The following is a 72,089-nucleotide window of genomic DNA, read 5'->3' as shown; positions in this document are numbered from 1 at the left end:
ATTAACTCAAAAATACTAATTAACCCTTAATAACAATTATCACACAAGATTAAATACAAAGATAATCACCCACTTTGACATTAAACACTTAAAATGCGAAGTACGTTATTTTTTGATTTTTCATTTTTCGTAAAACGAATATTGTTTAATCAATTCCTAATTGTGAAATTGAACCCTAACTACACATGCAACACATATTTTATATTTTTTCTTAATTAAAGTAAAAACAAATGTGCACATGCAATTACAAATAAATCACAAACAACACAAAACTATTTTATTTTGAATTTCTGGGAGTAGTTCTCGTAGGGCAAAAATCACGTGCTCACAGCTGCCCCTCTTTGTCCGGAAATACGAAGAGTTTTCGTGCAAAGATAAAGTGAGCGGATATGAGCGATTTTTGCCCGTTTGGCTACTCCGTGTGAAGCATTTTGAAAGATTTGACCGAACCTCTGCTTCAAAGGTTTCCTACATATCCTTGGCTAAAAAGAAATCAGGTCAATGTAGTTCGGAAAGTTTTGGTAGTTGGGACTACCATGGGACTGTAATTTTGCTGTTACTGCTTTTGCATGCTGCTGCTAATGCTTACCGACCTCCTTATTATACCGTGCTAAAAGAAAACAAGAAGCTAGACTAAGCTAGGGCTTACAAAATCTTATCTATCTTCAAACTTGCTCTTGTTGCCTTGCTTTCTTGTTGCCTTGGGTTTCCTCCGTTGTTTCCTTCTTTGACTTAACTTATAGTCTTCCTCCTGATTTCTGAAGTGGGATTTATGCTGGGGATATTTTGTTGTAACCCTCCGCTTTACTGACTTCTGACTTGAACTTGAATGTATTCCTCTGTTCTACAGACGGGCTCCTGACTTCAAACTTGAAACGTATTCCTCTATTCTACAAGCGGGCTCCTGACTTCAACTAAAATTTAAAGATGATACGACCTCCATTCTCCAGGTGGGCTCCTGACTTCAACTGCAATTTAAAGATAATACAGCCTCCATTCTCCAGACGGGCTCCTGACTCCAACGGCTTCTTAAAAAAGATAACAACCTCCATTTTCCAGGCGGGCTCCTGACTTCAATTACGACTTAAAAGATAACATCTCCATTCTCCAGGCGGGCTCCTGACTCCAACAACAACTTTGAAAGTAAATCAGCCTCCATTCTCCAGGCGGGCTCCTGACTCCAACAACAACTTAAAAATAATTCAGCCTCCATTCTCCAGGCGGGCTCCTGACTTCATCAGCAACTTTGAAAATAAATCAGCCTCCATTCTCCAGGAGGGCTCCTGACTCCAACTTAAAATTAAACAACCTCCATTCTCCAAGCGGGCTCCTGACTCCAACTTAAAATAAACAACCTCCATTCTACAGGCGGGCTCCTGACTTTTTCAGCAATTACTTTCCTCAAACTGGTGTTTTCACTTCTCTGAAACCTGCCGGGGATAACACTGCTGGGGAATTATCTTCCTTCTTTAAGACTAGTTACTTTCCTCCTTTTAACAATGGTGGGGATGATACTGATTCAAAGACCACTACCCTTAAAACTTGGGTTATCTTGCTTCTTCCAAGATTGCTTTCTTTAAAACTTGTATTGCCTTCTCCCGTAAACTGCTGGGGATTCCACTTCCTTCAAAACTTGTGTTATCTTCCATCTTCCCCAAGTGGCTATCTGATTTCAAGAAAATTTTCGCAATGAGAGAAAATTTTCTGCCCCAGTTTGATAATCTTCTTTGTGGCCATGTCTTCCCGCTGTCAATAACATTTCCTTTCCCTGCTTCAAATCAAAGAAAAATTTGTTAGTTTAAAATGTGGTGAGTGGTCGTGCCACTCCTGCTGGGGATGGTTTTTCCCTTTTTCCTTTCCCTGCTTTGCGTTTTATTACAAAACTTGCTGGGGATGATATTATTTGTTGGGGATGATATTCCTGCCGGGGATGGTTTTTCTTTTCTCTTCCTTCCCCGCTCTGTGTTGTCCGACCATCGCGGAACTTGATCGATAATCTGTCGGAGTTGTTCCTGCATCTCGCAAATCTGCTGGGGATCCTCTTGGAATTTGATCCATAACTTTTCAACTGTTGTTTTTTCTGTTTTTCTCCAACTTCCCCTGGAAATTTGGTTCTCTTGGAATCTAGACCCATTCATCATTTGGTCTTGAGACAAACTTTTTTTTGCTTTGTCGCCTTATCTTTGGCCTGTCCTATTCGCATTTTGCTTTGCACCATTTTGGCAACTGGTAGTAAGCTCTGAAAAATCTTTCTCAAAACAAACTGTTGGAGGAAAAATTCTTAAAACAAAAGAAATGAAAAGTGATGATTTCAAAAGATGGAAAAAGAAGAAGTCTTTCCGAACGAATGCTGGGGAGAAGAAAAGGAAAAGGACTTATCTGAATGATATAACTGATCCCAACGATCATGTCGTGCATTCCGGATTAATCAACCCAGTCTATTTGTATCAATCAATCTTTCTGGTGGCCTCATTTCGCTGGGGGATATGTAGGCGCCCGACTCTTTTTGCCAAATCAACACTTTTGCATTGCTTGATGCCTCGACGGATCCTTTCCGCCAATCTTATCTTGACGCCTCATAGTGCCCTTCGAGGGGTTTTCACTAATAAGACTCTCTCATTTCTCTCAACTCCCATTGCCTTCTGGTTCCTATGAAGGTTTTCACCATAAGACTCTCTCATTTTGTTTCTCTCAGCTTTCGTCGCCTTACGGTGCCTATGAAGGTTTTCGCCATAAGACTCTCTCATTTTATTTTCGCTTTCTCAGCTGGGGATTGGAGTGTTGCCTATAAGATTCTTTCTACTGGGGATTCGTTTGGCTATCAATTCCGTCGGCTCATAATCCTCTTTCAGTCTGGGATCAGTGTGTTATTCTCGGCTTTCATTTGCCCGCTCGGCATCTCTCGGATACTGATCGGGAGGTCTTTTTGGACATCAAATATGGGTTTTTGTGTGGGGCTAAAAGGAAAAGGATATCAAAAGATTCAAAATAACTTTAATGGGTAAAACATTACAACTCTCGAAATCAAACCTTTTTCCACAATTTAAAACGTAACTTCTGCCCCAGTTTTCTTGTTTGGGGGATTTTTTTTATTTTTGTTATACTATGACCGAGCCGTGAGGCGCCTACGTATCCTCTTTGAGGAATCAGGTCGAACGTAGTTCATTCGATTCCTTTGTATTTCTTTTTCTTGTGGCTTTTCTTTTTGTTTTGTTATTATTTTTTCTTCCTTTTCTTTCTTTCTTTTTTTTATTTTTTTTTAATTTTTTAATTATTTTTTATTTATTTTTTTCATTTTCATTAGTGATTCCAAGAGAGGGCTATGAAAGAATAAATAAGGCTCAAAGGGGGGAAGCAAAGGTTAAAGTGTTTGGACAAAAGAAAGAATTGCCTCCGTCATTTCATTCTCCGATAAATGCCAAGTACAAACAGACAAACATCAATTGCAATCAAAGGAATTACACATAATATCTCTTGACTGCGTCAGAATTGATAGCCATGTCGATGCATCTTCCCTCGACATCTGTCAGACATAAGGCGACGTTGGATAACACTCTGGTCACAATAAACGGCCCTTGCCAATTCGGGGCGAACTTGCCCTTTGCTTTGGCCTGATGTGGCAAGATTCGTTTCAGCACCTGCTGTCCTACTTCAAATTTCCTAGGACGCACCTTCTTATTATATGTTATTGCCATCCTCTTTTGATACAACTGGCCATGACATACTGCTGCCAATTTCTTTTCATCAATCAAGCTCAACTGCTCCAATCGGGCTTTGACCCATTCATCATCATCAATCCTAGCCTCAGCGATAATCCGGAGGGACGGAATTTCTACTTCTGCCGGTATCACTGCTTCAGTTCCGTATACCAACAAATAAGGAGTTGCACCTACTGAAGTGCGGACAGTAGTGTGATATCCCAACAATTCAAATGGCAACTTTTCGTGCCATTGCCTGGACCCTTCTACCATCTTCCTTAATATCTTCTTTATATTCTTGTTGGCTGCCTCAACCGCGCCATTCGCCTTAGGACGATACGGGGTGGAATTATGGTGTGTAATATTGAACTGTTGACATACTTCTTTCATCAAACTGCTGTTAAGATTAGCGCCATTGTCCGTGATGATCACTTTGGGGATCCCAAATCTACAGATGATATGGGAATGAACAAAATCCACCACTGCCTTCTTGATTACCGACTTGAAAGTTTTAGCCTCAACCCGCTTGGTGAATAATCGATGGTGATCAGAATGAACCTATGACCGTTGGAAGCTGCCGGCTCAATCGGTCCAATGACATCCATGCCCCATGCAACAAATGGCCATGGTGCTGACATTGTATGCAATTCTATTGGCGGAGAATGAATCAAATCTCCGTGTATCTGACACTGATGGCATTTTCGCACGAAATTGATACAATCATGCTCCATAGTGAGCCAATAATATCCTGCTCGAAGAATCTTCTTCGCCAATACATATCCGCTCATATGTGGCCCACAAACTCCTGCATGTACCTCTGTCATCGCTGTCGTGGCTTGACCACCATCTATACATCTCAGCAATTCCAAATCTGGTGTTCTTTTGTATAACACTCCTCCACTAAGGAAAAATCCATTTGCCAATCGCCGAATGGCTCTCTTTTGATCTCCGGTGGCCTACTCTGGGTATATCCCCATCCTGAGGTATTCCTTGACATCATAAAACCATGGCTCGCCATCCATTTCTTCCTCTATCATGTTGCAATAAGCATGCTGATCACAAACCTAGATATGCAACGGGTCAACATGAATTTTGTCTGGGTGGTACAACATCGATGCTAAAGTGGCCAAAGCATCGGCAACCTCATTGTGAACTCTTGAGATATGTCTGAACTCCACTAATCGAAATTGCTTGCTCAGATCGTGCAAACATTGTCGATATGGTATAAGCTTCAAATCCCGTGTTTCCCATTCACCCTGAATCTGATGCACCAGGAGGTCCGAGTCTCCCAAGACCAAGACGTCCTGGACATCCATGTCTGCAGCTAACCGTAAGCCCAGAATGCATGCCTCATACTCAGCCATGTTGTTGGTACAATAGAAACGTAGCTGAGCCGTAACAGGATAATGATGTCCTGTTTCAGAAATAAGTACCGCTCCTATTCCAACTCCCTTTGCATTTGCAGCTCCGTCAAAGAAAAGTTTCCACCCTGGTTCTTCAGTTAATTCTAACTCATCTATATGAATCACTTCTTCATCAGGAAAATACGTCCTCAAGGGCTCGTATTCTTCATCAATAGGATTCTCAGCCAAGTGATCGGCCAATGCTTGGGCTTTTATGGCCGTCCTCGTTACATAGACAATGTCGAACTCCGTGAGTAATATTTGCCATTTCGCCAACCTCCCTATGGGCATAGGCTTCTGGAAAATATACTTCAATGGATCCAGGCGTGAAATGAGGTAAGTAGTATAGGATGATAGATAATGCTTCAACTTTTGGGCCACCCAAGTTAGGGCGCAACACGTCTTCTCAAGTTGAGTGTACTTAACCTCATAGACCGTAAACTTCTTACTGAGATAATAGATGGCTTGCTCCTTCCTTCCTATGATATCATGTTGCCCCAGTACGCAACCAAATGAATTCTCCAGTACCGTTAGATAGAGAATCAACGGTCTTCCTGGTTCAGGTGGGACCAACACAGGTGGGTTTGATAGATACCCCTTGATTTGGTTGAAGGCTTCCTGACATTCTGCCTTCCATTCTACCACAACATCTTTCTTCAGTAGCCGAAAAATGGGTTCACAAGTCGCCGTGAGTTGAGCGATGAACCTGCTGATATAATTCAACCTTCCCAACAGACTCATTACTTCTGTTTTGTTCTTCGGCGGTGGCAATTCCTGGATGGATTTGATTTTTGACGGGTCCAACTCAATGCCTCGCCGACTGACGATGAATCCCAACAGCTTTCCAGCTGGAACACCAAATGCACATTTGGCCGGGTTGAGCTTAATGTCGTACCTTCGAAGTCTTTGGAAAAACTTCCTTAGGTCTGCCACGTGGTCTTCCTGACGCTTAGATTTTATGATCACATCATCTACGTACACCTCAATCTCTTTGTGTATCATGTCATGAAACACTATAGTCATTGCTCTCATGTACGTTGCCCCAGCATTCTTCAAGCCAAAAGGCATTACCCGGTAGCAATAAGTCCCCCACGGCGTAATGAATGCCGTCTTTTCCGCATCTTCTTCATCCATCAGAATCTGATGATACCCATCATAGCAATCTACAAAAGACCCGATCTCACGTCCGGCACAGTTATCGATCAAGATATGGATGTTGGGTAATGGAAAGTTGTCCTTGGGGCTTGCCCTGTTCAAATTTCGGTAATCGACACACACTCTGATCCTCCCATATTTCTTCGGCACTAGCAACACATTAGCCAGCCAATCAGGATATCGAGTGACCCGAATAACCTTTGCCTGCAGCTGCTTGGTTACTTCTTCTTTAATCTTCACACTCATATATGTCTTGAACTTTCTCAATTTCTGCTTGATGGGAGGGCATACCGGGTCAGTGGGCAATTTATGAACCACTAGATCGGTTCTTAAGCCCGGCATGTCATCGTACGACCATGCAAAAACATCTTTGAATTCAATGAGTGCTTTTATTAGTTCCTCCCTGATGTTCGGCTCAATATGGATGCTTATTTTGGTTTTCCTAACATCGTCTGCATCCCCTAAATTGACAGCTTCAGTGTCATTCAAACTGGGCTTGGGTTTCTCTTCGAACTGGCTTAATTCTCTGTTTATCTCTTCAAAGGCTTCATCCTCATCGTATTCCGATTCATCATCATAATCGACCTCTTGTACAATTAGTTCGGAATCAGATTGATTTTTTAGACTAGGTTAAAGATCCATTGTGCATGTCATGTCATTAGAACCAGTATAAAAAGAACTGTTCAGAAAGAGAAAAGAAGAAAACAGAATTAAAACAAAATAAAGAGAGAAAACTTTCACTTTATTAAAATGCGGGATAACAGAGTTTCACACTTTGTCGAATAAAATAAAACTGGATTACAACTCTGAAATAATCCAGAAAACAAGAAAGAAAATCCAGAGCCTACTACCAAGAATCCCTTCGGGTAGGAAGAGGAGTAGCTGTCCAATTGTTGATATTGGCCCTAGGCCCCACAAACTGTATATCCGCCCTACTGGAACCTTCTCCAGCTTCTATCATGTTGACGTCGGCGAACATCCTTTCAAAACCCTGATTCAAATCTCCATTTGACCCAATTAGAGGTCCGAGAATTTTGGGGACTGACAACCTTCTGATACCTGCTCTGACAAAGGATCTGGAAAGACGTGGAACTGGCTTGGGAAGAGCCCAAACTTTCTTCTTCAACTTTCGGGCCCGCCTTACATCTGCTGCCGTAGGCTTGAATCCTAGCCCAAAAGTGTTCAGGTTCTTAGGCAAAGAAACTGGCTGGACCATACCTTGTAGATCAACCCCCAAACCTTTTCCTAGTACAAACCCGTTGTTTAGCATTTTCGAGGCTACCATGAAGGTCGCAGCTACGATCCTGGGAAGTGGAAGGTCCTCGCCTTCAGAAATTCTATCCACTGAAACCGCGTCGAAAACCTGGTACACCCATGGACCTTTGTCGTCATCAGTTTCTATGAATGACACAACGACATCACTCACAATGCCTATATCGTCGTCCCCATGCACCACTATCTCCTGTCTGTCCCAATCAAATTTCACCATCTGGTGCAATGTAGAAGGCACTGCTTTGGCGGCATGGATCTAGGGTCGCCCCAATAGAAGATTGTATGATACTGCCACGTCTACCACTTGGAATTCCATGGTGAATTCCACTGTACCAATGATCAATCCTAGTACGATATCACCTACCGTGTCGGTACCACCTCCATCGAAACCTCGGACACAAACGTTGTTCCTGTGAATCCGGTCATGATCAACTTTCAGCTTGTTCAGAGTAGTCAAAGTACAGATGTTGGCGCTTGATCCATTATTAATCAATACTCGGGTAACCACCGAGTTTTCGCATTTCACAGTCAAGTATAGGGCTTTGTTGTGTTCTATACCCTCTACTGGCAACTCCTCGTCAGAAAATGTCACTCGGTTTACCTCGAAGATTTTGTGCACTATTTTCTCCAAATGGTTCACAGAGATTTTATCCGGAACATGGGCCTCGTTAAGGATTTTCATCAGTGCCTGGCAATGATCGCTGGAATGGATCAGCAGTGATAGTAACGAAATCTGCGCTTGGGTCTTTCTTAACTGCTCCACACTGGAGTAGTCTTGTGCTTTCATTTTCTTCAAAAACTCCTCAGCCTCTTCCTCCGTCACTGGCTTCTTTACCACTGCTGGGTTGGACCTTCTTAACTCTACGGGAGCAAAACACCTTCTCGAAGGAGTTAAGCCCTGGGCCTCACATACTTCTTCCACAACCTCCTTCCCTTTGTACATTACCATCACTTTACTGTAGCTCCATGGCACGACTTTCTCGCTGGTTATTGGCATCTGTATTACTGGCCTGATGACAACTGGCCCTATGCATGTTGGCTTGCTTGGTACCCCTCGCACCGTTACTTTGACCGGCTCTGGATTTTTGCAACAACAGGCGAACTCTTCCCCATCACCACTACTGGCTTGACGTCTACCTTTTCCAACTGTACCACCTCTTCTCCACCTGTCGACTTTTCTTTTGGACTGGCACTAATCATCATCACCGTCTGTGAGGGTTTCTTTAGCTCCCCTCCTTCGTGCACAAGCTCGATCATGTGGGTTTCGTGGTGTGCTAGCAACGAGTTCTGATTGATGTTGGGTGCCTCCGGTGTCTGAAACTCGATCTTGTTGGTGTCAATAAGATCTTTCACTACACGTTTCAACTTCAAGCACTTCTCGGTATCATGTCCGGGAGCCCCCGAACAATACTCATAGCTTATCGAGTGGTCCATATTTTGGGGAAGGGGATTCGGCAATCTGGGCTCAACAGGACTCAACAAACCTAACGGCCTTAATTTGTGGAACAAAGCAGTATGAGTTTCTCCCAACTCAGTGAATGTTCTTTGTCTCTGCACCCTTTCATTTCTGAAAGCCTGATTCCCCCGAAAACCTGGCCCTGCGGGATTCCTGTAGGCCCTTGGTGGTGGATATGTATTTTGTGGAGGGGGATATGTATTCTGTGGAGGTGGATAGGTATTTTGGGGAAACGGCGCACGCCATTGTGGGCGAGCCGGAGGCTGGGTGTAAGTTTGGGCGTGATGGACAGAGAAATGCAGCTCTTGTGGTGGGTAGTAGGGCTGTGGAGGGTCGTATGGAGTGTGTGGGTAATTTGGGTGATGGGGTCTGGGTTGGTAGTGAGAGGAAGGACCTCTGGATCTGGACCAAGTACCTGCTTCGACTATTGCGACCTCCTCTCTCTTCTTTTTCCCGAGCGCACCTCTCGTGCCGCTTTGGATAGCCTGAGTTGTGGCCTTGATTGCCGAATAGCTCATTATCTTGTTGGACCTGAGTCCCTCTTCAACCATACCGCCCATTTTTACTACTTCGTTGAAAGATTTACCAACTGACGTCACCAGGTGACCAAAGTAAGTTGGCTCCAAAGTTTGTAAGAAGTAGTCCACCATTTCACCTTCCCTCATTGGTGGATCGACTCTTGCTGCTTGCTCTCTCCAACGGAATCCGAATTCCCTGAAGCTCTCTCCAGGCTTTTTCTCAAGTTTCAACAGTGTGAGACGGTCAGGGACGATCTCAAGGTTATACTGGAAGTGACTTGCAAATGCTTATGCTAGATCATCCCAGGTATACCACCTGCTAGGATCCTGCCTTGTGTACCATTCCAGTGCAGACCCGCTTAAACTTTGACCAAAATAAGCTATCAGCAGCTCATCCTTTCCACCTTCCCCTCTCATCTTACTACAGAAACCTCGTAGATGTGTCATGGGATCACCATGTCCCTCATATAGATCAAACTTTGGCATCTTAAAACCTGCCAGCAATTGAACATCGGGGAAGGGACACAGATCTTTGTAGGCCACACTAACTTGGCTGCCCAATCCATGCATATTCCTAAAGGACTGCTCCAGGCTTTTCACTTTGCGAAGCACTTCGTCTTGCTCCGGATTCTTAGCCGGCCTCTCAGTTTCCGCCGGAAGCTCAAGGTGAGGGGTGTAAGTGTATGGCTTGGGTGCTTTGAAGGTGAGTTCGGGAGGATAGTATTGGTTGTCGTGAACCTAAAACACTGGTTCATCGGATGATTTTTGCAATGTGGCTGGTGGAGGTGCCACGAAAACAGGAACAGTTGGTGGAGGAGGGTTCTGTTTGGGTGGTGAAGTTTGGGGATTATAGGAAGTTTCCCCCTGATAGTATTGGGCAATGGGGAAGCTCGTTGATGGACCAGTGGGAGGGTGTTCCGGAGTCCGAGCCGGTGAGAGGGTAGGAGTAGGGGGAGGGATTAGTGATGTTTGTCCCCTAGCCCAGGCTAGGTGCATCCCAGTTATCTCTTGTCTCAACCTGTCTACTTCCTCCTTCATCATTTGCATCTCCGTCTTTTCCTCCTCAACACTTTTGTCCGAACCAGACATGCTTTTCGGAATGGGCCCTTTAGATCTTGTGTGGTAATAGTAATCTGCCAGAACGTTCTAACGAGCTAACTATTTCGAAATTTGGTATCAACAAACTTTGTTAGCGTTAGAGTTTAACAAATATTGCAATTGCACTTTAGGGATGCAATGTTCCTAAGCAGTTTAACCATTTCTATCATGTCTTTGTTCTGACTGCATGCATCATCATTCCGGCTTCTTTTAAGTGCCTCCAAACTTTCCTTTATTTGTTTCTCTTTTTTTTTCTTTCTACTCTTCTCCCTTTCACTTTTTAGTGGTGGTCAAATCTTATGTGGATTGCCCACGTATCATATCCCCGCATGAATTAGACCGTGCGTAGTTCTGACACAAGTGCGGAAAATAAAGACACCATTTTTGGATTTTTCAGCCTTTACTAGCAAAACGTTTTATTACAAGGCAAAATATTTTTGAAAGGAAATTAACAGACTTGATACAGACTACAGACTTTATGCCAAAAAGGGAAATACAAACTCCGACGGACAACAGACTCTGAAGACAAGGAAAATACAGACTCAAACTATGAATGTTTCAGAGTTTTGAATTTCGGTGCCCGCGGGGCGTCGTTCGGCCTCACCGCGGGCTTTGGTGCAAGGCCCCTTTGTAGATCTTTCAAATCTTCCATGATCTGGTGGACATAAATCATTATTGAAGCAAAGAAGGTGGTACGGGACATATCCTCACAAGCTAGGCACTTTATGGTGATGTAGTGCCCGATATCGTCGATTCTTCCCTTGATTCTGTCCCTTTCCATAAGCAATCGCTCTATTTGTTGATTTCGCGTCCCCAACATTTGAGCGTTGTAAAGGAGTTGATCCTGAAACTCATTCATCTGTTTCTCCATTCGGGCCATTAGATCATAGTAGCGCTTCCTATCTGCTCTGGCATCTCGGGCTTGTCTGAAGATCCGCTCTTTGAGAGTGGATATTGTTTCTCTCAATATAGTGATGTTCCTTTCGTTGTCCCTTTTCATTTGTTGCATAGACCGTGCTCGCTCTTCTGCCTTCCTTATCCGTTTCACCTGGATTCTCGCTAGACCAGCTTTAGATTTTTCCAGGTCTTCTTGATACTCGAGGACTTTCTTCTTTAGACCGTTTATGAGCCTTTCATCAGCCCGGCTTCTCTTTGGGTTTATGGTAGCTATTTTCATTTCCTGGATTTGAGCTTTGAGGACCTCGTTTTCCTGAGCTAGTTTTCTCTTTTCTCCCTTATCTGCAGCGATATGCAAATCTTTCTCAAATTTCAAATCTATAACTTGCTTCTCCAACTTGACTATTGTAACCCTGTACTCGTGCTCTTTAGTCAACCAATCCCACTGTTCTTGCGACGCCTTGACGAATTCCTGGAGATGGGGTCTTTTAGCCGGCCTTTCGTGCTCAAGTTCTCTCATGTACCAAGCAAGGTATCCTGGCGCCACTTCGCCTTTGGCCTGATCCGGCACGCAAGTATCTGCTTTTAAATATTGGCATTTACTCCATATCTGACGGACTCTTGCTTCAGGGAACTGTCCGTCAGGGCTAATCTCAATTACTTGAGCACTAAGATCTTCCTCCTGCGGCACTGTTTGGCATCTCCCGAGTTGTCTCAAAACCCGATATGGCGCGTAAGGCTGAATGCTCTTGAGCCCCATCAATAGAAAGTGGGTCCTAGCTGTCGGCATATGGATGACCTCGTTAACGGGCAACCATCCTAGTGTCCAATGTATTTGGCTGGCGGTGAGGGTCCAAAAGAATGATGTCCATGCCGTAACTCCCTCGGGTAGACTGACTCCCTTGATTCTTGTGTAGAACTCTTCTATGCAAATTTTCTTCGAGGAGCCATAACTCAAGAGCTGGGAACGGTGGCAGAGATGCTCAGTCATCCATATTTGTAGAAACAAGTTACACCCCTCGAAAAAGTTCCCTCTGGCTTTGCAGGCTGTGAGAGTTCGGAAGATATCAGATACTATCATAGGCGCAAGAGTGCTTTTATCTTAAATGAGCAAGGTACTGACAACCCCGGCTATTTTCAGATCAATGTTTCCGTCTTTCCTTGGAAATACCAAAAGGCCCAAAAAGGTTATCATAAAAGCCACTCGTCTATGCTCGTCCCATTTCTGACGGTTACTTTTGCTGCATAACTTGTTACCCGGGTTGTTGAATCCTCCGACATGACCGTATCTATCGTATATGAAGCGCGGATTACAAAAACCTGCGGCCAAATCTGGGTTATGGACCGTCCTGGGTATCTTTAACGAATCTAAAAACCGATGCACAGTGACAGCTCTTGGAGCAACCAGGTATTTTTGCCTCAACGGAGCTTCAGCATTTCCGATGTACCCGGCTATTTCCTCCAAAGTCGGAGTGAGTTCAAAATCGGAGAAGTGGAAGACATTGTGTGTCGGGTCCCAGCAGGTGACCAAAGCTCTTATGATATCCCCCGAGGCAGGATTTCCAATAAACCCGTAAGACCTTTTAGATATTTCTTGACCTCATCTTGCCCTTCACCACCTAAATCATCCCACCATAGCCGCAACTTGAAAGTGATTTTAGTCATTATTGAAAAAGGTTCATTTTGCATCGTGCTCATCCTACACATTTATTAAGGTGATTAAGAAATAAAATTTATTTGACTCAACAAATTGACTATTTTTTTAATTTTCCACAGATTAAAAGGAAGATCTGGTTCCGCACACGGCTTTTCAGCACTTCGGGAACGAAGATTTTAAAGCTGGGTGAGTCAACCGGTCAAAAATCCAAAAATGACTAAAAGTGGCCATTTATGCAAAGTCAGCCTTCCGGCGTCCCTTTCGGGAACATTCGGCTATTCTTACCAAAAACGGCATCACTCGACTTATTTATGTTGACAATTAAAATTTGACATTTTTTGGCTATTTTTGTAAAAGGGGAGGTTGGACCCGATGAGGGTTGCCTACGTATCCTGCACCTTGTGAGAATCAAACCGGCGTAGTTCGGGTAGATAAAACAAACTTCTTTTAAAAACAAAACTCTTTTCAATGGCAAATAAAACCATTTTTCATAAACAAAACCCCCTTTTTTTCTTTTTTTTTCATTTTCTCAAAAATTCGACAGAGTTTCGACGCTATTGATTTTTTTCAAAACAGGCGATTAACCATCTCTATCTCTCTTTCCTCAAAGTATTCAAAAGCCGGTCAGCATGCAAGTCCGAAGAAAACAAATGCACAGGTAGCAAGTTAGATGCATCAGGATGGTCTTTTGTTGTTTTGGTACACCTGTCCTAGACAGACCCAACCCCTGTGTTGAGCCTCCAAAGTCAAATGCACATGATGCAAACAAACGTTCCTACTAGGGATCCGGCATGAAGCTGAGTTATTCTAGGTTTGTACATGGGTATTTGTTCTAGACTGTGTACCCGAGTGGACAACTCGAGTCGAGGAGGGGGCTACGTACCAGGGACCCGCGAGATCGTCCGGCTTTGTAACTTGTCCGGACTCTTTCTTATTTCAAGGTATGACACTAACAGAATAGGGAGTCTCAACCAGCAAGCACATCCCCGGAGGTAAGAAGAGAAGGGTTTCGGCACAGTTTATATACAGTTCAGATAATATCAAAGCGGTAAAAGCAACATTTAGCACATTAGGCCCAAACATGTAAAATCAGATAATAAACAAAGCCAAATATAACAATTTATCTAAGCTCGAATTCTGAACCCTGAACTGGAGATTCTGGGTTCGGTCCCCAACAGAGTCGCCAGAGCTGTCACACCTTCTTTTTCACCCGCGCACGCAGGGGCGCAGATGAGTTTTTCCAATTAAAGGACAATCGAAACGGGATTTATTATTAAAGGATCAGAGTCGCCACTTGGGAGATTTGTGGTGTCCCAAGTCACCGATTTAATCCTGAATCGAGGAAAAGAATGACTCTGTATTACAGTCTGCGAACCAGAAATTCGGATAAAAAATTCTATTAACCCGGGAGAAGGTGTTAGGCATTCCCGAGTTCCGTGGTTCTAGCACGGTCGCTCAACTGCTATATCTGGCTTAAATTATCTGATTTTAACAATTATGAACCTGTGCGCAAATTTCAACTTTTAACCGCTTTTATTATTTATTATTCTAAAAAAGAATTGCAACGTCGTGAAAATGCATCTCGAACTGCGTCACATAAATGTACCCACAATTTTTGACACGTTCTAACTTCGTTGAGATTTGGATTTGAGTCACATAAATGTGCACCTGAGTTTAGGGAGATATTATTAAAAACCCGCCTAAAGATGCTAACGCATTATTATTTTGAGAAGGTCGTGAAATTCGCTAAACGGCCTGTCTCGAAATTTAAGCAATTAAAATAACCCTCTATTGAGGGCCCCGCAATTTGCGTTTTTATTTGGCGAGGCTTGTCTCGTCCATTTTAAGGATATCCTAAAGCAACTATGATTCTCTATTTATTTTTGTCTCTAAAGATAAAGAAAAGTCATAATTAATTACATGCGTATAATGGCCCAGCTTTTATTATTTGCTCCAACAACTTAGCAATTTCAGCGGTTATACCAAACGAGAAGATATTGTTCAATTGAATTCCATTCAAGTTGTTCAATTCTACTAAATGCAAACTTAGGCGTGTATGATAGACTGAAGTAAACTGCAGTAAATTGAAGTTGATTCGGATTGATATACATGAGAAATTAAGTTAACAACTAACAGCTCAAGCTCCAACATTCATCAGATATTTCCAGTACTCTAAATCTACTTCCCTATTCTACTTCAATTCTGTTTTTCAAAAATAAACTATGTCAATTGAGATTATACTATAGCATGGCTAAAGGGCAAATATCCAACTAATAGTTCATTGTTTCCATCACGCATAGGAATATAAATACACTAACACTCAACTAACAACCACGAGAACAACCTAGGCGTAGGGTTTATCAGTTCAATTTTCAGGCAACAGTTTACATTAACTGAAGATAATTCTAACTAAACAAATCCCTATCCAATACAACTCAAAACCATCAGAAATAACGACTAGGCAGTAGCTATCAACAATCAGGCAGCACAGAGACTCGGATCATGCTTCATTTCATTCCAATAGCCAAGGATATACAAATGTGTACCTGGTATTGACAATACAAGAAGAGGAAGAAGAGGATCAGCAGCAGCAGTAGCAATACAATACAGTAGAACAACAAACAGCCACTGCAAATACCAAACAGCAGGTACCAACAGCTATCACTGAAACAATAACAGAAACAAATACTGACTTTTTAACAGTAAAGGGAAGCAAATTTCTTTAGTTCTTTTACTCTCAAAATACTGAACTCTTTTTTTCTTCCCCCCCCCCCCTTAATGTCTCTACTAATCTCTATATTTAAACCCAAAACCTTCAACCCTTTTCAGTCCTCATCTCCTCTTGACAGCTGTAAGAAGGATCTTTTATTATTACCCCCTAAGTTTCTTTTGCTTTCCAGCTTTCTAATATTCTTCCCCATGTGAACCCTTTTAGCTTTTTCATTATTATTCCCCCCTTTTTACTTTCCAACCCCTTTTTCCTTTATTTAAATCACTATGTCTTGTTCCCCACTACTCTTAAACAAATACAATAGTTTAATGATCCATTAGTACCTTACTGACAACCATTCAAACTAAAGCATTTTCCAAATTTTGACACCCCAAATTACCCCTGTGATGCCCTGAACAACTATTCTATCTCAAACTCCTGTGACCACATCAGCTATAACCAATTCTTAGATAAGAAACCTAACCACTGATTAACCTAAACTAATCCTTAATTAATGACTGAAAACAAATGAACTGACTCTAAACCAATAAACACATCAGCTATAACCAATTCAAACTTAATCAATTAACTAACAACTGAATAACTAAAGCTGAATTCTAATTGGAACAAAGGGACTGAATTTGAATCAAAATCATATTAACATCACACATAACCCAACAACATCATTGAAGCTGAAACTTGATATGGGGATTAAGCTAACACAATTCTAAGTTAAACCTATCCAAAATGCCGGATCACTATCAGTATAATGACACTGAGCCCTGAAGCTAAGTGTCTACAGATCAGCACACACAACACGTGACATTAAACCATTTGACGAACTTACTGGTCTACAAATAAGAACGAATTAATTGCCGAAACTATTTATAACCTATGTTATTAATCGACAGAACATAAACTGGACCAAGAAAAAGGTCTGATGGAGAAGAGAGAAAATAACGGACAAAAGACGAATTACAATGAACCTAATTTAGGCAAACGAAGAATTGATTGAACTACTTAAACAAACATTGGAGTATTTAATCTAACCAGAATCAGAAAAAGAAGCAGAATATATACTGGATTAACTTAAACTGAAAACCTAAAGAAGCGACTAATTACACAGACAAACAAACACATAGAAAAAAGGAAAAGAAGAAGCTAAGAAGAACTCACTGTTCTTTTCTTGGATCTCACCAATATGCCCTTTCGAACTTGAGTTCCAGTTAGTATTAAACGTCTATTTCATCAGAAATAGGCTTATAATACTAACTAGAACCCGTTCGACCCTGACAGCTTCGAAACAGTCTCGAACTGTCGAACCCTAGATCCGTCATTCGACGAGTTTTACTCGGATTCGAGCCAATCTAGTTAGGGATTAGCGACGAGGAGGTCAAGGGGATTATTGGGTGTGATTTTGGGGTTAAGTGGACAAGCTAGGGTTTGGGACGGGGGTCTTCGATCGAAGATTCGAGAAGCTGTAATGATTCGAGGTTAATGGAGTATGGAATCATGTTAAGGGTGGTTAGGAGGTTCAGGGGTATTATTTTTACGGCCATCGGAGCCGGCACCGCCGGGTTTACGGTGAAGGGATGGGGTAGCGGCTATTAGGGTTCCTCGTCTCTGAAAGAGACGAGGCTTGGGAGAGAATGAGAGGGGGGGCTTGGTTTGGGGGGCGGGGTATAGTTTGGGAATATATAGTGGGGTGGGGATTTGATCCAAGCCGTTTGATCAAGTGAGATCAGTGGCTTGGATCAATCCCCTTATATGAAACGGTGTCGTTTGGTTTCGTTGGGGGACTAGGTCGATCCGGGGGCCAATGGGTCAGGTTATAGGGATTGTTCTGAGGCGTTGGATCAAATGAAATGAATGACCTGGATCTATTGGCTATATACGACGTCGTTTGGATATATCTGGAGATGGACTGGACCATTCGATCGAGTGAGATCAACGACCCAGACTCTTCATGCCCGAACGGCGTCGTTCCACCCGTCTCCAAGACTGGTTGGATTGGACCGGGTAAAAGGGTATTTGGACTGGGCCTGAACTTTCTTTTAAAATTGGCCCAGTCCGATTTTCTTCTCTTGTTTCTTCTTTTTCTTATATTTTCTTTTTAATTCCTAATTACCAAAAATTTGTCAAATAAATTGTAAAGCCAAAATTAACTCAAAAATACTAATTAACCCTTAATAACAATTATCACACAAGATTAAATACAAAGATAATCACCCACTTTGACATTAAACACTTAAAATGCGAAGTACGTTATTTTTTGATTTTTCATTTTTCGTAAAACGAATATTGTTTAATCAATTCCTAATTGTGAAATTGAACCCTAACTACACATGCAATACATATTTTATATTTTTTCTTAATTAAAGTAAAAACAAACGTGCACAGGAAATTACAAATAAATCACAAACAACACAAAACTATTTTATTTTGAATTTCTGGGAGTAGTTCTCGTAGGGCAAAAATCAGGTGCTCACAAGACATACCTGAAGTAGTGAAAAGATGAGGGTAACGGATGCACATATCATGCTCGGTCTCCCAGGTCGCCTCCTCGACTGGCTGACCCCGCCACTGAACCTTTACTACAGCAATGTTCTTTGACCTCAGCTTTCTAACCTGCCTGTCCAATATTGCCACTGGCTCCTCAACATAAGATAGATCCTTGTCCAACTGGACTTAACTGAAATCCAATACGTGCGACGGATCACCGAGATACCTCCAGAGCATCGAAACATGAAATACCGGATGAACTTCTGCCAAGCTGGGAGGTAAGGCAAGCTCATAAGCAACCTCCCCAACACGCCTCAATATCTCAAAAGGGCCAATAAACCTCGAAATCAACTTCCCTTTCTACCCAAATCTCATAACGCCCGTCATATGCGAAACCCGAAGCAGAACCCGCTCTCCAACCATATAGGAAACATCACGAACCTTTCGGTCTGTGTAACTCTTCTGTCTGGACTGGGTTGTACGGAGTCTATCCTGAATCACCTTAACCTACTCCAAAGCATCCTGAACTAAGTCTGTGCCCAATAGTCTAGCCTCACCCGGCTCAAACTAGCCCACCGGGGATCTACACCGCCTACCATATAAAGTCTCATATGGTGCTATCTGAATGCTGAAATGATAGTTGTTGTTGTAAGCAAACTCCGCCAATGGCAAGAACTGATCCCAAGACCCTCCAAACTTAATCACACACGCACGGAGCATATCCTCAAGAATTTGAATAGTGCGCTCGGACTTTCCGTCCGTCTGAGGGTGAAATGTTGTACTCAACTCCACCCGAGTACCCAATTCATGTAGAATCGTGATGTGAACTGAGTACCTCTATCTGAAATGATAGAAACTGGAATACCATGCAGACGAACAACTTCCCGGATATAAATCTCCGCCAACCGCTCCGAAGAATAAGTAGTACACACAGGAATAAAATGAGCGGACTTGGTCAGCCGATCCACAATCATCCAAATAGCATCGAACTTTCTCAAAGTCCATGGGAGCCCAACTACAAAGTCCAAGGTGATCCGCTCCCACTTCCACTCCGGAATCTCTATCTGCTGAAGCAACCCACCCAGTCTCTGGTGCTCATACTTTACTTGCTGACAGTTGAGGCACCGAGCTATGAATCCAACTATATCTTTCTTCATCCGCCTCTACTAATAGTGCTGCCTCAAATCCTGATACATCTTCGCGGCCCCCGGATGGATGGAATACCGCAAACTATGGGCCTCCTCTAGAATCAACTCTCGAAGCCCATCAACACTAGGTACACAAATCTGACCCTGCATCCTCAATACCCCATCATCACCAATAGTCACATCTCGGGCATCATCGTGCTGAACCTTGTCTTTGAGGACAAGAAAATGAGGGTCATCATATTGTCGCTCCCTAATACGATCAAATAAGGAAGACTGAGAAACCACGCAAGCTAGAACCCTACTGGGTTCTAAAAGATCCAATCTCATAAATTGGCTAGCTAAGGCCTGAACATCCATCGCCATAGGCCTCTCCGATGCGGGTAAATAAGCCAAACTCCCCAAACTCTCTGCCCGGTGACTCAAAGCATCGACCACCACATTGGCCTTGCCCGAGTGATACAAAATAGTGATATCATAGTCCTTTAGCAACTCTAACCACCTCCTTTGGCGCAAATTTAGATCCTTTTGCTTGAACAAGTGCTGCAAGCTCTGATGGTTAGTATAAATCTCACAGGGAACCCCGTATAAATAATGGCGCCAAATCTTCAAGGCGTGAACAATGGCAGCTAACTCAAGGTAGTGAACATGATAATTCTTCTCATGTATCTTCAACTTCTTGGACGCGTAGGCAATCACCCTACCATCCTGCATCAACAGGGCTCCGAGGTCAACCATCAAGGCATCATAATAGACCGTATAAGACCCCGAACCTGTAGGCAGTATCAAAATTGGGGTTGTGGTCAAAGCTGTCTTGAGCTTCTGAAAGCTCGCCTCACACTCCTCTGTCCACTGGAACGGAGCACCCTTCTAGGTCAACCTAGTCATAGGGGCCGCAATCGATGAAAACCCTTCCACAAAACGATGGTAGTAGCCCGTCAAACCAAGAAAACTACGGATCTCGGTAGCTGAGGATGGTCTGGGCCAACTCTGCACGGTCTCTATCTTCTTCGGATCCACCTGAATACCCTTGCTCGATTCCACGTAGCCTAAGAATGCCACTGAAGCCAACCAAAACTCACATTTCGAGAACTTAGCATATAACTTCTTCTCTCTCGGAGTTTGAAGCGCAGTCCTCAGGTGCTGCTCATGGTCTTCCCGACTTCGGGAATACACCAAAATATCATCAATAAAGATAATGACGAACGAGTCAAGATACGGCCGGAACACACTGTGCATCAAATGCATAAAGGTTGCTGGGGCATTGGTCTGCCCAAATGACATAACAAGGAACTCATAATGACCATACCGAGTCCTGAAAGTAGTCTACAGGATATCTGGCTCACGAATCTTCAACTGATGGTAACCTGAGCGCAAATAAATCTTAGAAAACACTCGTGCACCTTGAAGCTGGTCAAACAGATCATCAATACGAGGCAAATGATAACGGTTCTTCATTGTAACCTTGTTCAACTGGCGATAAAAAATACACATACACATAGAACGTTCCTTTTTCTTCACAAACAAGATAGGAGCACCCCAAAGTGATACACTGGGCCGAATAAAACCCTTATCAAGCAATTCCTGTAACTGATCCTTCAACTCCCTCAACTCAGGAGAAGCCATATGATACAGAGGAATAGAAATGGGCTGAGTGACCGGCAATAGATCAATGCCAAAATCAATATCTCTATCAAGCGGCATGCCTGGAAGATCAGCTGGAAACACATCGGGAAAAACCCGTACTACTAGGACTGAATCAACTAAAGGGGTATCAATACTAACGTCTCTCACATAAGCTAAATATGCGTCACACCCCTTCTCAACTATACACTGAGCTTTAACAAAAGAAATAACTCTACTGAGAGTGTAATCTAAAGTACCCCTCCACTCAACACGCGGTACACCTGGCATAGCCAGCGTCATGGTCTTGGCGTGACAATCAAGAATAGCATAATGGGGCGACAACCAGTACATGCCCAAGATAATATCGAAGTCAACCATACTGAGTAACAACAAATCGACTCTGGTCTCAAAACCACTAAGAGCAACCAAACACGACCGATAAACGGGGTCCACAACAAGAAAATCTCCCACAGGAGTAGAAACATAAATAGGGGAACTCAAAGAATCCCGAGATACACCTAAATGCGGAGAAAAATAAGAAAACACATAAGAATAAGTGGAGCCTGGATCGAATAGAACTGATGCATCTCTGTGACAAACCAGTATAATACCTGTGATGACAGAATCGGAGGCAACAGCCTCCGTACGGGCAGGAAGGGCATAGTATCAGGCCTGGCCTCCCCCTCTAGGGCGACCTATACCTCCCCAACCTCCACCTCTGGTTGGCTGAGCAGGTGGGGTAGCAACTGGAGCTGTAACCATAGCCTGAGAACTCTGCGCAGCACGCTGTGGCTGAGAAGTCTGTGGACGTGCACTCCTCCAAAGTCTAGGTCAATACCTCACCATATGGCATGTGTCACCACACTCAAAACAAGCTCTGGAAGAATGTGGTGGTTGTGACTAGCTCGGGCCAGGTCTGCTGGACTTACCCCTAAAAGCACCCCGCGTAGGAGGCACGCTAGAAACTAGAGGTGCATAATAAGGCTCCTGAGGCTTAGGAGGAGCTGGAATACCACTGGCTGCTGGAAGAGCTGAATGAATAGGGCGACTCATATAACCCCTACCATGACGACCTGCAGCTTGGGCACGGGCACCAAATAAATGTCCCGAATCTCGAGACCTCTTGGCCTCCGTCTCATCTCTCTCCCTAGCATGCATACCCTCAATCCTCCCAGCAATGCTTACCACCTGCTGATAAGAGATATTCATCTCCAACTCACAACCCATACTAGACCTAATGCTGGGAATAAGGCCCTCAATAAATCGGCGAACCCTCTCGCGAACAGTAGAAACCAATGTTGGGGCATGTCTAGCCAAGCTAGTGTAACGGACAACATACTCTGAGTCAGTCATAGCACCCTGGCGCAAATGCTCAAACTCTACGCGACATGCGTCCCTGAGGATCTGAGGAACATACTGCCTCAGGAACAGATCTAAAAACTGAGTCCAGTCAGTAAAGCAGCCTCATCTGGATTGTCTAACTCATAGGTGCACCACCACTCACAGGTGGCAAGCTGGAAGGTAGTGAAGGAAACCCCGCTCGATCCTGATATACCCATGGTGCGGAGAATGCGGTAACACTCATCTAGAAATCCCAGAGCATCCTCCGATGCTAGACCATTGAATACATGAGGCTTGTACCTCTTGAACCTCTCAAGCCTCAACTGCTCCTTCTTGGAAGCCGCTGCCCAGACCTCGGGCTGAACTGGCACTGCAGGCGGTACAGGAATAATCTTAAGGACCCGCTCAACATGCACTCGCTGCTCAGGAGTGCAGGCAGCGGGAGTCTATGCTCCTCCCCCCACCTAAGACGTAGCTGCGGCAAAGGGAAACAACCTTGCCTGAGCCAAAGTGGTATACATGCTCATGAACAATGCCAGAGTCTCCTGAAGAGATGAAGTAGTAATAGTAGTAGGCGTATCAGGTGCCTGGACTCCGGCTGGATCTACTGGTAGTACCTCGGCAGCAGCTTACGCAGGTGCTCTGGCTACACCACATGCGCATCCTCGGCCTCTACCCCGGCCCCGGCCTCTGACGGCTGCAGCAGGGGGCGCGGGTGCCTGATCATCTCAGGTAGCACGTGTCCTTACCATTTGTGAGAGAATAGAAGACAAAAGTTTAAAATTGTGATGTCAAAATATCACACGACAAGGAAATCAAATGAAGTGGAAATTTTCCTAATAGTTACATAGCCTCTCGTAGATAAGTACAGATGTCTCCGTACCGATCAGCGAGACTCTAATAAACCAGCTTGTGATCTATGACTCCTATGAACCTAGAGCTCTGATACCAACTTGTCACGATCCCAATTCGCCCTCCGTGAACTATCGTGACGGCACCTAGTCTCTACGACTAGGTAAGCCTAACAAATGTGAAAAATAAACTAAACTTGTAGAAGAAATAATCAAAAGCCAAAAATAACTAAAACAAACAATACTTTAAATGTCGCTCGGCATATACCACACAACTTCTTAAAATCTGATGCACTATTCCAAAACCCAGAAACTCATTGATCCACAAGACTTTGGATATCTAAAAATGTCTAACTCCAGAATATCTAACAAAGTAGGAAATATAGAAGGGCTAAATACTAAAAAGCAGGAATAGAAAGGGACTCCTCGGTCTGCGGACGTGGTAGATATACCTCGAAGTCGCTAGGGTAGTCGCCTCGCCTCAAGGGGTGATAGGACTGGGTAGAACTGTACAAGTACATGGATCTGCACATGAAAAAACATGCGCAGAAAGGGCGTGAGTACACCACAACGGTACTCTGTAAGTGTCAAGCCTAACCTCGGTCGAGTAGTAACGAGGAAGGTCAGGGCCCTACTAAGATTAAATAAGTATAGAAATGACAACATAAGATAAACAGTTCAATTTAGAATCTACAGCAAGAATTTAATACATGATAAATATGGAATTTAATAACTGGAACAGAGATAAGACAAACACAAGGAAATACTACTCATAACAAGGATGATAACCGAAGGTCTCTCATGATCCTCAATATATATGTCGGGGATCTCTTGGTATCCCGAAGATCTCTTGGTATCCTCAATGTATACAAGGGATCTCTTGGTACCCCGAGGATCTATTGGTATCCTCAATATATGCTAGGGATCTCTTGGTATCCTCATTATACGTGCCAGGGATCTCTTGGTATCCCGCACCTCAGTTCAATCCATAAATACGTACGGGAGATCTCCTGGGATGTCGTCCCGTAGTCCCAAAGTAAAGCACACAGCAGCAACACATGAATACTCAATTAAGCTCAATATCGTACCAAGTAAACAGTTAATTCTAGCCTAACATGCTTCACGTAATGCAATTAAGGAAGTCTAAGCAAAAAAGGCAATTAAGTCAACTAACATACTTTTCTAAACTAACAACAGGCTAAATTCGCAAGTAGAATAAAACAGGAAAAAAGGAACTCAATTGAAATACTTAAAGAAAAATCGGGTTTTCAACAATTAGCTCAAGTACGCACTCGTCACCTCACTTACAAGGCATTTCAATTATTAAATATATCATATCCTAAGGGGAAGGTCCCCCACACAAGGTTAGATAAGTCACTTACCTCGAATCGGCTCAAAATCACTCCGAAAACCACGCTCTTGCCACGAGTACTCGACTCCAAATGGCGCAAATCTATTCAATTCAATTTCATAATGTGAATAACACTTCAAATAAATGATTCTACAATTAAATTCTAAGCTAATACGCGAAATTAGGTAAAATGACAAAAATGCCCCTCAGGCCCACGTCTCGGAATCGGGTAAAATTTATATTCATAGAAACCTCGCACTCTCACGAGTTTAGTCATATCAAAAGTACCAAAATCGGACTTCAATTCGTCCCTCAAATCATCACTCATAGGTCTCCAATTAGACAAGCTCTACCCCCCCCCCCAATTACCACTGATTTTCCTTGATTTTTCATGCTTAAATTGATAAAAATCATTCCAATAACGAGTTTAGGGATCAAAGACCTTACCCCAATGAACTTCTCTGAAAATCTCTCTTGAAGCGAACTGGGGTCGTGACGACACCTAGTCTCTACGACTAGGTAAGCCTAACAAATGCGAAAAATAAACTAAACTTGCGGAAGAAATAATCAAAAGTCGAAAATAGCTGAAAGAAACAATATTTTAAATGTCGCTCGACATATATGACACACCTTCTCAAAATCTGATGCACTATTCCAAAACCCAGAAACTCACTGATCCACAAGCCTTTGGATATCTAACAATGTCTAACTCCAGAATATCTAACAAAGTAGGAAATACAGAAGGGCTAAATACTAAAAAACAGGAATAGAAAGGGACTCCTCGGTCTGCGGACACGACAGATATACCTCGAAGTCGCTTCTGCGGTATTTCCACTGCTTTTGCAGTTCCTGAAGAACTCCCCAAATTCTGCTTCTACGGCCACTAAGACGCTTTTGCGGCGCTGCACCTGCGGAACCCAAACCACAGGTGCAGTTATGACAGAACCAGCAGCTGAAGCTGCAACTCTAACTCCCAAAATCCTTCCGTCAACCATACAAATTCATCTCGAGGCCCCCGGAACCTCAACCAATGGTACCAACAAGTCACAAACCACTCCCCAAACTTATACCAATCCTTAAAACACCTAAAACAACATCGAAACCTCGAATTAACCATGGATTTAAGCCTAAGAACTCCAAATTTCTCAAAATACGCTTTCGATCAAAAAGTCTATCAAACCACGTCCGAATGACCTGAAATTTTGCACACACATCACATTCAACACTACGAGGCTACTCCAACTTCCGGAATTCCATTCCGACCCTCGGATCAATATCTCACTATCGAACCGGAAACTTCAAAATTCGACCTTTCAGCATTTCAAGCCTAAATTAGCTACGGACCTCCAAAACACAATCCGAACACGCCGCTAAGCCCGGAATCACCCAACGGAGCTAACGGAACCATCGAATTTCTATTCCGAGGCCGTCTTTATACTGTTCCAACTACGGTCAACTTTCCAACACTTAAGCTCTCATTAAGGGACTAAGTGTCCCAAAACTCTTCGAAACTCAAAACCGAACATCCCGGCAAATCAAAATAGCAGAAATGAACTAGAGAAAAGTAGTTAATAGGGGATCGAGGCGTTAATTCTTAAGATGACCGGCCGGGTCGTCACACTTATAACAATTTTTCTATACAAAGACTATTCTGCCCTCACTTTATTTAACACTCCCCCTCAAGCTTAGGTGGTGAAAAGATATTAAACATCCCTAGCTTGGACTTCAAATATTCATGCTGAACTTTAGTTAAACCTTTTGTAAGTACATTTGTTGGTTTCTCTATTGTAGAGATATACTTTGTAGCAATAAGACCCTGTTGGATTCTTTCTCTCACAAAATGACAGTCTATTTAAATGTGCTTAGTCCTTTCATGATAGACAGGATTAGCAGCTACTTGAATGGTTGCTTTGCTATCACTATGAATAACAATAGGCAATTTAATCTGAACTTCAATCTCTTTTAGCATGCCATGAAGCCAAATTAGCTCAGCAACAGTTGTTGCTAAACATCTATACTCAGTTTCTGCAGAGCTTCGAGATACAGTAGTTTGTTTTTTAAATTTCCAGGAGACCAAAGAATCACCAACTTTAATAAAAAAAACTATGTGACTGATTTTCTTGTCAATGGACATGCAGCACAGTCTGTATCACAAAATGCAGTAATTGTATTAATCTGATTGTTGGACAATAGGATTCCTTGACCAGGTTGATTTTTTATATACTTGATAATTCTCAAGACAACTTCCATATGAGATTTTTTTGGTTGCTGTAGAAACTGACTTAGGGTCTGAACTCCAAACGCAATATCTGGTCTTGTTACTATTAAATAGAGAAGTTTTCCTATCAACCTTTGATATGATACTTGATTAACCAGTGGATCATTGTTTGCTGATTTTCTTGTTTGATCAGTATATTCATCATACTATTTAGAAGTAAGCTTCACATTGCTATCAATTGGAGTTACTGATGGTTTTGCTGTAGCAAGTCCAACTTCTGAAATTAACTCTAAAGCATATTTTCTTTGGTACATTACAATAATTTCCTGTGACCTAGCAAATTCAATTCCCATTAGCTCTCCCAGATCTTTCATCTTGAAAGTATTCTGTAATGATAATTTTGTTTCTTCAATAAGAGCTAGGCTATCTCCTGTGATTAGTAGATCATCTACATAGACTAATACAATAACAATCCATCCATTGGTCCTTTTGATAAATAATGAATGATCAAACTGACTTTGTTTGAAATTGAACTTCTGAAGAGCCTCACATAGCTTTGTATTCCATTGTCTAGGAGCCTGTTTAAGTTCATATATGGACTTAATAAGCATGCATACTTTATTCTCCCCTGGCTTCTAAATACCTGAGGTAACTCCATATATATTTCATCAAGTAAATCTCCTTGAAGAAGGGCATTGTATACATCCATTTGATGTATATACCATTTTTTTGAAGCTGCAATGCTGAACACAGTTCTTACTATAACCATTTTCACTACTGGTGAAAATATTTCTTGATAATCAATCCCTTCAATTTGATTATATCCTTTAATTACTAGCCTAGCTTTAAACCTCTCAATATTACTTGAAGCTTTATATTTTATTTTGTTAATCCACTTACATCCAATAGGCCTCTCTCCTTCTGGTAGTATTACAATATTCCATGTGTGGTTGTTCTCCAGTGCTTTTATTTCTTCATTCATAGCATCTACCCACTTAAGATCCTGAACAGCTTGAGAGTAACTAGTAGGTTGAGTGATTGAGGAGGTTGCTGCAACATATGCTTGATACTTAGGAGATATTCTGTCATAGCTGATGTACTTATCTAAGACATAGGGAACATCTTGATGGATATTTAGAGATACAAAGTCTTTCATCCATATTGGAGGTTGTTTTCTTCTACATGATTTTCTAAGCTGAGGTTGCACTTATCTTTGAGTTTCTGTAGATGTTTGAGATGTCTCAAAATGCTGATGATGTTCTGCAGATATTTGATTATATCTTCCTTGATTACCAGAGCTATGAGCCTCTGAATAGTTATGGTTTGTTGGCATATCTGAACTATTTTCAACTTCCATATTATGATGAGTGTGAAATTGTACCCTTTCAACTTCATTTGAAGAGCCATTGTTTGTAGTACCTGTTGTTCTCATTTCAAATAGAGATTCATAATTATCATATAAAATTTCTGGTTGTGCGGTATTATCCACAAACACAGGTTTTAAAATACTAGCTTTACTTGCAAATGGAAATGTGTCTTCTCTAAATATAACATCTCTACTAACAAAGAAAGTTTGGTTAGCTAAATCATATAGTATATAACCTTTTTGATTTTCTGAATAACCCATGTGAACTGATGGTCTTGACCTAGGCATTAACTTATCTTGTTCTTGAACAATTTTAACAAAACATAAACATCCTAGTATCCTAAGATGATGAATGGTGAACTAGGCATTCTGTTGATTATATATACTGCTGCTAACACACAACATCCCCAAAATTTAATAGGGATTTGAGCTTGAAATCTCATAGCTATTGTGACCTCTAATATATGTCTATGTTTCCTCTCAACAAGTCCATTTTGCGGAGGGGTATAGACACAAGTTCTTTGGTGAATAACCCCTAAGTATTTGAACAAAGATTCACACACAGAGTTTACAAACTCTGTTCCATTATCAGTTCTGACTATTTTTTACTATTTTTTCAAATTGAGTTTTGGCGTATTTAAGAAAATTCTGAATCAATACACAAACATCAGATTTTTAGAAATATCCATGTCATTCTTGAATAGTCATCTACAATAGTCAGAAAGTATCTATTTTCATCCCATGTAGGTACTTTATATGGTCCCCACAAATCTATATGTATTAGATCAAAATAATCTTTACTCTGAATACTACTTGTAGGAAATGGTAGCCTAGTTTGTTTGGCACAAGGACACACTATGCATTTATTTATTCTATCTTTGATGGTTTCTAAATCTGCTTGAGCTAATCTTTTTAATACTTGAGTAGATACATGCCCCAATCTTCTATGCCGCAAGTCTATATCTATATTTCCAACTTCAATTGTCTCATTACTTCTTGTAGTTAATGCTTTCAATTTCTCTTTTTCTCTTGAGTCAGTACATAGAAGATAAAGTCCACCATCCTCTTTACCAATCCCCTTCACCTTCCTAGTGAAGAGTTCCTGAAACACACAGAAATCAGGAAAGAAAATAGCTGAGCACTATAACTCTTTAGTTAGTTTTGAAACTGATAAGAGATTATATTTAAATTGTGGAACATAAAATACATTTGTTATTAAGCTATCTTCTAAAATTGAGTTGAACCCTATATGTGAAACTACTGTAACATCTCCATTGGGTAGCAGAATCTTTTTAGAGTTTTTTGTTTCTGTAATTGTATTTTCCTTTAGAAGATTTATGTCTGAGACCATATGATTTGTAGCACCTGTATCAATAATCCATTATTTAATGCAATTAATGACAAGTAAGGTTGCTTCTATACCTACTACATTTGCTGAAAATGCAGAATCAATAGATGCAATTTTGTTCAGCAGTTGAAGAATTTGTTCATACTGATTTTTAGTAAGTGCATAATTTGCCAACTGACTCATAGGATTGTCATTGTTCATGCTGTTTGTACTAACTTCAGTACTTGCATTGTTTCCATAGTTGAATGTGGATTCTTGTTGACTCTCTCGATTACCTGATTTATGCCTAGTATTACACTTTTCTGTGAGGACATTGGCATTATAGACTGCACTTGTATTTGAGTCACCATTCCCTTTCATTTTGTTTTTGAAATCTTTTGGATAGCCAACTACCTTATAGCAATTTTCTTTGTTATGTCTCTTCATCTTGCAAACCTCACATAAGAGATAAGCATTCCTTCTAAACCTTTGATTAAAATTCTGAGGTCCTCCAGTTTTAGAATACATTGCTGCTTCATAACTTCCCATCTGAACTGTAGGATTAGCACCTAGAATTCCTGAAGTTGCAGCTACAGATTTTTGTCCTTCATCACTAACAATTACGACATATGCCTGATTAGCAGTAGGAGTAGGACATCTCATCAGTAGCTGACTTCTTGCTTGTGAATAAGAGTCGTTTAGACCCATCAAGAATTGATATAGTTTCAATTTATACAAATAAGCTACAAATTCTCTTGATTTTGGACAATCACAACCTGGAGCTGGCACTAGTGCTTCAAACTCTTCCCACAGATCTTTTAATTTTGAGAAGTATACTAATATAGATGTTGTTCCTTGTGATAGTGTAGCAATTTCTTTATGAAGATTAAAGGTTGTTGAGCCATCAACCTTGTTGAATCTTTCAGTCAGATCTTCCCATTCCACTTGTGCACTAGACGCATACATGATTCAACCAAGTTGCCCTTTTGCAACTGAATTCATAATTCAAGAAAGAACAATTGCATTTACTCTTTCCCAATGATTCCACAACATTTCTGGGAATATTTCCTTGCTGCATATGCCATCTACTAGCCCCAGCTTGTTCCGGCCTAGCAATGCAACTCTCATTGATCTGAACCAAATAGAATAGTTCTCTATTCCAGTTAATTGGAACGAAATGATCTGAATCCCACTCACATCTGCAGGAGACAAGAATAAGGGATGATTGTAGTCAATTCCATTGACTTGATACCCTTGATTCAACCCAGATTGTGTTGCATGTTCATTTTGAAGATGATTTCCTGGTGTTTGAACTACAGTTTCGTCATTTACTACCATTTTTCTTTATCTTGCTCAAGATTTAGACAGATCAAACGCAAATTTTTTGGAAACAACAAGAAATATTTCTGACTTGAATTTTGGATTGTGATGGAGCTACGATTATGTATCGTATAGCTCTGATACTATGTAATTGTTAGCTAAATAGAGGTGAAACACTTGATTGAATTATCAATCAATGTAGTAAAAGAAGCGGAAGAACAGTTAGAAGAAGTAGAGGAACAGATATGAAGAAGAAGAAGAAGAAGAAGAAGAACGGAGTCAGACGATAGAGAGAGAAATAGTGGAGAGTATTATTATTTCTTTTCAAAGAGTCTTCTTTACAATGTGATGTTATGTATATAATATATATAACAATTCTTTAAGCCTCATCTAACTAACTCTTAATCCTAACTTAACTAATTCTTCTAACAACTATTAACAACTTTAACTAACTTATAACAGCCTTTCCATACAAAGACTATTCTGCCCACACTTTATTTAACAGTGTTGTTATAGAGGGATCTGTTATAAAGAAGTCTGATTGTAATAAGAAATGAACACTCAACCCCCTCCTCCTAAGTTGACCAAAATAAAAAATAAAAAAATCATTATTGTTCTAGCCCGAAATTACTGGGTTCTTTGAGAAAAAATACTCAAATTTACTCTTTACTTTTTGGTCGTGGTTTAACTTTCCCTTCATATTGGAGTCAATAAAAAATACTAGTATCTTTTTACACCGTAAGAGTAAAGTTACTTAATTTCGAATAGTACATGAACGAATTGAACCTTTTTCCATTTAATTTTCTTTTTCTTCTTCTTCCTATTGTTTCGGGGTGAGAGGAGGAAGGGCGTGAGTGGGGTTAAAAATTGTCAAACATATGTTAATTAGCACCAAAATGTATATTCACCTATAGGTAGCCCAGGTTCATTATATTTCTTTATTGTACATTTATTTACCAAATTAACAAATAAAAAAAACATTATCCGTACACCAATGAATCTCCATCGTCATCGCTGACCTCAATACCTCTGCATTTTACATGCCACCCACTTAATCGCATCTCAGGCAATAGATATTCTTTGCACAGTTTCATGTCTTTTTCTCTTTGTCCACTTAGGATTCAGAATCTTATAACAAAATCCTAAGTTATAGCTGTCCTTAAACAGTTTACAAACGAGAAGAAACATGGTTGACTATCAAGAAATCTCAGCTCCACTTAGTAAGCATTCACAAATTCCTCCTTTTCCTTATAATTGCTCTTTCACTTCTCCCGTTCTTACATCTTCACTAACAGTCTTCTTATAGGCTGAGTCGATTCCGGATTTAAATTTGATGGTTCTGAATCTATATTTCATATTTTTTAAAATCTTAGTAATTTTTAATATCTATATCTATGTTTTATAGATTCAGAACCATCAAATTTAAATTCCGAGCTTAAAGAATGAAGTGAAGATTTATAAAGTGGACCTCAACTTGTTTGGGACTGGGGCATAGTTGTTGTTTATCTCTATTTCGTATAGAAATCTATGTTGCTAGCTCCTCAAAATATCTCTAGGAGCGTGTTGAGATCTTTCAAAATTAGTGCATTTTTGGAGGATCCGACATGAGTGCGGCAGTATTTTTAGAGAGAAAGATACTAATTTAGTTAAACTAGTATTTTCCGAACATAAGCATAGTTGACTTACAATTTTGAATCTACTCATCCAAATCTTTTGCAGTTGAGAAGCAAAAGCAGAAGGAGATATCTATACACAATAGGGATGGTGTTTCGAGCAGTACTCAATCCTCACCATTCGACGAAGGAAACTCGCCAATCGAGCAAGTGGCGCTCACGGTCCCAATCACAGACGAATCTTCACTTCCGGTCGTCACTTTCCGAATGTGGATTCTCGGAACCCTAGCTTGTATTCTCCTCTCATTTCTCAACCAATTCTTCTGGTTCCGCCGTGAGCCGCTCTCAATCAGCTCAATCTCCGCCCAAATTGCCGTCGTACCTCTGGGTCACCTCATGGCTTTTTTAATCCCGAATCGAATTTTCTTCAAGGGAAGAAAATTCGAATTTACGCTAAATCCAGGACCGTTTAATGTGAAAGAGCATGTTTTAATTACGATTTTTGCAAATTCTGGTGCTGGAAATCCGTATGCGATTCACATTGTTAGTGCGGTCAAGGTTTTTTACAAGAGGACGTTGACTTTTTGGGTATCGTTGATTGTTGTTCTAACGACACAGGTTTTGGGCTTTGGATGGGCCGGGATTTTTCGGAGGTATTTGGTGGAGCCCGCTGCTATGTGGTGGCCCCACAATCTCGTTCAGGTTTCTCTTTTCAGGTACGTGCTAAACTGCTAATCCACTCAACGTATCGTGTTGAACTTTCCAATATTTTGGGACACAACTGGAATTTTGCCACGTGGCAGTAATCACTAAGTAGTGAATCTTTGACGGTACATCTTTTGTGGGAAGAGATTCTCTAACAGTATTTGTTTTTGCCTTTGTAGAAAACTATTACTCCCTCGGTTCCATTTATGTGGCCTTGTATACAGAACATAACTAGAAAGGGGTGTCTAAATATAAGAAGGTAACACACGAAAAAAATGAGGATAGTGAACATATAGTATATATATACCTTAAAATATTAACCTAACTAAATAGTATAATTTTCCGGCATAGTGTAAGGTGGCCCTGCTATTGCTTGTGTAATCATATGTGGGATTAAAGAAAGTAAGAAAAACAATTATTACAATATCCGACCACAAATATCTCATTAAAAGTAAAATGAGAATCTTAAAGTTAATTGTTTCTATAGAAAGGTGTTCAAATTAAAAAAGAAGAAAAGCAGGAGGTTTTTGCTGGCATTTACATACTTTCCAGTAGTTCGGGACAGCAATTTAAGTTAAACATGTATTACTGAAGCCAAAAAGTTTTTCATTTTTTTTCCTTCCAAAGAAGCACTGATCTATTCCTCCTTTAATGGCTTTTATTGATGTTCTTGACCTCCTTCATGCATTAAAATATGTGGACTTTAAACACAAATTATACTGTTACAGCAGATGTGTTAGGATCGGGAACCCGGGTAGTGCGGAATTTAGCCAAACAACGGTATAATGACAATAACAAAGACAATGGAAATTGATAACAACGGCAATTAAAGCATATAAAGAAGACACAAATTTAACGTGGTTCGGTCAAAGTGACCTACGTCCACAAGCGGAGAGGAGTAATTTCACTATACCAACAAGAGTACAAAATTAGAGTAAACACTCTAATTAATTCCAAATACCCCAAGAGAATAACCTCACAAGATCACTCCAAAGAAAGGGTTCACACAAGTGCTTCCCAACACTTAACTCTCATACAAAACACTCTTAATAAAAGGAAGAAAGGAAGAAACAAGAAATGAAGACTCAAGTCTTGTTGGTGTGTATTTGGTGTGTCTAAAATGAACTAATAACCTTCCCTTTTATAGGCAAAAAAGTCTTGGCCTCTTAGGTGTAAAAGAAGAGATACAACTTGTGCAAATGATGTCAGCCACAAAATGCAATATTTTTGGGTCCCAAAGAATATTGCCAAGAAGGTCTACTTTGCAAGCATGCTTATGTATGATGGAATCCATTAGCCAAAATATTGGCCATAATTACAGGATGTAATGGATGAATAATCTTAAAGAGGTGTTCACTTCTGAATTGCAGGGCACTTCATGAAAAAGAAGAGAGAGCCAAGAATGAAATGACACGAAACCAGTTCTTCCTCATTGCCTTTTTATGTAGCTTTGCTTACTATGTATTTCCTGGTTACCTTTTCCCAATGCTAAGTTCACTTTCCTGGCTATGTTGGTTATTCCCAGCTTCTGTCCTTGCCCAACAGTTGGGTTCTGGACTTCATGGTCTTGGAATCGGGGCCATTGGACTCGACTGGTCAAGCATATCCTCTTATCTTGGAAGTCCATTAGCTAGCCCATGGTTCGCTACTGCAAACATTGCTGTTGGATATTTTCTCATAATGTATGTTGTTACACCTTTTATGTACTGGTTTAATGTCTACAAAGCCAAAACCTTTCCAATATTCTCAGATGGCCTCTTCACATCAGATGGTCAAAAATACAACATTTCAGCCATTATAGATCCGAACTTCCATATTGATTTCAATGCGTATGACCGTGAGGGCCGCCTCTATCTCAGCACTTTCTTTTCGATGACTTATGCATTCAGCTTTGCCTGCCTCAGTGCCACAGTTGTTCATGTCTTCCTCTTCCATGGACGGTAAGTTTGCAATTTTGGACAAATGATTATTTTTGCTGGTTGGATGCCTATTTTTGTGTATTGTATATCTTTGTCTTTGTCCTATTCTGTGTAGCTGAGTCTTTATGCAATGTACTTCTGTTGCAACTCGATTCACATCTAAATTGACTCTAAAGAGTAAAAAAGGAAAAGACAAATTTTTTGATGTTTCAAAAGTGCTTAGCATATAGGGTGTTATACACTTCACAACTAATATAATCACAGATATCACGAAGATAACACTTGTCGATATAGTAATCTATGTACTAAAACATTTAAATCAGAAAGAATCAGATAAGTCACTATTTGCAAGTTGTGATTAACATTAATTTGCAAACAACACGTGCGCATTCTATTGGCAAAATATCTTGTCCAAGGCAAAAGTTGAATTGACAGATTGAGATGCTAGAACACGTGATACTATATGTGATTTCAAAGGCTGCTGGCTGATGAACTGAATTGTCTATGAGAAGTTTCACCTTTTCTTTTCCACCTAGATCTGATACTCCATGTAAAGCTTAGATTTAGTGCACATGACAGCAAATATCAACTCAATCAATTTTGAAATGTAGAGATCTATGGCAGCTGAGCAAGTCAGCTTTCCAAGAGAAGAAAATGGATATTCACACAAAACTCATGAGAAAATACAAGCAAGTTCCTGAATGGTGGTTTTTAAGCATTCTTCTTGTAAATATCGCTGCAACTGTGTTTATTTGTGAATATTACAAAACGCAGCTCCAATTACCATGGTGGGGTGTCTTGCTGGCATGTGGTCTTGCTTTCTTTTTCACCCTTCCGGTTGGAGTCATCACTGCCACCACAAACCAAGTAATGTGCTATATTTTATAGCTGTTTGTAATCATACAAGCTATCTTCTATTCTTGGTCATTCTAAACTTTCAATATCTTTTTGCACAGACTCCTGGTTTGAATGTGATCACAGAGTACATAATTGGGTACTTGTACCCGGGGTATCCAGTAGCTAACATGTGCTTTAAGGTGTACGGATATATCAGCATGAAACAAGGACTAACCTTTTTACAAGACTTAAAGCTTGGACATTATATGAAGATTCCTCCTAGGGCAATGTTTATGGCTCAGGTTGGCTTTTCTTTCTTTCTGCATCTGTCAACTCATATGTGTTGGCATATGAAACAACTTAGGTACCTCGTTTAGCGAGTAGTCCTACAAACCATAAATTTTTTTATAACCGTGGTGTCCGGACCAGCTTGCGCTCACCTTGACTAATTCCACGGGATACCTGCTGTCTCCCACCAGCAGCAGGTATCAGTAACTCTGTCTACCAAAGCTTGGACATACGGGGAAATCACCTAGGGTTTTTGCCTCTATTGGGATTTGAACTTGAGATATCGTGATTCTCAATCCACTTCATTGACCACTACGCTATACCCTTGAGTGCCCTTCAAACCATAACATCTGTGCACTGTTTAATCAGGTTGTTGGAACCTTGATATCAGCTTTGGTGCATCTTGGAACAGCATGGTGGCTTATGGAAACCGTCCCAGATATTTGTGACCGGGCTTTGCTTCCTCCTGGAAGCCCGTGGACTTGCCCCGGCGATCATGTGTTTTATGATGCCTCAGTCATCTGGGGTTTGATTGGGCCGCAAAGAATTTTTGGAAATCTTGGTCACTACTCTGCCCTGAATTGGGCTTTCTTATTTGGAGCTATAGCTCCAGTCATTGTTTGGATTGCACACAAGAGTTTCCCTAACCAGCATTGGATCAGGTTAATTACAGTGCCTGTATTATTAGCCGGGATAATCAACATGCCACCAGCTACTTCTGTTAACTACAACAGTTGGATCATCATAGCTTTTATTTCTGGATTTGTTGTTTATAGATACTATCAGAAATTGTGGAGTCGTCACAATTATGTTTTATCTGGGGCATTAGACGCTGGATTAGCATTCATGGGGGTATTGTTGTATTTATGCTTGGGAATGCAGCACGTTCGCCTTGACTGGTGGGGAAGTGATGCTGATCGATGTCCCTTGGCTTCTTGTCCGACAGCTGAAGGGGTTGTGGTTAAAGGATGCCCAGTCTTTTAGGTGATCAGTGAAAAGATTATTACCATGTGTTTGATTATTCTTTTGGTGTATATGTTTGTAAATAGATGTATATGCGTAATTTTTGCATTCTTTTAAATACATTATTGTGAGGATTTGTGCAACTCTTCACACTTTTACTACAGGAATTCAGCTTCATTACAAAGTTGCAGTGCTGTGTCTCAAATTGTAGTGTAGTGTATGTTGTAATGGTCATAACATTTCCTGGTTTCCATTACACAGGTTGCATTAGGTTGTAAGGAAGTCCTAACTCAAATAAATGCCATGTATGTTTGTACTGTTAGAATTGTTGGATTTTTCTTGTTTGCATTAATGGGACTAAGTGGATGCACGTTTTTATGCATGTCTCTCATATTTGCCCATCAGTTGGGGCTTGTCAACTGATTGTTTTAGATGCTGCCAAGTGTAATTGGGTAGCCTGCACTATAAAAACGTGCATAGGGCTGTTCGAAAGGGCAGAACTTAGTCTTGTGGCAAAAGTATTAGCCAAAAACGTGTAAGTGTAATTCCTAAGGGTACGATATCATTTTGGGGTGGGGAACTAAGGTGTTCTTTGTTCTTGGCCATAAGGTTGGCTTGATTGTGTTCTTGTATTCGCATATTAATACGAGTTGGGAAGAAATTCCTATAAATTTTATGTGTGCCTTTACGTTGCTGCCTAAATTATTCTAAGTCCTAAATGTCCCTAAAAATATTCTAAGCGTTGGAAGGCTGAAGTCAAGATTGGGCCTGACTGCGGCAAAGTGGTGAACTTCGGACAGATTTCGGCTTGAAATAAATCACCCATGTGACAATGGGGATGGGGACTGAGGCGTTTTATTCTTAATATTTTTTAAATTTAAGCTTTACCTTTTTTTGCACTTGTCATGCTTCGATTGGTTAATTTGACACCTCAATCAAGTGTATCTCAGTCGTTGGGTCTACTTGATGGAAGTATTTATGCGACACACTTCTACCAAGAATAAATGTCTATTTGATCACTAGCTAAGTTGAAATGTAACTTACAAAATTGTGCAAACTTCAAGGGACTATCTAGGTATTTGACCAAAATTCAATTATATTTTAAGTGAGGTGATAATGTGATTTTTTTCTCTGATCATTTAGAATCAGGTAAAACTTAAAATACCTAGTATTGGAATTTTCAAAGACAAATACAGGAATTAGTCCTCTCCCTGTTAAACACCAACGCAGAAGTGAAAACGAGGAGCAAAATAAGGCAGCCTAGAATGTGCAAAGAAATTGAGGCGAATAGCGCGAATTCAACCACAAGTGCATCGTCTCTTCGATGGAAAATCCTTAGTCGTTCTCTTCATTCAGGTTTATTATAGCGCTTTCACTTGCATTCCCACATAATCAAAGTTTTGATTTTTATTCTGTTTTTTTTTTTCAGATAATGAATCTGAATTGGGAATTAAACGAATATCTAGAAAGGTAACCCACGGGTTTTATTTGGTACCATGTCATTTGATGAAAGACCGTTTTGAAGAAAATGTGATTTTTTTAATCAAAGGAAAATCAGCTGGACGGATCACGTGATGCTACTTTATGCTATACATTGCCTGTTCCTAATGCCCCTACACTTATTCTACAGTGAGTTTCCACTTTTAAGTTCATTTTCCTCTTCTTCGCTTCACTTATGCGTAAAGTCGGATTCAAAGTTTGAAGTTTATATTTCAAGTTAATATATAATAATAATTGGTCTCACAGTCAAATATTTGTAGATATTTAGTGAATTTCTTAATACATACACAGGGCTACTTGTTTTACGTGCACACATAATAGACAATGTAGATCAGCCCCTGGTGCCATTCATCACCTTAAATTGAATTACACACACAAAAAGAAAAAAAATAACTTTATTAAAAAACACACACATAGTTGAATAGTTCTTAAAATATTAATTTCATGTCAAATTCATACTTACTGCCAAAAAATAGTAGCTGTGCAGTGGTGTTCCACTTCAGTTACCTTGAAATTAGCATCTCTATTTTGATTGATGAATTTACATAGTCATTTTTTTTCCTTTTTTCGTTTCATGGGGGATATCTTATGGCTTTATATTTTTGCCATGTATTGCTTTGCTCTTTTCATTCTTTCACTCCTGTAAAGAAGAAAATAGCGGAAAGTACGTGAATATTTGTTTCATTTGAAAACTGGTTGATAGTGTTCGCGAATGGTTTCTAATGCTTAGAATCTGATGCAGTCAGAGAGTGGACAGTATGGCGCATCTTAATGATTTTGAGGTCTGCAACAGATATGATATTGACAACACTGGACTTGTTTGTGAGTATTTTCTGCATTGTTCCGTTTTTTCTTCTTTCGTGGAAAAGTATGTAAATTTCCCTGGTTCTACTGTAAAAGAAGCTGCTTTATCCTCATCCTCCTCCACCTTGTTGTTTTTTGATTTCTCTCCATTAAGCACCAAAGAAATAAAAGTTGATGTCTTTCAATCACGGACTGGTTGTGTTCAATATTGTGAATTCTTAGTTAAACGTGGGAATTGCTGCATCATATTCTCTAAAAGTAGTTGCATGAATTTCCACGTAGTCAGTGTTAGATGTGTATTTTATCAGTTATCACCTGTGTGCATCATATCATTTTCAATCTCGCCAGTTGGTTTACTGATTAAAAAAATATATCTCACAGCTTAGGTGAATAAACCACGGTCCAAATGCATTGGCATTTACTCTTGACCGGTATCTTACTTCAAAGACTAATCTCTTCCCTACTACCGAATGATGCGAGGGACTGAGCAATAGCTTCAGCAGAATTGCTTTTCAATATGCTGTTTTGAATGAACACAACCTATTCAACCCCTATACAAACTGATAGTGCTGATAAGCAATTTTGTGATTCTTAGGTTGGGCTTGCAGTTACTCCCTAGGTTGTTGTAAGTTTAGTAGCTAAGTTGTTTTCATTTATTAAGAATCCAATTTATAGGGATAACATTGTGATTTTCTAGTTAGTTGGTACATTACATTATATATTAGTTTGTAGAGGATGAATGAATAAAATAATAGCTCCCAACACTTGAGTGAAATATCTTCTGCTTATCTCTGTGTTGTTTTTTCTCTGTGCATTTCAGATAGTGTTCTTTGGTTCTGAAGTTGTTAGATGCCGTTTCATCATCCATACAAATGGATAATGTATGCGAAATAATTTAAATCTTACTATTTACCATTATAAAAGGCGAATCTCGAAAGGTGTAAGTTTAAGCAGACATAAGCAATTTCAAAATCTTTTCTTGTCATCTTCTCGAAAATAGCTCAATATATTTGAAAACAGAGACAAATAGAGAGTACTACAACAACAACAACAAACCCAGTGAAATCCCACAAGTAGAGTTTGGGGAGGGTAGTGTCTACGCAGACCTTACCCCTACCTGGGAAGGTAGAGAGGCTGTTTCCGGTAGACCCTCAGCTCAATGAACGATGAAAGACAAATCAAGTGTACTGAAGAAGAGAATTAGAAAAGAGGAGATATTGCTGCAATTGTAAGCCCCGTCTGGAATGCAGCAAGTTTGAAGGAAAGATAAAAGTGCCTCGAGAATAGAAAATATTTCGGCATAAAATACTTTTGGCTCTGGTGCTTATGAAACTACTTTTTGGGACTAAAATTTAGGACAAACATAGTAGTACCAAATACAAGATGTTTTTGCTAGTACTGTTTGAAAAGAGTACTTTACTAAAGCTACAACATGCAAATTGATTCTTACTATGTTAGTTTGTATATATGGAACATAAACCACTAACTTGTTCCCATGTGAAAGTGATTAACAGAACTTTTTAGCAAGGGTCTGACAAATGCTAATATGCTATGCAGGTGTGTTCTTTGGAGCATAAAGCATATATTCTGCAAAAACTTCATTCTCCTTTTCAAATAGATGCTTTTCTCAAAATGCGTTATCTGAAATGTGATGAGACTGGAATATATATTTTTTCTCAATCAATAGATGTTGCGTGCCACGATAAAAGATAAAAAACAAAAGGCAAACATTGTGAAAAATAAGAAAATCTTCACGACATACTGCATTAATGGAATTTCTGAAAGCTAAGATCATGACTTTACATACTTGTACATAGTGATGAAGTATTTCCTTAACTGGAATTCGATGCTGTGAGATACTTTAACATTGGCTATTAGTTGTTCGTTTTGACAATAGGACTTATCCTCTAGTTATTAGCATATACAGATTAAGATTCTTTAACTCCAAACCTTTACGACTAATTTCTTCTATCTTCTGGAATGAAGTTGCTTGTAAACAATTGTTTCATCATGGAATATTTATATATACTAAAATGTGCATATATTTGTTTAGATAGCCTTATTGGTTCATCTCATGTTTGCTGTCCTTGCTACTAGTGCCCCTTCTAACTTTTGGACTCTTTCATTGAGCAGGTCAATGGCCGTCAGAGGATGTCCTTGCTCACTACTGCTTGTCACATGAGAGCATTTTCAGGTTTTAACACAAACGTTATGGTTGTACTTGAACTGATTTCAGTTGTGTATCTCTTCTGCTCTTCCAGGCAAAAAAGAGTCATTGAACTTGGATCTGGCTATGGCCTAGCTGGATTAGTTGTTGCAATGACCATGGAAGCGCTGGAAGTTTTTATATCTGATGGAAATCCCCAAGTCGTTGATTGTATCCTTTTGCTTTAGACGGTAGATAAGCACTACTATTAATTAAACAGACTTTCGGCCAATTACTGGTACAATAGGTAAAATGACATGCAACTCTGCTTCTAAGCTTCCTTTTTTTTAAACTCTATGGATTCAATATTATGCTTTTGTGAAGTGTTTTTGTAATAACCCGAAATATTATATATATGTGTTAATTGTGAGATAGGAGAATTAATTTTTATTTATGGCTATTGGGACAAACACTAAGCTAGTGGAAGGAGATTTATGATAATGTATAAGATAATATATTAAATAAGCGGCTAGTGGGCTAATTACACATTACAAATTGAGAATTAGAAGCAAGAGAATTTAGTTATTATTTAAAAGGTTAATAAGTGGGCCACAAGCCCACACCTTATGTTGTTACACGTTTAGGACTAGGGATTGAGAAGAGGGAATTTCTCATTAGGAGATATCATATAATAGTGGAAAATATTGGAGAGGACTAAGATAGACGGCAAAAAAGGGGTTAGAAGCGATCAACTACTAATGGAGGAAAAAGTTAATTACCAGGTGTGCATTATTTTCCCTACGGTAATACCTAACTTTAAATTTGCAGATAAGTATTATTATACCTTTGTAATATAGGCTAATGATTGGGGGATGAGAAAATAATTTTGCAATGCTAAGGGGTTAGTGGAATTAAAGACAAATATTAAAGTTAATAAGCTATTGAAATAAAATCGTTTGTTGATGCAGCTTTGATTTTGTTTATTTAATTTAGGAGATATAATGAATAACCAATGATGGGATTCTAATGTGGTAATGATTAATATCTTGTAAAGATCAGATAGAAGATTGGAGATTTGAAAACGAGATCTCTGTTATTTTATACTGCTACGAATTTCTGTTATTAAGTACTTGGAACACAACAATCAATCATGATGCCATGATTGAAAACAAAGATGATGGTTATAGTTAGGTGGAATAATTATATGGTAATGACTAATGATAGCCTTATGAAGGCACTGTTTCGGCAGTCTTGCCTGCTGCATTTTACCTTAATCTGCACATATTTTGATTAATTTGACCGAGGTTGACTTTAATTTAGACTTGTCCAAAAATTATGGAAATTATACACCTAGACTAATTAAGGCATGTTATTCAATATTTGGGATAGATTGAGACCATAAAGGGCTGTCTTGATGGACTTTGGCATTTCAAGAGAGGCGAAGGTTGACCTTTTTAACGTAAGCAAAACTTTAAGCTTTGGTGCTTGCTTTTTCAAAAATTGCTTTTAAATTATGTTATTTGCACGGTCTATGTGTTGGGACGAGTGTGTGCTTGATAGATTCGGTGGTCTTGACCAGCTGCGAATATACTATTTTATTTAAAATATTGAAATCATTTAATGATTGATTGGTTGTGTGGCGTGGCTTTATGCCATGGCGTTGGAGTGTTCAGTATTATTTCTTCGCTGCCGTAATATACTTTGGGCATTTTGTATGCCATTGTGATAGATTTGGAGCATATGTATGCTGCCGTAGACTCGTTGGGGTGTTTGGCTAATTTCCTCCATCGCTGAATATGACAAGTCTTTAGTGAAAATTATATGAGAAGGGGTTAGCTCTTGATGTATATTTAAATTGGACTCGTCCGATATATTATAATACATATAATCATCGTACACATTATTTTGTGCTTGTTGTTGTGTTTGTACTTTCTAACACTTATTTCAGGAATATTCAAAGAGGTGGGTCAAGGATTTTACTGGATTATATTTACATATAACTCACTTCGTACCTGCATGTCCATGCAGATACCGTTGTTGGGGGACGAGACTAGTGGCTGACGAGTTTATTCGAGCTGATTCTGTTGCTGAGGTGAGCCACCACATTGGTCGTGGAGGCTGTCACTTTAGCTTTATCTAATTTTTGCTAGTTATGTTCTTTATTTTGAGGTTTGCATGCCCGTCAGTTAAACTCATGTTGCTCTATTAGATGCTCCATGATCTTAGTGTGGATTTGGGTTAGAGATTTATTGTTTGAGTAGTCGTAGCATTTTCTATAACTCGATCATATATTTGGTTGGATAATATTTCGCATTTAATAATTATTAATGTGTTTGGAATTGCACATGTTATCTTTCAATGCGTGTTTAAATGGTTAAGTGTACGATAAACTAGTTCGCTTGGTGGGTGGTGTTAGCTGAGTGCACGTCTGGGAGTAGTTTGGGATGTGACAAAGTTGGTATAATAGCGTAGGCTTTACGTTTCGGGTCATGGACCAGTGTTTAGTAATCTTGTTCATGGGTATATAAAGGCCATATTTATGATCTTGAGGCTACTAAGCATTTATGATGTTTTCCCTTCTTCCATTCCTTGATTGTGCATTGAGATAACTTGAGTTTGACTTTTAAATATTTCTTTCATTCCTTGATTGTGCGTTGAGATAACTTGAGTTTGACTTTTAAATATTTCTTTCGTAGATGGCTAGGACACACATCCTCATCTGCTGGACGATGAAATGCATCTGCTGGACGCGGTGCTGGAAGTGGTACTACCCGTGGTAGTGGTCACGCTAGGGTTCACCAAACTAAGCTCAAACAAGAACATATGAGGCTTCTCAACCTGGAGTTATAAATGGGGCCATCCTAAGTTTTTGTGCCAAAGCAGGTGAATGAACATGTGGTTCAGGATGCTCCACTACCATTGCCAGTTGTTGTACCTACTATTTCATTACCTGTAGAAATAGTGGCGAGGTTGTTGAATGTGTTAGAGGTATTAGTGCCTACTCAGGGTGGACTTCCAGTTCCTTAGGCTACTTCACAGGTACAAGCAGGAGTTCAGCTGAATGTTGTAGCTCCTTATATACTTCAGATGACCCTTATCAGATTGTTCAGCCAGTTGCAACTATAAGTCCGTCTAAAGATCTTAAGAATTTTATGGATCTTAAGCCACTAGAGTTCGATACTACATCGGTTTCTATGGAGCCTCAAAAGTTTATTGAGCATTGTAAAAAGATACTGACTACATTAGGGCTGAAGTAGACTTGTGGCGTGGAGTTTGCTACTTTCCTATTTTCAGGATCTGTAGAGTCACGGTGCACTTCAATTTAGAGAGGTAGAAAAGTAGGGTTCCCACCTATTACTTGGTGAGAGTTTTCAAACATGTTTATGGATAAGTTCATTCCACTGAGCAAGTTGGACTACATGAGACATCATTTTGAGCAATTGCGTCAGGCCACTATGATAGTTACAGAGTATGAGGCTAAGTTCATTGAGTTAGCCAGGTATGCACACTTTTTGGTTGTAGATGAGCATAAGAAGGTGAGATGGTTCGTGGATAGACTTGAGAATCGTTATCGTGATCCTGTGGTTACAAAGTATCACATATCCTAACCACAGGACCACGATAACGATGCTCAAGTCCATCCACAAACCGTATCACCTTCTCATGCTCATTTACAACTAGAAAGTGCGCATACCTGGCTAACTTAGTGAACTTAGCCTTATACTTTGTAACAATCATAGTGCCCTAACGGACTTGCTCAACTGACATCTCATGTCGTCTTGTTTGCTTAGTGGAATGAACCTGTCCATAAACATGGCTGAAAACTCTGACCAAGCAATAGGTCGCAACCCTGCTCGTCTACCTCTCTGAACTGAAGTCCACCATGATTCTACAGATCCTGAAAATAGGAAAGTAACAAACTCCACACCACGAGTCTCCTTCTACCCCAACGTAGTCAGTATCTTTTCACAATGTTCAATAAACTTTTGAGGCCCAATAGAAGCCGATGTATCATCGAACTCCTGTGGCTTAAGATCTATAAAATTCTTTAGATCTTTAGACTGACCTATAGTTGCAACTGGCTGAACAACTTGCTGAGGGACCATTTGAGGTATCTACGGAGCTGCAACATTTAGCTGAACTTGTGTTTGTCGAGGAACTGGAAGTCTACCTTGAGTAGGCACCAATGCCTCTAACACATTCAACAACCTTGCCATTGTATTTGTGGGTAATGAAATAATAGGTACAACATTGGTGGTGGAGCATTCATATGTTCTGACACAACTTGGGGTTGTCCCCCATTCATAACTATAGGCTGAGAAGCCCCTGTGTCTTTGTTTGAGCTTAAGCTTGGTGAACCCTAGCTCGACCACCACCGCGGGTAGTACCACTCCAGCACCGCGTTCATCGTTCAACAAATGAGGATGTGTGTGTTCGAGCTATTTGCGAAAGAGATATTTAAAAGTCAAATTCAAGTCATCTCAACGCATGATCAAGGAATGAAAGAAAGGAAAACTATCTAAATGCTTCGTAGCCTCAAGATCATAAGTATGAGCCCTATATTTACCCATAAACAAGGCTTTACTAAACACTGCTCCATGACTCGGAACTTAAAGCCTATATTCTGATACCAACTTTGTTACGTCGTAAACTACTCCCAGGCGTGATTGGCACCCAGCTAACACCACCCGCCAAGTGAACCACTTTCTCATACACTTAAAGATAACACGTGCAAGTCCAAACGCATTAATAACTATTAATACGAAATATTATCCAACCAAATCCATAATAGATTTACTAAAAACCCAACGTCTACTCAAACAATAAATCTATAGCCCAAATCCCGCACTAAGACCATGGAGCATCTAACAGAGTAATATGAGCTTAATTGACGGGCATGCAAACCCCAAAATAACTAGAAAAAATTAGATAACTGAAGTGACGGTCTCCACGAACAATGCGATGGTTCATCTCAGCAACAGAATCAACCTGAACAAACTCGTCAACGACTAGTCTCGTCCCCCAACAATGGTATCTGCATGGACATGCAGGTAAGGGGTATGTTATACGTAAATATAATCCAGTAAGATCCTTGACCCGCTGCTTTAAATACTCCTGATACAAGTGTTAGAAAATACAAACACAGCAACAAACACGAAATAATATGTACACCGATTATATGTATTATAATATATCAGCTGAGTCCAATTAAAATATCAATCAAGAGCTAACCAATTCTTATACAATTTCCTTCACCTTTCTTGAAATGCCAAAGTCCACGAAGTCACCCTCGTATGGCTTCTATCCACAATTTTAGGAAAAATCTAAATCAAAGTCAATCCTCGGTCAAATTATCAAAATATGTGTAAATTAAGGTAAAATGCAGCAGTGCAAGACTGTCGAAACAGTGCCTTCAGAAGGCCATGACAATGGATTTTACCATAAATTCTCTAAAGTACTCAACCTCATCATTATCATATGATTAGTCCACTTAACTATAACCGTCATCGTAGCTTTCAATCATGGCAACATGATTGATTGCTATAATTCATGTACTTAATAACAGAAATTCGTAGTAGTGTAAAATAACAAAGATCTTGTTTCCAAATCTTCACTCTTCTATCTAATCCTTACAAGATATTAAGCATTACCTAATCATTAGAATCCAATCATTGGTTACTTATTATATCTCCTAAATTAGAAAAACAAAATCAAAGGTGCATCAACAAACAATTTTATTTCCGTTGCAGATTAGCTTTAATATTTTGTCTTTAGTTCTACTAACCTCTCATTATTGAAAATTAGTTTCTTGTACCGCAATCATTAGCCTCGTTACAAAGGTATAAGTAACTGGAAATTCAACGTTAGGTACTACTGTAGGGAAAATAATGCACACATGATAGTTGGCTTTTTCCTCCACTGGTATTTGATCGCTTCTAACCCCTTTTTTGCCGTCCGTCTTAGTCTGCTCCAATATTTTCCATTGTTCTATTCTGGCCCACTTATTAACCTTTTGTATGATAACTAAATTCAATTGCTTCTAATTTTCAATTTGTAATGTGTAATTAGCCGATTAGTCACTTATTTAGTACACTATTTTATATACTATAGTAAATCCCCTTCCACTATCTTAGTATGTCTCAAAAGCTATAAACAAAAATTAATTCTCCCAATCTCATAATTAATATGTATATAACAATATTTCGGGTTATTATAGTTTTAAAGGCAAAATTGGAGTGATCCCTAGGGCGAGCCCTGGGGCGGGGCATAGCAAAAATGCTCCGGGGAACCCTGGGGGAAAAGTATCGAAAAGCGCACATCTCACTGTCTTGGGCGTGAGGCACGTTTTTGTCGTAGGTTGTATGCCCAAAAGACTATCCAAATTAAAATGAAATTTTCTTAATAAGTTTTTAATTTAATCCTAAATACTCAATTATCTGCATGTTAAATACTCAAAAGTAAAACTATCAAAAGCTCTTTTATATGTAGCACCTAACTTATTTTATTTTTTTACTTTGTCTTCTTCTACCCAAGGTGAAACAAACAGTTCTTTTCAAACTACAAAAGTATACTTATGTAATTTTTGCTGTTTGTCAAGATTGGATTACTGTTGAGAAGTTGCTTCCTACTGAGCCAAAGAATTGCAAGATGATTGAGGTTAAATGTGTATGAAATGGAGCGGATAGTCTGTTTTCTTGACATAGAAATTGAAAGTGCTCTGTTTTGATGATTGATGGTGTGATAAAATAAAAATAGTTTAGATCTAGGACTAGGAGTACTAATCGTTTGCGTTTCTTCTCATTTGTTGCTATATTTCCATGTTTTTTTGAAGTATTATGAGTGCAACATGAGAACCTCTATGTTGCTTGTAGTAGGCATGATATTAGTTGTTTCTTGTTAATGCATACATCTTCCACTTGTTTATAATTTCTAGGTAGTTTTACCCTTTTAAAAATAATTTTTTGAATTATATTATTTGAAAAATATTAAAAATTAAAAGTTCCATGGGGCTTACGCCTAGCACCTCGAGGCTTACGCCTCGTCCCATGACATGTAAAACGCCTCGCCTTGCGCCCACGCCTTTTAAAACATTGCTCGTATGTTGGGGCCCTTGCTTTTTATTTCCTGGGAACCAACCTATATCAGTTAGGATAAATAAGTACATAGGTTGGTGATTGCTGAACCATGCCTTTTATGTACGAAGTAATCAGACTTCATTGGCCTAATAAACTTGTCTGCCCAAATCATCATCCCTCATTACAGGTCTGATGTTTTCCAATTGCTGTATTGACAATGCAATTAACTATTTGTGGCTCTATATATGCACCTAATTTATAGTTGTGCTTGAGGGATATCAGGCAATAAATTTCTGCTTGATCTAAGTGGAAAAAGTGAGTGTTTTGTTGATTTTTACTTTACTGATGATGCCACTTGATTTTTACTTGTCAACTCCAATAGTAACCTAATAATTGGGTGGTTTGTCATTCAGTGATAGAGTATGTTGAAGAATGTAGTATTTGCTAAGGCCTTGTCTTTTTCACGTCTCCATGAACCTGGATACCTAATGCATACTTTTCTTTAGTCTCAGATATAGATTGGTGACCATGCAGTGAATCAAATTTATCACTAACCCTTCTAGGAATTGTCAGTCTTCATTTGCTTTCAATTAAACAACAGTGGTTAATGTCCAATCTTCTTTGCTATCTCAATTGGTTTAAACAATAATCTGTGCCTGTGAAACATTGCCTAACATGTCAACCTTAATTAGTGGTTCAATTGCTTCGCAGAAATCTCTTTTCTTTACTTCATATGTACTTAACATTCTGGTAGTACAGAGGTGAAGCCATTGATGCTACACTGGGGCCAGGATCAAGTCTCTGATATCTCCAACAGATTCAACATCATCATTGCAAGTGACTGGTAGTTTTATCTCTTTTCTCACTGAATTTTTTTTGTCCCTCATTGAGAATTCTGCTTAAAGTTGTAACTCAAGTGCATTATTTCTTTGTTTTAACACAATGACTAAACAATGTTAACCAGAAAATAAGCCCTATGTTTTACACCGAAATTGTATAATGATCGTGCTGGCTGCCAATCATTTTCCACAATATTCTGTACTTCGATTTTGTTTAGATAACTTTACTGAAGATTTATAGAGTTATATGGTATCTGATCAGAGAGAACTCCTTGTTGGCATCTAGCTGTGATGAGATGGGAGTTCCTTTCTTGTCTTTATTGAAAGCAGTTTTTCATGGGCACATGAGAGAACTCAACGGGCAGCTTTTTCCTTTCTGTACATTAAAGATATTCTCCTTTATGTTGGCGTCATTTATGTGTTGGCAGCACTTTCTTCAAAGAATTCCACGCAGCACTTGTCAGAACTATCAAATCATTGTTAAAAAAGGAGGGTCCATCTGAAGCCATACTTTTCTGCCCCAATAGAGGTGATTCATTGGACAAGTTTCTCCTAGAAGTAAAAAATAGTGGGTTGCATTTCCAGGCAGATGAAATCTTAGATGCAGAAGTTTGGAGACGCCATCAACATTTTGTTGATGGTGATGATTCCTGGCCTAATTATGAGATGGATCATTGCTATCCTTTATTGATCAGAATTATGAGGTGAAGATCTGCAGTGCAGGTTTACTGTGTCCGGCATGCTTTTTTTGTGCATATTACGGTAACTCAAATCTCTCTATACTACGACATATGAACTGATTCCACTTTGGAGAAGTTACTGATATTACCATGTTTCAAAATTTTCATGTTTGTCTTGGCCGATGGCCCCTCCTAGAGTTCAGAAGTAGTTCAACTGCAAAAATCAATCTATTGGTGGTTTTCCTCAAGAGTAATCTTCGTTTTATTCGACACATTGAGGACAATTGAATTTCACTTGTTACACAACTAGTAGTTAATATCTGAGGATTAGCTAAAAAAAACGGATCACTTGCATCAGCAGATAACCTGATGTCAAGAGTGAGTCTATTTTGTTAGTTCTGAAAAGTCGCAGATTATCAAGTTGCCTTAGCTTGTTAAAATCAGTTGTTTGTTGTTGTAGCATCTGCTAATCTCGGTAAATTTGTGGAGGATTTTGTAAATCGTAAATCAAGGTACTTCCAGATTATAATCCAGAAACAGAAACGTCTCTCTCTTTGTTCAGCTTTCTTATCGTTCTGCAATCCTGAAAATGAATGTGCAGTTAGATTCCAGAGCCTGAACTAGTTAGGATCAAGTTGAATAACGATCCTTGAGAGTGTTTGCTCGCGTGTAGAGTCAGTCATCTTTCTCTTTACATTAGATAGGGAAATGGTCACAACAGTCCACTGATGAAACCTTGTAGTTCTTGGTGTGTTATCTGTAGAAAAGCTGAAAAATGTAGTGCTGTTGAAACATAATAGAGCAGCTGTCTTATCTAGCTTGGGTCCTCATCTTAAAGGGAAAGAAGACACTTTCTCACTCTTTTCTTGACAAGGTGAGCACCCAAAGTTGGCTAAAGATGTTTCCTGCAAAGATGATAGCTTTTAAGGGGTTGTTTGGTTGGGAAACAAGGTATCCCATGATTAATTATTCGGGATTAGTTATCCCACCTTCCCATAGGGATAAAAAAACACTACAATCCTGGAATAACTAATCGGAATTAGTTATACCACGATTTTATCCCAACGAAACGAAACTCATCTCATATTTAATTCCGGGATTATAATTCCGATTTTCAGGATTAATTATCCCTTATCCCTCGTATCTGTAACGACCCGACTGGTCGTTTTGAGCAATTTTGTCCGGTTTGGCAGTTTGAGGTCACGAGTAGCTTCATATTATGTGTATCGACTTGCGTGCGCAGTCCGGGCATGAAACCAGAAAGCTTTTATGTGAAAATATGAAAAAAAAAAATAGTAATTTTTAGAGTTAAAATTTGGTTTTTAGTTGACTTTGGTCAACATTTTTGGTAAACAAACCCGGATCTGTGTTCTGACAATCCCGAAAGGTCCGTGGTAAAATATGGGACTTGAACGTATGCCCGGAATTGAATTCCAAGGTCCCTAGCCTTAGAAAATAATTTTTGAAGAAAATTGTTGTGCTAGTTTTTAAAGAAAATAAAGAAATGAATTAATGTTTGAACTCGTTGGTATCGGGCCCGTATTTTGGTTCCGGATCCCGGTACAAGTTTGTTATGATATTTAAGTCCTATCTGTAAAATTTCGTGAAAACCGGAATTGATTTGACGTGATTTGAACGTTCGGTTGAAAAGTTAGAAAATCATGAGTCTTGAGGTTAAATTCATAGTTTTTGATGTTATTTTGATGATTTGATTGCACGAGCAAGTTCGTATGATGTTTTTAGACTTGCGTGCATGTTTGGTTTGGAACCCCGAGGGCTTGGGTGAGTTTCAGATAGGTTTAGGCTATGTTGCGCTTGTTTTTGGATGCTTCATCGTCGTTTCTTCAAGCAAAAATAATACCATATTGTGCAATGAGATCCAAATTCAGTTTTGTTTGAACCATTAGATCCGTATCAAAATTACGAAGCCATAGGAAAAAGAATCATCGAATTTGGACATTGTATGAGGAAGTTATGCTCATTTTCGTGTCAAGAAAAATTGCTGGTTCTAGTGTGGTCGCAAATGCAAACTTTTTATCGCATTTGCGATGCCCAGTTCGCAAATGCGAGATTTTTGCCGTAAATGCGACTTCTGCCAGCCCTGTGTTGTTCGTAATTGCGAGGGGTTCGCAAATGCGAACCCTGGGTCACAAATGCGACATCTGAGGTCTGTTAAGTGAGGTTTTTGACGAGATTTTCACCCATTTTTTAATTTTCTCAAACCCTAAACCTCCATGGACGATTTTCCAAGGACCCAAACTTTACCAAATCATTGGGTAAGTGTCTCTAATCAATTTCCAACTATATTTTGTGATTATATCTTAGATTTAACATCAAATTAATGAGAATCTAAAGGAAAATTTGGGGAAAAATTGTGAAATCTTTCAAAAATGTAAAATGATGATTTGAATTATCAAATGGTATCAGAGTTAGATAATTTTTGTATGAGTGAACTCGTAGCGGAATGGGTGTTCGATTTTGTAAATTTTGTCGGGTTTTGAGGTGCGGGCCCGGGGAGTTGACTTTTTGCAAATTGTATAAGAATTATAGTTTTGTCAATTGAAATTGTTTTCTCTTGCATTGTTTGATGTATTTAAGTCGTTTTTGGCTAGATTGAGCCGAGCGTTGATAAATTAGTAAAGGAAAAGCTAAATTGAGTATTGAATTGGCCGGATTGAGGTAAGTATCTTGCCTAACCTTGTGTGGAGGACTTCTCCTTAGGATTTGAGTCTTCTATGCTAATTGTAGTCAGTGCATGCGAGGTGACGAGTGGGTGCTCGGACTTATTTGCGAGAAATTTGCTCTAGGGTTCTTAGGTCCTTATGTTCATTATGTGAAAAGTAGCCCGTTATAATTGGTTTTCCTAAATGCTTAAATTGCCTCTCTGTGCTCCATATGACGTTATTAGCTTTCCTTTAATTCTACGTATTACATTGACCCTTAATTGTCTTAATTGAAGTGATTGCCTTCCTTATTTTCTTGATACTCCTTGATTGTAAGTTCCTCTATGACTTCGTGCAAATATGTTACATGTCCAATTGTTGTGGTTATCGGTGTAGATATCACGTGCTTATTATGTCTTGTTGTTTTGTTGAGGTCATCGTGCTTCTTGGTTTTTCCGTGACCCTTATTATGTATTGTTGACTCCCTTGCCGGGATGTTATTATTTCTATTGTTGATTCCCTTGCCGGGACGTTATTGTTTCTATTGTTGACTCCCTTGTCGGGATGTTATTGTTGATTCCCTTGCCGGGACGTTATTATTTCTATTGTTGACTCCCTTGCCGGGATGTTATGGTTTCTATCGTTGATTCCCTTGCCGGGATGTTATTGTTTCTATTGATTGATTCATTTGCCGGGATGTTGTTGTTTCTACTATTTGGGTGAGGAAGAGTGATAAAGCACGAAGGGTGATGCCATGGACATGTACATTTATATTGATATGGACTGTAGTGCGGGATGCCAAGAGATCCCACCACATATATTGAGGATACTAAGAGATACTCGGGATACCAAGAGATCCCCGACACATATATTGAGGATACCAAGAGATCCCCGACACATATATTGAGGATACTAAGAGATTCTCGGGATACCAAGAGATTCCCAGCATATATATTGAGGATACTAAGAGATCCTCGGGATACCAAGAGATCCCCAGCACATATATTGAGGATACCAAGAGATCCCCAACACATATATTGAGGATACTAAGAGATCCTCGGGAAACCAAGAGATCCTTAGCACATATATTGAGGATACCAAAGGATCCTCGGGATACCAAGAGATCCCCAGCACACATATTGAGGATACTAAGAGATCCTCGGATACTGAGAGATCCCCGATTGTTATCTCTGTATTGAGCTGTATTCCTTTTGTGATTATTTTGTCTCTACTATAGCCGTTGTTATTCTTATTATCCTGTATTACTTCATACTGCTAGCATTTAATTATATTAAACAACTTCAACTTTTCTCGCTGGTTTTTCATAATTAGTTTAGAAATTGTAATTTACTTTATATTATGTAAATGAGATTTCTTGAACATCTTGAGTGCATTTATACAGACATTATGTAATGTATAACATGTGGATTTTGTTGTTAAAAGTGAGATGGGAAAATATGCGGGCACAAGGTGCCATGTGTGCTGAAGGTTCGGAAGTTGAGATTATGATATGAGAAATCGAGGGTTGAGATGGTCGGGATTGTGTACTAGTCATGATGTGATTGGTTGTGTTGACATTGCCTTCTTCATTTGAGAACATTCTTACTTGTCTTTGTTCCTATTATGCCAGTGTTGATTTGCTTGGTTATCGTTAGTTATTACCTGTGTTCTCCCTTTATTGTTCCTACTGTTTGTATTTTGATTTCTCTCCGCTGTTGGTATTACCTCGTTATTTTTATCTCGATATTTTATTATCCCATCCTATTCATTTCATTTGACCAGTAGGTGTCTTGACTGTTCCTCGTCACTACCCAACTGAGGTTAGTCTTGATACTTACTGGGTATCGCCGTGGTGTGCTCATACTACACTTCTGTACATTTTTATGTATAGATCCAGGTATTTGGTCGATAGTAGTTGTGCGGGTCGTTGCGGTGAAGACACAAGGTAAACCTGTTGCAGCGTTCGCAGGTCTCGGAGTCACCTTCAGTTGTACTTATTTTCATATGTTCCTTTTGTTTCGGAATAGTGACGTATTTATTTTGTATAACTACTCTTAGAAAGGCTTATGACTTGTACAACAGGTTTTGGGAATTGCAATTTGTTCAGAGTAATTTAATTTAAAGTTAGTAAATATCCATGTTATTACAGAAAATGTTAGACTTACCTAGTTTAGAAAGTAGGTGTCATCACGAGGAATTTTGGGGTCATGACAGCATCAAGCGAGCCTAAGGGACATCAGAGCTGTTGTCCAATTGTTACATCCTGAAAGATGCATTATTTCACAAAAATTATGGAGGAAAAGGCCTGTAGTCTATTTATTCCATTGGCCGTAGAATTTTTCCTAAGCATGTCTAGATAGTATATTGGAACAATATTTTAAAAGGCGGGGGCGTGAGACGAGACATTTTACCTATAACGAGGCGAGGCGTAATCCCTGAGACATGGGGCGTAAGTCCCACAGATCTTTAAATTTTACTAATTTCAAGAATTTTAAGATAGTATAAAATAAAAAATAATTATAAAAATTACATTAAAATCACAAAATTATACCAAATAATCTATTTAAAATATTTATAAATTATAATTCAACTATGCATAATACGAAAAGTATGACATATATCATAATATGCAAATTAGCTGCAACGTCGTTACAAGTCAAGCATCAAAAGTAATGTATTTGATACGAAATCCTATATGTATCTCTTAAGAAGTAATGAATTTTGAAAGAATTTCGATATTATGATTTGATATTTTTCTTAAAATACTCCTTTTATTTAATTTGCTTTCTATTTGAAAGAGAATTTATATAAAAACATAATTCACAGTTTAAAAATGATTCTCTAGCGACATTTATTTTTAAGTTTCAACAAGTTAATAAAGTGACACATAATTCACCATACAATACCATGATAACTAATTATTCGTAAATAGTTACTAGCTATTAAATTAATAAGTATTGTATCTCGTAAACGTGAAAAAATAATATTTGAAAAAATAGTTACAAAAAAAGTGTGGACTATTATACAGTAAACACATAACAAAAGTTTATAAATAAATACTTTTTAAATAAAAGATTTATTTAAAATTAACTATCATAACAGTCTTAGTGGATAATGTGCAATAATTTTTATTTTAATTATGACATAAAATACTCTCAACTTAATGATTTATGATTAAGAAAAAAATAATTTTGAATAGTCAGCGATTTATAAATTTGAGGATTTACAAGGTTAGTTACATACAATTGCATAAAGTTCTATTAGGCAAGCCCAGTACGCTAAGCGTTAGGCGTGTCCGGGGCGTTGTCACAACCCGGATTTCCCACCCTCGAAAGTTGTGATGACGCCTACTAGTGAAAGCTAGGCAAGCCAACCATTACAATTATTTGTTTTTAATTTTTTAGCAGTTGTGAATTAACATTGTATAAACAACAGAAATAATAAAGCGGAAAATGAAATGTAACAATTTAGTATTAATACCAATTCAAATCCAGAAACCAAAAGCTACCCGGATCTGGTGTCACAATTTCATAGACTGTCTAAGAGTACTACAAATAAGGGTCCGAAAGATAAATACAAGCTGTTTCTGAAATACATAAAAGAAACAAAACGGGAAGATAGAAGGAGACACCAAGGCCTGCGGACGCCTGCAGGAATACCTCGGGTCGCCTGGTGGATTGAAAGTAGCAACCTCACTGCGGTCCAAAAACTACAGCACCGGGATCTGCACACAGTGCAGAGTGTAGTATCAGCACAACCGACCTCATGTGCTGGTAAGTGTCTAGCCTAACCTCGACGAAGTAGTGACGAGGCTAGGATTGGACTACCAAATAAATCTGTGTAGTTAAATCATATACGGCGGAAAAGTAAAGGCAGAAATTTACAGTTAAGGATAGGAGGGGGAAACATACTGCGGGGAAACAACAGAAAGACAACAGATATGTGTAAAGAACTCCATAATTAAATTTTCAACAAGAGTCAGAAATCAAAGGAAAGTGCACGACATCACCCTTCGTGCTTTTACTCTCGTCCTCACCATAAGAATCAATATAATCGGCACGGCATCACCCTTCGTGCTTTTACCTCACAAAATCATGGCACAAAATTATCCTTCATGCATTATCACTCGTATCATGGCACGACATTGTACATCGTGTGGCACGACATCACTCTTCGTGCTTTTACCTCACAATATTGGCACGACATCACCCTTCGTGCATTAACACTCTCAAAATCATGCACGACATCACCCTTCGTGCTTTACACTCTTCCTCACCCAAGAAACAATCACAAAGCAATTTGGGAAAGGGAATCAATAATATCACAAAAAAGTCCCGGCAAGGGAACAATAGTATAACAACAACATCCCAGTAAGGAAAACAATATCATGAGTAATGACATCCCGGCAAGGGAGATAATATCATAAACCTCTTCTCTTTTCCACATTTACTTCACAACTCAATTCTCAACTTGAGCCAAAGCTCTACAATGTTCAATTACCAATAATACTTCCACAAGTCTTGTTCATCAATAGAAATTATCATATAACGCATGAACAATATGAAACGGAGTCACATTAATCATAGTATAAGCCTCACGGGCATGCTTGACACAAATGTATAGATACTCGTCACCATACCTATATATCGTACTCAACAATTAACACATAGCAAATAAGACTCAACTCCTAATCCCTCAAGTTAAGGTTAGACCAAACACTTAGCTCGAAGCCAGGAACACAATCAAGCCTCAACTACCGCTTTACCTCTTGGTTCCACTTCCAATTCGCTAATATTTAGTCACAATTTACTTAATAATATTAGTAAATGCTAAATAAGTCAACTCTAATGCATGAGAATAGGTTTTCCAATGATTTTCCCAAAAAGTCAAAAATTGACCCCAGGCCCGCTTGGTCCAAACCCAAAATTCGGACCAAAACCCGATTATCCATTCACCCCCGAGCCCGGATATATAGTTGGTTTTGAAATCTGACCTCAATTTGAGGTCTAAATCCCCAAATTTCAATATTCTTAGGTTTTACCCAAAATTCCCAATAACATCATGAAAACCCTAGATTGTAGGATGAAATCTTGTAAAAAGAAGTTAAGGAGCGAAAGAAATAAGTTTAAAATCACTTACTAGTGTTTTGGGGAAAAAAGAATGTTTGAAAAATCGCCTCTTATGTTTCAGGGTTTGAAAATTAAAAAATAGCTGAAGAGTCCCGTTTATATACTCCTCTCAGACCCTCACCGCGGACCACATAAAAAGGACCGCGGCCGCGGAGCTCCACCGCGGACCGCGAAATATCGAGCGCGGCCGCAAAGACTCAGCCTTGCTCACCGCTGACCGCACAAATCCCACCGTGGTCGCGAAGACCCCATAGTGGACCGCGGAGCTTGGTTTCAGAGACCTATAATTTTCTCTGAACCTGCAACTGTCATGTTCTAAGTCTAAATGCACTCTGAGGCCTATCCAAAACTTACCCAAGCCCTCGGCGCTCTAAACCAAACATGCACCCTAACCTAAAAACATCATACGGACTTGCTCGCGCAATCAAATCATCAAAATAACCTCAACAATTAAAAGTTTAGCATCAAAATCAAAGAAAATCTCAAGAACTTTCAAAGTTTTAAATTTTACAACTAAGGTTCCGAATCACGTCATATGACCTCCGTTTCTTACCAAATTTTACAGGCTCAACTTAAATGCCATATAAGGCCTGATCAGGCTCCGGAACCAAAATACGGGCCCGATACCATCAAATTCAAACACATTCAAATTTCTAAAACTCTTATAATTTCGGTTAAACAATTTTCTTCAAAAATTCATTTCTCGGGCTTGTGACCTCGGAATTCAATTCCGGGCATACACCCAAGTCCCATATTTTCCTACTGACCCTCTGGGACCGTCCAATCACGAGTCCGGATCTGGTTACCCAAAATATTGACCGAAGTCAACTTAAATTCATTTTAAAAGCAAAATTTATCATTTTCACAGATTTTCACATAATGGCTTCCCGAATACACCCAGACTGCGCACGCAAATTGAGGTTAGACAAAAAGGAGGTTTTAAGGTCTCAGAACACAAAATTTACTTCCAAAACTACTGAAGGTCATCACATTCTCCACCTTTAAAACAACCGTTCATTCTCGAACGGGCATAAGAAGGAAGTACCTGAGTCAGAGAAAAGATGTAACGACCCAACTGGTCATTTTTAGCTCTATCACGTCGTTCAGCAGTTTGAGGACATGAGCAACTTCACTTCAGGTATTATGACTTGTACGCATGGTCGGAATTGAATTTTGGGAAGTTCGGAGTTGATTTGAAAGAGAATTCTCATTTCGGAAGCTTTAAGTTGAAAGAATTAGCTAAGATTGGATTTTCGAGTAAACGACCTCGGAATCGGGATTCGAAGGTTCCAATAAGTTCGCATGATAATTTTGGACTTGGGCATATGTCCGGATCGGGTTTTGGAAGACCCGGGAATGTTTTGGCGCCTATTGTGGAAGTTAGAATTTTGAAGGAATTTCATAAGTTTGGGTTGAAGTGCATTTCAGTGTTATCAATGTCCTTTTGGGATTTCGAGTCTGGGAATAGATCCGTATAGTGATTCTAGTGTTGGGAGCGCGATCAAAAGTGAATTCGGAGGTCAGTGGGCCATTTTGGAGTCATTTGGCTAAAGATAGAAACTTGAAGGTTTTTGAGAAGATTGCCCGTAAGTGAACTTTTTGATATCGGGGTCGGATTCCGATTTCGGAAGTTGAAATATGACTTGTCTGCAAAATTTGAGGTCAATCGGACGTGATTTGATAGGTTAAACATCGAGAGTAGAAGTTTGAAATTCTAAAGTTCATAAAGCTTGGATTGGAGGTCGATTCGCGGTTTTAGCGTTGTTTGATATGATTTGAGGCCTCGAGTAAGTCCGTAATGTGTTTTGGGACTGGTTGGTATGATTGGTTGGGGTCCCGGGGGCCTCGAGTGGATTCCGGGTGGTTAACGGATCGAAAATGGAATTTTGGAAAAAGCTGAAGTTGCTAGTTGCTGGTGTAACCGCACTTGCGAGACTAGGGCCGCAGGTGCGGAGCCACAGAAGCGGCACTATGGTCGCAGATGCCAAATTGGTGGGGGAGAGCTGGGACCGCAGATACGGTCATTTCGCCGGAGATGCGAGACCGCATCTGCGGAGGAGAAGATGCAAAAGCGGAATAGGCCGGGGGAGCCCTGGACCGCAGAAGTTGTGTTTGGTCCGCACCTGCGGAACCGCAGAAGCGGTCAAGAGACCGCAAGTGCGGAAAGTGCTGGAGGCAGTGGGTTGTTTTAAAGTCGGGATTTGGCCATTTTCTTTCATCTTTCTCTTGGCTTGGGCAATTCTTGGAGGGTTTCAAGAGGGGTTTTCATCATCAACGACAAGGTAAGCTATCCCCACCTATCTTGAGTTAAATACATTGATTATGTACGGAATTGAGCATAAAATTGGTAGCAATTTGGGGTTTTGGTGGAAAGACCTAGAAATGGTATTTTTGGATTTTGATCGCGATTTTGGGTAGAAAATTAAGAGTAAATTATATATTTGAGTTCGTGAGGTTGTGGGTAAATTTAATAATCAATAAATTTCAGAATCCGGGCACGTGAGCCCGAGGGCGTATTGGTCAACTTTTCGATCGAGGTTAGGAATTGTTATAAATTGGATCGTTAGGGTTAATTGATCATATACTAATGGATTTGTATTATTATTGGATAGCTTTGGAGCTTTGTACATCAATTCGAGTCTTCGGAAGGATGAGGAATGCCGATTGTGGATCTTCGGAGCGAGGTGAGTCTCCTTTCTAACCTTGTAAGAGGGAATTGTCCCCATAGGAGAAATAATTAATTATGTGCTTCTAATTGCAGGGGCTACGTACGCACGAGGTGACGAAAGTCCGTGCGTAGCTACTATTATATGTAAGTCTGGGTAGTCTAGGACCCAAAAGCATGTTATACTTGGAGTATTTGTAACCTTGTTGACAGATGAATTGCTTAAATCCTATCGAATTGGTAAATGAATTTCTAAAAGGATTAAACTTCTTTTTATAAAATTGTAAAAAGAGAATTGGCTTTTCTTTGGATAATTGTTCCCTGTTCACTTTTTGATTGACTGTCTGTATGTGTTTAATTTTGGAGCGGGCCGAACGCCTCGACAGATTAAATAGATGCATCTATGGTTTACGCCATTCGACACTCTGGCAGTGCACGGTTTAAATATCATTGGATCGGGTCGTACGACCTCGACATGATTTGCGGATGCTTGTATTGCTTGCCTTGAGATTTATTGATATTGATACTTGCTCTCCCTGACTTGAGATAATTGAAAATTTATATATTATGAACCCGGAGACTTTTAAAATAAGAAGGAACTTTTACCTGTTCGTGACTTATTTGAAATTACTGTCGTTCTTAATAAATCTATGATTATCCGCATTAATAATATATTACTATTGGACCACTAGTAAGTGTCGAAATCGACCTCTCGTCTCTACTTCTTCGAGATTAGATGAGATACTCATTGGGTACACGTTATTTTCGTACTCATACTACACTTGCTGTGCATTTTTGTTGCACAGGTTCATATATGTCTAGTGGCTTAGTGCATAGCGGCATGGTTGATATGGAGACTTATGTGAGCTGCATTTTATCGAGACGACCCGCAACAGCAGAGTCCCCTTTAGAGTATTGTACTATACTTTCATTTTTGTCCACCTTGTATTCCGGATAGTTACCGTATTTTATTTCATTCCCTAGTAAATGATCATGCACTTGTGACACCGACTTCTGGGATGATTATGGGGTATCTTGTATTAACTGCTTAACATTCATATTTGACTTGAAACGATTATCTTTTACTGGTAAAATTGAAGGAAAATCATAGTTTTCAAAATTATTAAAACGAGAATTTAATTAAGTATTTTGGTTGGCTTGCCTGACAGTGGTGTCCGGCGCCATCATGACCCTTAGTGGATTTTGGGTCGTGACAATATGGTATTAGAGCACTAGGTTCCCTTAGGTCTCAAGAGTCATGAGCAATTCTAGTAGAGTCTCGCGGATCGATACAGAGACATTTGTACTTATCTTCGGGAGAACACAGGGCTGTTAGGAGTACTTCCCTTCTTGATTCCTCATCGTGCGATTTGATTCCTCGAGGCTTATGCCCTTACTCCTCCCTACTCAATCTTACGCGACGCGAACCGATGGTTATAAATCGATAATTGAAGAGTTGTAATGACACTACGAATGTGGTGCGGGGTGTTTCTTCCTGCGGGGTTGCCTGAGCTATTATCGTCGCCTTGTGGAAGGATATTATGTCGTTTCAGCTCAGTAGCGGTACTTTTGAGAGCTCTGAGGCTAGGCACAAGTTGCCATGATGCTATGAAGGATTGTTCCGCAGTATTGATATGATGGTAGGATGTTTACCTACGTGTCAGGGGCAGTGAATGACTTGAAGGGAGGTTTACTCAATGCATGATCTATAGATTCGGTATTTTATTCTCGGCAGGGGAAAGGCAATCGGACTAAGAATGTTTAGATTTAGGTGGATGAAGTAATGGGACTTGGTATTTGCGAGCATGGCAGAATTTTTATCTGCGATGTAGTGTCACCGTCCTCGATTGTATGTGTTAAGTTCGCCGGTGTTATGGTCTTCTGCAATTCGCCCTTGGGGTAGGATGTTGTGAAATAATATTGGAGAAACGACTGTTGGATATCACGAGGTGTGGTGGTTCAAGATTGAGTCGATGTTTCTAATGTCGATGGCTCGAGAAAGATGATCCCCGGAAAGGTTTAATGTAGTAGCGATTTGTGAGTTCAAGTGCTACGAAGGTAGATTTTATTAAGGCAACAACCGAGCACCAAAGGATGAGGAAGGACATGTGGGAAGTGTCAAGCGGTGGTTAAATTTCTAGAAGGCCAGGTATAAGAAGCAAAAGTCGAGTAGTCGATCAAAGGGGTAAGTTCTGCCAAAGTGGGAGAGTGGCGGAGTTGCATATGGGATTTGTGGTAGGATGACTACGCACCTTATGGAGAGTTTTGGAATGATTTGGGAATTTTAGCGATTGGTGATTGGGGTCTACGGATTTAATTTGAAGTATGAGCTATTATGCGATAAGAGATTTGATATAACGAAAAGGAGCTAGCATATTGATGGGTTATTTTAGCTGCGGGAAAAGAACATAAGTGGTAAATTGAGCAAAGAAATTGTTAAAGGAGTGACATGGTTGGCCTTATTGGCTCATGTTCAGACTTGGGGAAGGATTCAGGATTTATGCCTTGTATAGATGCAGGTTCCAAGGGAAGTGATTCTGCCAGGTGCTTCGTCGAGAGGGTATTCATGTGCTAGAAGATTCATAGAGTTGATTACATTCGTGGCCAAGTCAGAGCGGGTGGCTCTCAACAACGGTCCTAGTGGATTTAAAGGGGTAAAATGTGGTGCCTAATGATTTCGAGCCTATAGGTACGGTTAAGAATCAAGCTTTGTAGCGGCTTATGAGAAGAGGCCCAAAATGTTCTATGATGTTTTGACTTGCAGTGTAGCATTTGGGAGGTATGAAACAGTTCGTGGGATTTGAGAGAGCATGGTCTCGTGATTCAAGGTCACTCGGGATGAGTGCGGATGGAGCGTGTTATGTGTTGGATGGAGTTATTATTATTTCTAAGGTAATCAAGGATAAATTGGAAGAAGATAGATTGGTTAGCCATAGTTGAATTGGCAGATTGGTGGTAGTGATCAGTTCCTCCAGCGTGATCAAGTTATGCAATTAATTTGTGACGGTACGTGGTAAGCTTGTCAGTCGCCGTAATTGATGTTATTCAGAAGTATTCTGCTGTTATGGCATGTTATGTGTAGCGGATCCCGAAAGGGGTATTGTGTCTTAGACCACTACTTAGAGATTTGCATATTCTACGGTTATGGGAGTTCACCTGTGTTTTGTTATGGTTCTCTTGGAGTGAGTTAAGTGAAAAGTTTTTATATGATGAAGTGTTAATTTGTTAGTGGTTCCGGAGTTATGATGAGAAATCGTGTTCTATCGTATATTGACATGTTGGGTGCAGTGAGTGGTATGGAATTTGAAATGAGGATCAAGGTTGCAGTTCGGCGTTTACAAGAATGTCACGAGCTCGGATGAGCAGGAAAGGAGTTTCGATGTTTAAAGTAATTTGGTATTGTCTTTAGCGTCACTTGAGATCGGTGTTTGGTGAAAAAGGCTTTGCATCCTGGTTAGGATTCTTGATCGCTTTTCAGCGTTAGCGTGGCTAGTGCTTTGGATGTACAGACCTGTTATCTGTTGCGGAAGGTTGTGGGAGCGTGCCCCACGGGAAGTGTGTCATGTAGCCACTTGATTGATTGAAGAGTTAAACCAAGTATAAAGATTGTAGTGATGTCATTAAATTGAGAATTGATTCCTGGAGGGTACTCGGTTATTGGGTTGTGGACTGTGGAGGACTACTTCGGTTATGATGGTTGTTCTTGTGTGTTATGAGAAAAAGGGGGTGATTATGGACCTTTGAAAGGTTATTAGCCTAGTTCAGTGCGATCAGAATCAGCTTGATGTATGTGGATGGATTTAAATGTGAATATGGGCTCTATATCAGGCCAGATGTGTTCATTTTAGCAATGTGCTCTTATGGAAAAGTAGTCGCGGTATTATCTCATCGTCAGTTATTTCATGTAATGATATATTGCGTCGTGTGAGTTGTGAGACGGCTTGGTGAATTTTTTAGGTGTTGAGGTTCCGCGTAGAGATGATGTTATATGAGCAGAATGGCTCTTGAGATTCAGATCATATATCGCACCTCAGTCGTGCTTGAGTTTGTAGCTTACATCGCTATATGTCTCCCCAGGGATGGTATTATGCACATAGCGTGCTTGTGACCGATATTCGGTATTTTGTTGTAATGAGCAATCTAACTCGGTGTGTAACTCCTTAGGTGAATTTTATGTGTGGATCGGGTGGCACGCCTCCATGGGTATGTTGTTTGGATCGGGTTGCACGCCGCAACAGTATGATGTTGAGTACAGTTTTTTGTATTCTAATTTTTGTGTGTCTTGTTTTCCATTTTCTGAGGAAAGTCCATATTAGCAGCGTGAGTTGAGTAGTCCCTTCCAGAGTTCGGTTTCCTTATGTATCACGTTCGAGTTGGTAGCCTATTGGCACATTGTGTCATCATGCAAGACTTTTGGTCATGTTTGGGGTGGCTTGTTGCCTGAGCAGTTCGTACTGGGTGAGACAAGGTTATTGGATCTAGGATCAATGCAATCAGATTATATGAAGTATATTGAAGAGTAAAGGGCATTATTTGGTTCAGAATGAAGTAATGTTCTTATCAGGAGTGTAGCCTCAATGATTTGTTGACTTGGCAGTTGGTTATGAATTTATACATATCTCTTCTGTCGTGACGGTATTGCGAGAGTTGGAACAAGGCTTATATATATCTTGAGGTGCGTTGTGAGCATCAGATTCGGGGAATGCAAGTTATTATGATTAGAGAATGTTATTATGGTCTTGTGAATAATGTGATGCATGGTAAGAATTCAGTAAAGGCATGCAGTCATGTTCTTGTACCTCGTGTAGTGATTGATACGGTGTTCATATATTGGAAGCAGGACTGGCAGAGAATTTCAGATGTTAGAATTGGGCTCTAAGCTTATTTGCTTGAATAAAAGGGAATATCTTTATAATTGATCGAGCTTATGTGCTCAACTGAGTTGTGGTAGCACGGATAGGTGCACAAGGTGTTAAACAGTGATTTTGGGAAACTCCAGTGCAGTTCTTAGCATGTTCGATGACGAACGTATGTTTAAGTGGGAGAGAATGTAACGACCCGACCGGTCATTTTGAGATCTAGCATGCCGTTCAGTAGTTTGAGGCCATGATCAGCTTCATTTCAGGTATTATGACTTGTATGCATGCTCGAAATTGAATTTCGGGAAGTTCGGAGTTGATTTGGAAAGAGAATTCTCATTTCGGAAGCTTTAACTTGAAAGAATTAACTAAGATTGGATTTTCAAGTAAACGACCTCGGAATCAGGCTTCGAAGGTTCCAGCAGGTTCGTATGATGATTTCGAACTTGGGTGTATGTCCAGATCGGGTTTTGAAAGACTCGGAAACGTTTTGGCGCCTATTGTGGAAGTTAGCATTTTGAAGGAATTTCATAAGTTTGGGTTGAAGTGCATTTCAGTGTTATCAATGTCCGTTTTGGATTTTGAGTCTGGGAATAGCTTCGTATGGTGATTCTAGTGTTGGGAGCGCGATCGGAAGTGAATTTGGAGGTCCGTGGGCCATTTCAGAGTCATTTGGCTAAAGATAGAAACTTGAAGGTTTTTGAGAAGTTTGACCAGAAGTGGACTTTTTGATATCGGGGTCGGATTCCGATTTCGGAAGTTGGAGTAGGTCCGTAATGGCAAATATGACTTGTATGCAAAATTTGAGGTCAATCGGACGTGATTTAATAGGCTTAAACATCGAGAGTAGAAGTTTGAAATTCTAAAGTTCATAAAGCTTGGATTGGAGGTTGATTCGTGGTTTTAGCGTTATTTGATATGATTTGAGGCCTTGAGCAAGTCCGTAATGTGTTTTGGGACTGGTTGGTATAATTGGTTGGGGTCCCGGGGGCTTCGGGTGGATTCCGGGTGGTTAACGGATCGAAAATGGAATTTTGGAAAAGGCTGAAGTTGCTGGTGTAACCGCACCTGCGAGACTAGGGCCGCAGGTGCGGAGCCGCAAAAGCGGCCCTATGGTCACAGATGCAAAATTGGTGGGGGAGAGCTGGGACCGCAGATGCGGTCATTTCGCCGGAGATGCGAGACTGCATCTGCGGAGGAGAGGACGCAGAAGCGGAATAGGATGGGAGCCCTGGACCGTAGAAGCGGCATTTGGTCTGCACCTGCGGAATCGCAGAAGCGGTCAAGAGACCGCAGGTGCCGAAAGTGCTGGAGGCAGTGGGTTGTTTTAAAGTTGGGATTTGGCCATTTTTTTCATCTTTCTCTTGGCTTGGGCGATTCTTGGAGGGTTTCAAGAGGGGGTTTTCATCATCAACGACAAGGTAAGCTATCCCTACCTATCTTGAGTTAAATACATTGATTATGTACATAATTGAGCATGAAATTGGTAGAAATTTGGGGTTTTGGTGGAAAGACCTAGAAATGGTATTTTTGGATTTTGGCCGCTATTTTGGGTAGGAAATTGAGAGTAAATTATATATTTGAGTTCGTGAGGTTGTGGGTAAACTTATTCTTCGAAAAATTTCGGAATCCGAGCACGTGAGCCCGAGGGCATATTGGTCAACTTTTCGATCGGCGTTAGGAATTGTTATAAATTGGATCATTAGGGGTAATTGAGCATATATTAATGGATTTGTATTATTATTGGCTAGCTTTGGAGCTTTGTACATCGATTCGAGTCTTCGGAAGGACGAGGAATGCTGATTGTGGATCTTCGGAGCAAGATGAATCTCCTTTCTAACCTTGTAAGAGGGAATTGCCTCATAGGAGAAATAATTAAATATGTGCTTCTAATTGTAGGGGCTACATACGCACGAGGTGATGAGAGTTCGTGCGTAGCTACTATTATGTGTAAGTCTGGGTAGTCTAGGACCCAAAAGCATGTTATACTTGGAGTATTTGTAACCTTGTTGACAGATGAATTGCTTAAATCCTATCGAATTGGTAAATGAATTTCTAAAAGGATTAAACTTCTTTTTATAAAATTGATAAAAGAGAATTGGCTTTTCTTTCGATAATTGTTCCCTGTTCACTTCTTGATTGACTGTCTGTATGTGTTTAATTTTGGAACGGGCCGAACGCCTCGGCAGATTAAATAGATGCATCTATGGTTCGCACCATTACCCTCTGGTAGTGCACAGTTTAAATATTATTGGATCGGGTCGTACAACCTCGACATGATTTGCGCATGCTTGTATTGCTTGCCTTGAGATTTATTGATATTGATACTTGCTCTCCCTGACTTGAGATAATTGATATTGATACTTTCTCTCCCTGACTTGAGATAATTGAAAATTTATAGATTATGAACCCGGAGACTTTTAAAATAAGAAGGAACTTTTACCTGTTCGTGACTTATTTGAAATTGCTGCCGTTCTTAATAAATCCATAATTATTCGCATTAATAATATATTACTATTGGACCATTATTAAGTGTCAAAGTCGACCTCTCGTCTCTACTTCTTCGAGATTAGACGGGATACTCATTGGGTACATGTTGTTTTCGTACTCATACTACACTTGCTGTGCATTTTTGTTGCACATGTTCATATGTGACTAGTGGCTTAGTGGCATAGCGGCATGGTTGATATGGAGACTTAGGTGAGCTGCATTTTATTGAGATGACCCGCAACCAGCAGAGTCCCCTTCAGAGTATTGTACTATACTTTCATTTCTGTCCACCTTGTATTCCGGACAGTTACCGTATTTTATTTCATTCCATAGTAAATGCTCATGCACTTGTGACACCAACTTCTGGGATGATTATGGGGTATCTTGTATTAACTGCTTAACATTCATATTTGATTTGAGACGATCATCTTTTACTGGTAAAATTGAAGGAAAATCATAGTTTTCAAAATTATTAAAACGAGAATTTAATTAAGTATTTTGATTGGCTTGCCTGACAGTGGTGTCCGACGCCATCACGACCCTTAGTAGATTTTGAGTCGTGACAAAAGATGGGGATACCGACTCCGCATATCGGACTCGGACTCCTAGGTTGCTGCCTCAACAGGCTGGCCTCTCCACTGAACGCGAACAGAAGGGAAACTCTTCGATCTCAACTGACTAACCTGCCGGTCTAGAATAGCTACTGGCTCCTCCTCGTAGGAAAAGTCCTTGTCTAACCGGACAGTGCTGAAATCTAACACGTGGGATGGATCGTCGTGATGCTTCCGAAGCATGGACACATGAAACACTGGATGCACGGCTAATAAGCTCGGCGACAACGCAAGTCTGTAAGCTATCTCTCCCACTCGATCAAGAATCTCAAAAGGGCCATTGAATCTAGGGCTAAGCTTGCCCCTCTTCCCAAATCTCATCACGCTCTTCATAGGCGATACCCAAAGCAATACTCGTTCGCCGACCATGGATGCCACATCACGAACCTTGCGGTCGGCATAACTCTTTTGCATGGACTGAGCTTTGTGAAGCCTATCCTGAATGATCCTGACCTTGTCCAAAGCATCCTGCACTAAATCCGTACCCAACAACCGAGCCTCTTTAGGTTCAAACCATCCAACCGACGACAGACACCGCTTACCATATAAAGCCTCATAAAGAGCCATCTGGATGCTCGACTGGTAGCTGCTGTTGTAGGCAAACTCTGCTAAAGGCAAGAATTGATCCCACGAGCCTCCAAAGTCAATGACACAAGCTCAGAGCATATCCTCCAAAATCTGAATATTACGCTCGGACTACCCGTCCATCCGAGGATGAAACGTTGTGCTCAACTCAACCTGTATGCCCAACTCACACTGAACTGCCCTCCAGAAATGTGAGGTAAACTGCGTACCTTGATCAGAAATGATAGACACGAGCACACCATGAAGACGAACAATCTCCCGGATATAGATCTCAGCTAACCTCTCAGAAGAATAGGAGACTACCACAGTAATGAAATATGCTGACTTGGTCAGCCTATTAACAATAACCCACACTGCATCGAACTTCCTCTGAGTTCGTGGGAGTTCAACAACAAAGTCCATAGTAATACGCTCCCACTTCTCTCAAGAATCTCAATCTTCTGGAACAAACCACCAGGTCTCTGATGCTCGTACTTCACCTGCTGACAATTCAAACACAGAGCCACGTATGCAATAATATCCTTCTTCATCCTCCTGCACCAATAATGCTGCCGCAAATCCTGATAAATCTTAGCGGCGCCCGGATGAATAGAGTACCGAAAACTATGGTCCTCCTCTAATATCAACTCTCGAAGCTCATCCATATTGGGCACACAAACTCGACCCTGCAGCCTCAAAACTCCATCATCTCTTAATCTAACCTGCTTGGCACCACCATGCTACACCGTGTTCATAAGGACACACAAATGAAGATCATCATACTGCCGAGCTCAGATACGCTCCAATAAAGAAGAATGAGCAACTGTGCAAGCTATCACACGACTGGGCTCAGAAACATCCAACCTCACGAACTGATTGGCCAAAGCCTGAACATCCAAAGCAAGCGGTCTCTCACCGACCGGAATGTACGCAAGACTACCCATACTGACTGACTTCCTACTCAAAGCATCGGCCACTACATTGTCCTTCGCTAGATGATATAGGATGGTGATATCATAGTCTTTCAATATCTCCAACCACCTTCTCTGCCTCAAATTTAGCTCCTTTTGCTTGAACAATTATTGCAAACTCTTGTGATCCGTAAACACCCCATACAGACAGTGCCTCCAAATCTTCAATGCGTGAACAATGGCTACTAAATCCAGATCATGAACTGGATAATTTTTCTCATGAATCTTCAATTGTCACGAAGCATAAGCAATGACTTTGCTATCCTGCATCAACACCGCACCAAGTCCAATACGAGATGCATCACAATAAACTGTTTATGACCCTGAACCTGTGGGCAAAACCAACATTGGCGCCATAGTCAAAGCTGTTGACCAAGAACTCATAATGCCCGTACCAAGTGCGGAAAGCTGTATTAGGGACATCAGATGCCCTAATCCTCAACTGATGGTAGCCAGATCTCAAGTCAATCTTCAAAAATACCTTGGCATCCTGAAGCTGATCAAACAAATCATCAATCCTCGGCAATGGATACTTATTCTTGATTGTAACCTTGTTGAACTGCCGGTAGTCTATACACATCCTCATTGATCCGTCCTTCTTCTTAACAAACAACACTGAGCACCCCAAGGCGAGACACTAGGTCTAATAAAGCCTTTATCAAGTAAGTCTTGCAACTGCTCCTTCAATTCTTTCAACTCAGGCAGGGCCATACGATACGACGGAATAGAAATGGGCTAAGTGCCTGAGACCAAATCAATGCAAAAGTCAATATCCCTGTCGGGTGGCATACCCGTCAGGTATGAAGGAAATACCTCAATAAACTCACGAGCAACAGGCACAGAATCTATAGAAGGAACCTCAACACTAGAATCTCAAACATATGCCAAATAGGTCAAACACCCCTTCTCGACCATACGCCGAGCCTTCATATATGAGATAACCCTACCGGTAGAATGACCAGGAGTCCCTCTCCACTCTAAACGAGGTAAATCCAGCAAGGCTAAGGTCCCATTCTTAGCATGACAGTCCAAGATAGCGTGGTAAGGTGATAACCAGTCCATCCCCAATATGACATCAAAATCAACCATGTCCAAAAGTAATGAGTCTAATCGGGTCTCAAGACCCCCAATCACCACTATACAAGAACTATGGACACGATCTACACAATAAAATCACCCACCAATGTAGACACATATACAGGAGCACTTAAAAAATCACTAGGCATGACCAAATACAGTGCAAAATAAGATGACACATAGGAGTATGTAGATCCTAGATCAAATAGAACTGAAGCATCTCTACTACAGGACAGAACAGTACCTGTGATAACTGCATCGGAAGCCTCAGCCTCAGGCCTAGCTGGAAGAGCATAACATCGGGGCTGGGCCCCACCACTCTGAACTATATCTCTGGGACGACCTCCTGCTGGCTGGCCTCCACCTCTAGCGGCCTGACCTCCACCTCTAATACCTTTATTCCACCTCTAGCACCTCGACCTCTACCTCTAGCCGGCTGAGCGGGCGGTGGAACACTCGATGCCTGAACCATGGCATGGGAACCCTGATGCTGAGAGCTGCTCGGTGCTCGAGGGCAAAATCTAACAATATGCCTCGAATCACCACATGTATAATAAGCCCTCGACTGTTGAGACTGCTGACCCTGGCGGCCTAAATAACCACTCTAAAACTCGGTAGCGGCGGTGCACTGATAGGATTTGGCGGTGCACTGTAGGGCAACTGATCTGAATACTACATATGAGAACCACAACCACCTGGAGTACCATGAGAAGCCTGAAGTGCTGAATGAAACGGCTTTGGAGGATAGCCCCTACTAAAAGAATCTCTGCCTCCAGATG

The 72,089-nt window shown here is 40.1% G+C and overlaps 2 protein-coding genes across 3 annotated transcripts; both read left to right on the top strand.

The window, feature by feature from the left end:
- The first annotated feature begins 31,945 nt into the window (after positions 1–31,945).
- On the top strand, positions 31,946–37,561 carry LOC104242556 (oligopeptide transporter 7-like). 2 transcript variants are annotated; one of them, XM_009797631.2, is made up of 6 exons: positions 31,946–32,131; positions 32,631–33,240; positions 34,600–35,169; positions 35,760–36,015; positions 36,105–36,287; positions 36,643–37,561. In XM_009797631.2, exons 1-6 carry the CDS (start codon positions 32,098–32,100, stop codon positions 37,255–37,257), a joined length of 2,268 nt encoding a protein of 755 aa, XP_009795933.1. In that variant the 5' UTR covers positions 31,946–32,097; the 3' UTR covers positions 37,258–37,561. The 2 variants fall into 2 exon arrangements, with proteins under 2 accessions (XP_009795933.1, XP_009795934.1); XM_009797632.2 differs by lacking the exon at positions 31,946–32,131 and adding an exon at positions 34,377–34,507 and having other exon boundaries at positions 33,023–33,240.
- A 724-nt stretch (positions 37,562–38,285) lies between these two features.
- LOC104242558 (calmodulin-lysine N-methyltransferase-like) lies at positions 38,286–50,842 on the top strand. The gene is made up of 16 exons (XM_070158304.1): positions 38,286–38,592; positions 38,666–38,706; positions 38,786–38,865; positions 39,479–39,558; positions 41,674–41,734; positions 41,802–41,910; positions 43,635–43,648; positions 43,715–43,778; positions 44,391–44,450; positions 44,570–44,674; positions 44,788–44,874; positions 45,079–45,222; positions 48,221–48,343; positions 49,506–49,606; positions 50,030–50,363; positions 50,478–50,842. The coding sequence occupies exons 1-15, from the start codon at positions 38,502–38,504 to the stop codon at positions 50,307–50,309; spliced, it is 1,440 nt and encodes a 479-aa protein (XP_070014405.1). The 5' UTR covers positions 38,286–38,501; the 3' UTR covers positions 50,310–50,363; positions 50,478–50,842.
- The last annotated feature ends 21,247 nt before the right edge of the window (positions 50,843–72,089 follow it).

The sequence above is a fragment of the Nicotiana sylvestris genome, chromosome 9 (assembly GCF_000393655.2).
Source record: "Nicotiana sylvestris chromosome 9, ASM39365v2, whole genome shotgun sequence".
Classification (NCBI taxonomy): Eukaryota; Viridiplantae; Streptophyta; class Magnoliopsida; order Solanales; family Solanaceae; genus Nicotiana; species Nicotiana sylvestris.
The sequence above is the reverse complement of the archived record's forward strand: the minus strand, read 5'-3'. Positions and strand labels throughout refer to the sequence as shown.

Coding starts and splice junctions, on each gene's coding strand:
- LOC104242556 (XM_009797631.2), top strand. CDS start 32,098: ATGGTTGACTATCAAGAAATCTCAGCTCCACTTA. Junction 33,241..34,599: donor GTTCAGGTTTCTCTTTTCAG/GTACGTGCTAAA, acceptor TCTGAATTGCAG/GGCACTTCATGAAAAAGAAG. Junction 36,016..36,104: donor TCACTGCCACCACAAACCAA/GTAATGTGCTAT, acceptor CTTTTTGCACAG/ACTCCTGGTTTGAATGTGAT.
- LOC104242558 (XM_070158304.1), top strand. CDS start 38,502: ATGTGCAAAGAAATTGAGGCGAATAGCGCGAATTCAACCACAAGTGCA. Junction 38,866..39,478: donor GCCCCTACACTTATTCTACA/GTGAGTTTCCAC, acceptor AATCTGATGCAG/TCAGAGAGTGGACAGTATGG. Junction 41,735..41,801: donor TCACATGAGAGCATTTTCAG/GTTTTAACACAA, acceptor CTGCTCTTCCAG/GCAAAAAAGAGTCATTGAAC.